The following is a 72,089-nucleotide window of genomic DNA, read 5'->3' as shown; positions in this document are numbered from 1 at the left end:
CCCATGGAAACAGGTTTGAAATTGAGTCTACATGATGCTGGCGATCCTGCTGATGTCACTCTTTACCAAAGTATTGTTGGCTACCTCATTTATGTATGCAACATGAGGCCATATATTCAAGTTGCAGTCTCACAGGTCAGCAGATTTATGCATAGCCCTGGGTCTAAGCATTGGTAGGTTGTCAAGAGGATTCTCCGTTACCTTAGTGGCATTTTACACCTTGGCTTGTTTTATCCCAAGGGGGGATCATTGCCGCCAGACTTACATGCTTTTTCGGAGTCAGATTGGGCTGGTTGTTTTGACACGCGAGTGTCCACAAGTGGTTTTTGTTTCATGCTTGGCAGTTCATGTATATCATGGTTGAGCAAGAAGCAACCTACTGTGGCCACTTCGAGTTGTGAGGCTAAGTACAGGGCAATCTTCACAGCTACGGTTGAGTGTGTATGGCTCAGACCCCTTATGGGGCTGATTTGAGTGTTGGACAGGACACCGCCAACACTATCTACACTGACAGTCAGAGCGCATTGGCAGTTGCGAGGAACCCAATTTTTCATGCTCACACAAAGCACATTGAGGTGCATTACCACTATGTCAGGGAGAGGCTCTCAGCAGGAGAGATTAGCTTGGCTTATGTGTCAACACAGGACAACCTTACAGATCTTTTCACAAAGGCATTGTCTCCTAAGTTGCATTGTACGTTATACGATATTATACGGTGCCACATCAGCAAAAACACCTTATCGTATAATTTCTCAGCAATTCGATCAAAATATTAGTTCGATCGAAATCATACTTTGATCAAAATGTTAATTAGATCGAAATAAATTTGTTTATATACCCTGAAACAGATTGTTTTGCTCATTCTATTGATCTCTCTTCCCTCATCTCACCTATAAGTGAGACTTACAAAACGAAGAAAAATCTAAAAATGTTAGTTTAAATATGCATATTTTTTCTAGTGAAAATTTAGAGCTTGTATATATTTATTTTTATAGGCTTTGGAGTTTTGAGTTACCTGCTCTGTGTGAAGTATATCTTACACTGAGAGGTAAGTTAAGTAAGATAGTTAATGATTACTTGCCTTGTGTAGAGGAAACTCACACTTGGAGGTGATTCAAGGTAGTTAAAGTTAGCGGTTATTTGCTTTGTGTTGAACTATGTTCACACTTAGAAGTCACTTTAGTTAAATAGTTAAAATTAAGAGTTACTTCTTGTGTGTTGAACTATGTTCACACCTGGAAGTAACTTACGTTAGATTTATCTAATGATTGACTGTCATGTGTAAAGTAATACTCACACTACAGACAATTTAGGTAGATTAAATAATAATCTCTCTCTTTGTGTAGAGGTATTCTCACATCTAGAAGAGATTTACAGAGTAACGAATTTTGATTGCTTGCCACGTGTAGAGTTACACTCACACTTGGAGGCAATTTAGATAGGTCTTTTAAAGATATCTTGCTTTGTGTAGAGTTTACTCACACTTGGAAGTTATTGAGATAGATTAAGCGATTTATTTATCATGATTCATGTGTAAAGTGAAAGCTTACACTTAAAAAATTATTTTTGGTATTTATAATTTAAAGAAGTTGAAAACGTTGATGAATAGAGTAATGTAAATGGTATTAGAGTTTGATTTTAGATGTGCGTTTAGTAACTAGTTCTGTTTGAGTTTGCAGATCTGAAGAAGATGGTGAAAGGATACGAGTGGAACTACGTAGATGAATTGGTTAGTGGGAAGAATACATCAAAGCTGAGGTGTAAGACCTGTGGCCATAATTTTAGTGGAAATGCTCACAGGATAAAAGAACATGTTCCTTGGAAACATGTTAGCTTGCAAATACCCCCCAAGAGGTATTGTTGAAAATTTCCCGAGTGGGCGCTCAAGGCAAAGAGAATTCTTGAGGGAAAAAAAAGGGAGGTCCCAAAATGATGGCTCCATCTATGGCTAGGGACATCAAGATGACGCTCGAGAATGATCAAAACCCTCACTCGACCCCTACTAGAGGTCAAGGAACAAGTCAAGGAGGGTGCCATTCATCCTTTGTTGGGAATAGTAGCTCTAATCCTACCGGAAGCTCAACTGCTAACATAAGCCAAAGTGAAGCATGGACTGGAGGAGAATTTGCACCAAGTGATCCAACTTTGCAACAAGCATTTGGGAAACAATGGCTGCTTGAACTCCATCTTAAGTGGACTCAAGCATTTGTTGCATGTGGAATTCCTTTTAATGTCATTCGAAATCCTATCTTCAAAGATGCTTTAACGAGCACGGCGAAGAAGGGTTTTGTGGTTCCTAATTATAAGATGCGTACAAAATATTTAGATAAAGTAAAAACAACATCAGAGAATATTTTACAGCGCACAACTCTTGATTTTGTGCCGGCGTATGAATGCACAATTGCTCTAGATAGTTGGACAAATTGCCAGAAGAAACCATTGATTAATGTGATGTTGATTTGTCCAAGAGGTGCCATCTTTCTTGAAGCGATCGATACATCCTTGAAAGAAAAAACTAGTGGATATCTTGCTGGTGTTTATGAGCATTCGATTAGAAGACCAGGGGGACCTAAATATGTGACAGCCATTGTCACAGATAATGCATCTAACTACAAAGCAGCTGGAAAAGCAATTGAAGCAAAGTATCCAGAGATTACATGGGTTCCATGTGTTGCTCACACTTTGAATTTGCTCTTAAAGGACTTTGAAAAAGTTCCTTCTATTAAGAAAACTCTTCTAAATGCAAACCACTTGGTGAAGTTTATAAGAGAGCATTCATTTTCTTACGCTTTGTTTAGAACAAAGTCGCCAACAAAAACTTTACAGATTTTTTGTGTGACCCGCTTTGCGACAGCATATTACGTTCTCTCCACACTGCAGCAGGTAAAAGAAGCCCTTGTTGAAAAAATGGTAGATAGAAGATGGGACATTTGGCTTGATAAATATCCCAAGTATAAACCTGCTGCTTCCAAATGCTATCAGCTTGTAAACTCTCCTGTTTTTTGGAGAAATGTAGACAAAATAGTTACTGTCACAAAACCTTTCACTCATCTATTACGATTAGTGGACAAAGAAGCCTCTATCTTTGGACGGGTTTACTGGTACATGCATGAAGCCACTCGCAAGTTAAAAGATAGTACATCTTATGCAGGAAAAGAGAAAGCCATGATGATGACATTTGTCAAAGAGACGATGGGAGCAGTTGCATACTCCTTTACATGGAGCAGGTTTTGTCTTGGATTCCAAGTTCCAGATGCATGAGCAATCTTCAAACAATGAAGTGATTAGTGATTTCAAGAAAATGTGTGCTCAATTATTAGGCAATGTGGATGGACAGGTGGCATACACACAGAAGACAACATACACTAGTAGAGAGGGAATGTTTGGGGATCCTTGGCATATAGATGCTATCAAGACGATGAGCGCACCAGTTTGGTGGAAAGAGTACGGTGGAGAAAAAGTGGAACTTCAACATGTGGCTGTGAGAGTATTGTCTGTTGCCGCCTCAAGTGGTAGCTGTGAAAGAAACTGGTCTTCATTCGCTTTCGTGCATACTAAAAAACGAAATCGATTAAGTCCTAAACGAGCTGCGGACTTGGTGTATGTCTTTTGTAACATGCAACTTATGCATAAGCCTGCGAAGTTAGCCACACGTGCCACAGAAGAAAGCTTTGGGCACTTCCAAACACACGAAGCAGTTGCAAATGAGCTCAACTCTGATGATGAAATGGAATGGAACCTGGAAGATATTGATCCGGAATGTTCAGATGTCAAAGAAATTGATGACATGGTGCCTGTGATTGAGGGGAAGGATGAGCTGTAAAGTTTGTACTATATTCTCAATTAATTTTGCAATGCGAAAATTATATGGAGTTTAGCTTTACAATCCATACCTTCTCTCTCTCTCTCTCTCTCATTGTTAAAAAGAGGGTAGTAGAGAGAACATAACTTACACAATTGCAACAACATCTGTCACGTCTATTTGTTCCAACAAACAGAGATTTACATATCAAAAAGAGGTTTTAATTACTAATCTTGAGATTTAAGATACAAAAAGATCTATGCATTGTTTGGGAGATTTAATTTAAATCATGGGCTTGTTCTCCAAAGAGATCAGATACACGAATTCCTGAAGTGCCAACTGAATCACTTGCGCTGGCATTGCCCATCTCTTCTTCGAGCACAGGCCCATACCTTGCCTCGTACCATGCCAACTTTCTTTCTAGCTCAGCTATACGAGCGTGCAACATGGCTGGGGTCTCTCCTTGACTTGCCAAACCCACGCCTTGGGTTGCAAGCTGCTCGATAACTGCAGTTTCTTCGAGCAAATATGTGTAACCTCTCTTGCGAGGAGGGTCTTCTTGATTAGCTTCCCATGCATGAATATTCTCGGCTGGGCGCCCTTTCCCAACACCTCCTGTAGTGGGATGATTGTTCCAATCAACTTTGAGCCGTAATACATAGTAGCAATAACATTGTTGCACAAAGTAAATTGCCACTTGATTATTATTTGATGGCGATCTGTACACTTGAATAAATCTTGCAAGGATATTTTGTGCGAGGACAGTGTGTTGCAGATCTGAAACCTTCAAGGGAGAAGAAGCCTTAGCATTTCCACTGACTCGAAATAATGTGTTGTGTACGGAGTGATTCGGGCATAACTGTCTGCATTGCCTGTAATTCAGTGGCTCCCCTTGAAGTTCTGATTCGTCTTGTTGGGTTGCAGCCAAAGCACTGAGATCTCCTTGAGCCACCCGAATCTCTTCCTCTTTGTAAATTTGTTGAGCCAATGCATGATTAAGCAAAGGATCATTAGGCTGTTGTGCGTTCTGACCGGGAGCAATATCTTCCATAACTGAAATGCAAAATAATAAACTTTAGCGAGACAAGTTTTAGCACTTGAAAAAGAGAGATGGTTTAAAGAATTGAGCGATCTAACTTGAAATACTTTAAAACTTCAACTTGAAGAACTTTAAAAACATTGCACACGTGACACCACACATTGCACACGTGACACCATTAATGCCAAAAAAGTTGATTGTTGCTGGTTTAATCATCAATAGGTCTCAAGCCAGATTCAGTTACAATATGATAGCCAACATTATGGCTTCCATTCAAACAAAGGCTTAAATCCCATACCTTCTGGTCTATCTAATGGTTTGGGAGATTTTCCACTAGCAAGATGTTTGTTTACATTGCACAAAAATTCGCGCTTGAGAACTTCGGCGGGCTCTGGAATACATGCAAGCAAGCGCCTAAGAATATACGAGAGAGTATATATATCAGATGCCTTGGTGAATGGAGGAGGATTGGTGCTAATATTTTCAGGGGCAGTCCATGGATAATCTCACTCAAATTGAGCTCTACATTGAGGGGTGAGATTTGGCAGCTTGGGAAATGTTGCCAAAGTGTTTGATGGTGTACTTTGTCCCCAGTCCACAATGCCAGCATACACTCCTCACTCGCCAAAATGGAGTAGAATATTTTTAGTGTGTAGATCATTGTGAATAAATTCGTGACTATGCACGAATTTAATCGTCTATAGAAGAGCATTGCATATTGGCAAAATGTTGTCTGTGAACTGCTATACAGTTCTAGATGTGTGTTGGAACTCTCTGATTGCAGACTTGCTTCCATCATGATGACATGCCTGAATCCACTACTCAAGATGACCTCCGTTCCAAAGCTTGAAGATCAACATAGGTCTTTTGCTATACCGAACAAGAGCACGGAGCAATATCATTCCACGATGCTGAACAGTTGTAGCAGTTGCCTCCTCTAGCACGATCTGCAATGTCAGCTTGCTTCCTATTTGGTCTTTGTATATCTTCGCCGCATAGACGGGATCTTTGAAGAGAGGATGAGCCACTGATACTTGTTTCACATTTACAAAACGTCCTTCACCTAATTGGGGTGCTTGCAAGTGAAAGATGGAATGCTCCCCAAGTAAGTGTAGGACAGGAGGACACATCGTATCATCCAGGTTTACAGTGGACGAATGAGCACCTGATGAAGGAGGTACATCCTCTTCTGTCCTAGGAAGTTTTGAAGAGCCTTCGATCTTATCTTTGCTCTTCAATTCTGAATGTAGCTGTGCTACAAGCTGCATTTGCTCTTTGATTCTAGGTTTGGTTTTGATTTTGGGATGAACCATACTTTCAAAACTTCTAGTGATCTGGCCTAATAATTGCTTTACTGTGTTATGCATCACTCCATTAGTGCGTAGAGCTAGGTCAAATGAAACTGGGAATGCACTGCACAGCTTCAGCCAACAATGTTCCACAAGTTCGAACCTTGCCTGCAGTGGATCAAATGCTCGTCGCAAATGATCGTCTGAAGCTCCATAGAGAGATAAAATAAGAGCATCACTAATAATTTTGTGATGTTGACGCGTTAACTTTGTCTCTACCATGACTGAAGCCTGAAAATACATGAAGGAAATATAAGTAAGGTAAATCCAGAATAGATAAAATTTTAACATATATGATTGTTAATAAATCTAAACAAAAACATTTCATGGCCAATAATAACCTCCAGTGTTGAAAGATCTAAACATTCCATGCATCATAATAACAACAGTAATGAAAGACGTGATGGTTAAAGCATTCAGGATTGAAGAATGTATAATGTATATCTTCTCCTTGTAGTGTGACACATGGTCAGCAACAACCAAAGACGAAGAATTCATCAAATCCAATATCCTTGCAGTGCGACGTGATGGTCAACAACAACCAAGAACGATGGATTTAAATACTCAAAACCTCTCCCTGCAGTGCGACACGATGGTCAGCAACAACCAGAGACGAGGAAGTTATTGAATCCAATATCCTTGTAGTACGATGCGATGGTCAGCAACAACCAAGAACGATGGATTTAAAAATCCTAAACCTCTCCTTGCAGTGTGACACGATGGTCAGCAGCAACCAGAGACAAGGCATCTATTGAATCCAATCTCCTTGGAGTGCGACACGATGGTCAGCAACAACCAAGGACGATGGATTTAAAAACTCAAAACCTCTCCCTGCAGTGCGACACGGTGGTCAACAACAACCAGAGATGAGGAAGTTATTGAATCCAATCTCCTTGTAGTGCGACGGGATGGTCAGCGATGACAACCAAGAATGATGGATATAAAAATCCTAAATCTCTCCCTGCAGTGCGACACGATGGTCAGCAGCAACTAGAGACGAGGAATCTATTGAATCCAATTTCCTTGGAGTGCGACACGATGGGCAACAACAACCAAGGATGATGGATTTGACAACCCTAAACCTCTCCCTACAAAGCAACATGGTGGTCAACAACAACCAAAGACGAGGAATCTATTTTTTTAAAATCCAATCTTCCAATAGTGCGACGCAATGTTCAGCAATAACTAGGAAGAAAAGATGCATGATAGCTAACTCCTCCCTGTAGTGCAACTCCGGTGGTCAACAACAACCAAGGACCGAAAGTCTAATTGTACAACCTAAGCTACTCCCTGAAGTGCGACACGGAGGTCAGCAACAGTCAAGGACGAAGTGTCTAAAGTCTAACCCCCCCCAGTGTGTCACGAGGATCAACACAGCCAAGGACGAGTGTCTAAACCTGCAAACTAACACTGAGATGTGAGCAAAGCTCCACAGCAACAGCGCTAGCAAAAAACAAAATACAAACTAACACTGAGGTGCGAGCAAAGGTCCACAACAATAGTGTCAACAAATTAACTGGAAAAAAAAAGAAAAAACACTGAAAGAAAATTTACCTGCTCTGTGGCTCGCTCTGGATGTGCTGTGCTCGCTGTCTACTGCTCTCTCTAAAGCTCTAGCAACTCTGTCTCTATCTCTATAGCAATCACTATCGCAGCAGTTCGTTCGAACTGCTGAGGCGCCTCTTTTTTTTATAAGTATAAATATATTTCGATCGAAGTATACTTCGATCGAACTCCTTTTTATTCGGATATGCGCGAATAATACGGATATACAACGTATAAATCCGTAATATACGTACAATTTATAATATATGGGTGTATAAATGCAACTTACATTGTCTCGCGGGAAGCTTGAAGCTTTCCGCAAAGCTTTGGGCTTACTCCCCTTTGTGGACTGATCATGTCCTCAGGGCGTGGCACTTCCCTTTACTCATGTGCCAGCGCTTGTTCACCGCATCACTCCAGGGGGGATTTGTTACCATATACATGTGGTAGTGATGTGTGTAAACACACTAGGACCGCTGGGGCATTTTTTCCCTCCTTAGGAGGTTTTCCCCCCCCAAGCATTGTATATACGTCCATCACTCTAGGGCTATCTATCTTTCCATTGCATACTAAGTAACACACTCTCTATTGTGTGCCTTGAGCTTCCTTCGTCTTCTCCAAGCTGTGTGCATTTCTCTGCAACCTTAATTCCAACACCCCATGCCATGCTTTTTGAGATCTTCCTCCTTGTCTATGCAACTTGCATGCATGCAAAGACAATGTCCCAACAATAGCTTTGATACCACTTTAAGGCATAGGGAAGTGAAGCCTAACTCTCCACCTAGCCATACGCCTATATATAGGCAACCTCGAGCTAGCTTCACAATGGCCCTTGGCCTTACAATTCCACTCCAAGAACTCGTGTGTGGAATTATGGCATGTGCCATGTGGAAGCTCCACATTCTCCCCCACCCCACCCTCCCATGAACTCCGAAAACCTCCCTTCTCAATCTTGCTTGAGCATCTTCATCAACCATCGCAGTAATTTGACATGCACATCAAGCACTTAACCATACTGACAATATGGTACATATCCCATTAACTGCGATCTTGATCAAAAGCTCAGCCATATACATCAATTGGCATACATTTCTACAAAATCTTTTCGATATTGATCCCCGACATCAACCATAAATCAAGTAAAACCCCCAAAATACATCTTGAGCTTAGTTTTCACATAGTGCACGCACAATAACATGACAAACGTAATTTAGATTTGTATTGTGGATGTAAATATTAGTAGCACACTTCACCATATTACGTTCAAAACAGTGTTCATCTTGAAAATAATCATCCAATTGGCTAATCCATGCAAGTACTATGTGATCTTCTTTAATATTGTTGAAATAAAATTCTTTGTGGCTAAGCTTCAGTTTATGTGCTTGCATGAGTGTGCTTTCCAATCAGATGCATCTAGTGCACTCATATGCCAATTTTTTTGTAAATGCAATATTTGTTTAAAAATAGTGGACAATACTACAAATGCACCATAACACAGATAATAATAAATATAATAGGAATTTAAAGCAAAGAAATAAAAAAAATCACTTCTCTATTGACAAATCAATGTTTATAAGGACATCATAGCTTGTCAACACTAAAAAAATGAAATTCGCAAACAATTGCAGCATTGAAATGCTTTCGAGCCCATCGCATGAGTACATTTTGCCCTCCTCCAAGTTCCAAGTGATCTTGAATGATTGATGTATGCACAAAAATTTGTTCAGTAAAAAATTGATCGTCGGATCAACAATGAATTTTGGTGATATTGGCTACAAATTTCTTAAGAATGCAGCTTCAAAGTTGAGGTCAATTTTTATTTATCTACTTATTAATTTTTTGATGTTTGCAATTTATAACGTGTTTGACTACCCGTTGTAATAAACTTAAGTAGCTATAATTTCCACTTTTGTGAATTTTATTGAACTCTGCTATGGTGTATAACTTTGAGAGCCACTGTTGAGAGGGGATTGTGGGAATATGGCTTTAATCAAATTGTAAAGCCCAACTTTGAGGACCTTGTTATCAAAAGTGTGAAAAGTAAGTGTACGGCATACGTCTTTTTGCACTTGGGTATTTGATAATTTTAGTAAAGTAGCTTGTGCCAAATTTTGGCCTCTCTTTACAAGCATGTTAGTCTCATCCATATATTTACAAAATATGCTACCTATAAGCATTATTTTATTCAAGGCTAAGCTATGCACAAAGTAAATTATGGGGTGGAAACCATGACAACAACTATGACAAAAATGTGAAACTGCTCCACAAACCTGCTTCAGGTCCAATCTACAATGTAGTCATCCACACGTTAGTAAAACCATTGAGCACAAAAATAGCAAGGAATTATGAACAAGTCCTTTTCTAGTCGTTCCAAGTCCATCACTCGAAAGGTCAAACAAAATCATAACATAAATGGATTTTAAGCGATAAGATTAGCATGATGCTTTCTTAATGCTTTGCTAATTTTTGAGACATTGGTGAACAATGTGGCCAAGCCATTTGCAAAAAGTATATTTCATTGCATCGTTCATTAAGAGAGATTTCATTGTATGATCATGCCAAAGAGTAGTGGATGCTTGTCAATTAGCTTCCATGGGAATGGCAATAATCTCTCTATATTACATTTCTCTACCAACCTTGAGAACTAGAAAATTCCTAAAATAAAAGACTTAGTGTGTCTAATCTTCTTGAGAGTGTCTACAAATTATAAAGTAAACTTATACACTTGCATGCTCTAAAGAAGAGTGGTAATATTGCCACCTTCATTGCTTCTTCTTCATATAGGAAGTCTGCGGTGGCTTCTTCCTCAAACAATACTTAGTTTGAGAGAAGATTTACAATGCAATTGCTATAAGTCAAATAATCATGTCATTAAGCAATGCCATAAGCTAAAGCCTCAAAATGCTTGCAAGAAGGAGGCAATGCGGCCTTTGTATATGTTTATTCTAATGTAGATTTTGCTATTGTTGTGTAAAAAGAGACCAAGTCTAATTACCTATTTCAATTGGACCAAATGATCATACTATTTTATGAGCATCAAGCTTACACATGATATTATTTGTTCATAAATTTATATTCCACTATAAAACCATTGATGAGCACAAGGATTAGTTAAGGGAAATTTCCAAAAACTTGTATGATCATAAGCTATACATGAATTGCAAAATAATGAATTCCTTTGGTAAGAGTGACACTATCTTCTTGCTTATAAAGTTCAAAACTTGGTATCTAAGTGGACCTCAAGAAACTTAAGGTGTGATAAGGGAATGGCCTACAACCAAGAACTTACATGATCTCATATGTTTCTCCTAATGTGCTCCTATTGTTTGACATTTATTACAAAGAGAGAGAGAGAGAGAGAGAGAGAGAGAGAGAGAGTAAAACCTTCTAGAGGTTTTAGTTATGCAAATTGAAACCAGAGTATTCCTTCAAGATTCCAAAAAGAAACACTTACCCAGATGTGGGCCTCGGTTATATCTTCCTTGGGCATGATCTACAATGAGATGAACAAGAGCCATTGATCTCGTTGGTGTCGACTCCTAGTAATTTTTGGCATTGGGTATCCAAAAATAGGTCTCACTGCCCCCACGTCGTCACTACCCCCACGTTGATGCAACCTTGAACACTGACTCAGATCCCCCTCCCCCGAAAAATAACAACAAGGACGTGATTGCCTCCTCTTGCATAGGGCATAAGTTTTTCACCCGAGTCCAAAATGATGATATCTTTTCATGTGAGTTGAATGCTCTCTCTTGATTCTCCACAAAGAAGAATTATGGGATTTCTTTTAAGAGTTCTAGATGGAAAAGTTTGCTCAATGGCCTTTGTACGATTCATTTTTTATATGGATATGGATATAGAGTCATCAAAGTTAATTACTTGGTTTGTTTTATACTTTAATTCTCTATTTTTCTCTACACGTATATGTTTTAAAATTTATTATATTATATGATATAATGTAATGATTTTTATTATTGTTAACCTGTTGTAAGTAATGTAGACATTCATGAAGAAGAAGAATAGGAGAGGAGGAGAAGAAGAAGGAGTTTTAACGTGAGAGAGAGAGAGAGAGAGAGAGAGAGAGAGAGAGAGAAGAGAAGTAACAAGTTGTATGCGTAAAGCTGAATGCTGCGTGCTGATGCGCAGCGCAGATCTTGATACCCATAACTGATTGATCTTGCCTCCATGGAGAGTACTACACTGGAGTTCATCAACCAGACCTTTCCAAATGGTGAGCTAGAATTGGATTTCTTCCCGTTTTGTCATGCCTACCATTTTGCCATGGGAAATCAAATCATGTTGAAGAGTTGTGATTACAACTAGTCATATTCTTGGCATCATGCAAGCTGGCAGATCTTTGGTTCTACTTCTGTTGATGTGCGTGTTATACCGATTCAATGACGGCCTCAGCTGCTTGCATCAGCTACCATACCTTAACACCATGAATGCCTCAAGTTAAGGAGTCTCACGAACTTTTCGTTACCTCTTACTGCACCCAATTGCCCCTCACACATATGACCCACCTTTTTATTTAAGCAAGAGCTCTTGATTTTTAGGAGCAATTTAATGAAGATTGTCTTCATGGTATATAGAGCTGGGATTTTTCTCAAAGATTGAATGGATCACAATGTGAAAGTACTGTTTGGATATTTGTCAGTTGTATTGTTTTCTACTGGTCCTTTCAGAAACTACGTATTTGTTGTATTAGAGTCATTAAAGGGTAAGCATGTATTAATCTGTCTTTTGGTACACGTGTGGGTTGGTTCAAACGAGTTGGTTAAAGTGTGTTGGTGAATTTTTCTTTCCCAAACATGAGCCATGTATCATGTTTGATCAACAGTCTCTTAGCGTCAGGCAGGATCTACTATAGAGTTGCAAGTATGTATAGTGATGAACTTATATGAAACAAGGCAATTGTAGTTATAAAAATCATCTCTAGCTTCTAGTGTAAAAGGTCATGTGCTATTCTTGTATAAATTTTGTTTGGGTACTATCAAGCACTGTCCAGTTCTGCCTTGCTTGATGCATCACATATAAGATTTCTTAGTTTCTCCTTTTTGATTTGGCAGAAGCATCTCTTGTGGCCGTAGAGCCAATCATTCAAAAACTACGTAACAAGATCCGACAGGTTGATGCTGAAATACTTGCTGCAGTTCGTCAGCAGGTAATGTTTTACAACTTCTTGCCATGTTTGTCAACAGGCAATGCTCTACTTTTGTTCAAGCATGGTAGATACTTTATCGTAATTGCTGAAACTGATGTCAATTTATTGTTACGTAATGAGTTATTGATTTCACTGACTTGCTGGTTGTTTTAGAGCTCTTCAGGAACAAAAGCAAAGGAAGACTTGGCAGCTGCGATGCAAGCCATACAGGTCCGATTATTGCTGTGACTGGACCATTGAGATTCAGTCTTTATTACTTATGCCTTGTCTAATCAATCGGGAAATATAAACAGGAGCTCACACAAAGGATAAAGGAGATTAAAGGGAAAGCTGAACAGAGTGAAGTAATGGTCCAGGAAATTTGCAGGGATATCAAAAAGCTGGACTTTGCCAAGAAGCATATTACTACGACTATCACGGCTCTTCATCGCCTTGCAATGCTGGGTATTTCTTCAATATTGTTCATATAACATATGAAGGACATCCTTATCTCATTGTCAGTAGCGCAGGCTTGCCAATGTGGAGTTTCCCCGTTCCAACCATCTCAGGCTTTGCTGTCTCATTTCCGCTCCCGCAACTCTTGTACAATATGTACAAAATCTAATGACAAATATATACAACAACCAAAAGCACCATGTGCACGTCTCTATGTGCCACGTGACATTCTACTATTGTGACTTTGGAGCCAAGGTTTGTCTGTATTCTCCCTTCAGAGGGAGATGTGGAGCCAACTTGGGAGTTAGTTTTTGCGGACTATTTCCTTTTAGTTCTAGTGGTTCCATGCATAGCGGACAAGATTGATTCCTTCTTTGATGAAGAAGCCACGGCCAACTTCAACCGAATTGGCGGCTCGACTTAGAATTACGCCCGAGGAAATGGGGCCACCGGCCGAGGTTGTTCTAGAGACACCCGGACGGGATGTTGCCATTACACCTGTCATTGGCAACCTACGTTTGCATTGTCGGGGCTATTTAGAGCACGAGGACTTTTACAACATGCCTTTGGAAGGGTGTGACGTCCTTCAAGAATCCCTTGGTTCCCCAAGAATAGTACTGTGGTCGATTATATGGCAAGGAAAGCCATCTTGAAGAATGAGAAGGGGAAAGAGATTGTACTGAAGTGCGAGTTTGTCCCACTGGTATCGGCTTTGACCATTTTTAGATTAATGAAATCCGGTCTTTTTGTTTATGCGATTTTCTTAAAAGAACTGAATGATGATCAAAGGTCAAATATGTTTGACTCAAAAAGGAACGATAAGAATTTCTGTAAGCTCAGGCTGACTGTTTTCCCTGAAGGCTTACCAGGAGAGTTACCTCCTGCTCGTTCGAAAAATCATACGACTGATTTGATTCCTGATAGTACACCACCGAACCAGCCACATTATCGAGTTAGCCGAGCTCAAAATGAAGAAATAATGAACCAGGTAAAAGAACTTCTTGAGAAGGGGTCTCATCCAACCTAGCACTTCACCTTTTTGTTCACCGGTGTTGCTAGTACTAAAGAAAGATGGATCTTGGAGAATGTGCATTGATTAAAGAGCTCTCAATAAAATCACCATCAAGAACAAAGTCCCTATCCGAAGGATCGATGGTATTCTTGACAGACTTCAGGGCCCAGGGGTCCTCTTGTTTTAGCAGAATTGATTCGAAGAGTGGCAAGGCCAACAGTGGTCCCGTAGTCAAATTTTCTTTGAGAGTTTGAAAAGCGGTAATATCTTTACCCTTTTTGTTGAGACGATGTGTCCTAAGAAATGTATCTCAGGCAAGAAAAATTCACTCTTTTTCGCGTTTATCACCAATTTATGCTTTCGCAGTGCTCGAAAGACCTGCAACAGGTGCTTCATTCTTGGAGAAGACGATGATGTCATCAAAGAAAGTGCCCACAAATGATCGGTACTCTCTGACAATCCTATCCATCATTCGATTGAATGTTGTCGGAGCATTTGTAAGGCCAAATGGCATAACAAATATTTGTACAAACCAAAAGTTGTCCTGAAAGGTGTCTTGTAGACGTCCCTAGGAGCAATTTGGATCTGATGATATCCACTCTTCAAATCAATTTTGCTAAAACAAGAGGACCCCTGAAGTTTGTCGACTATATCATCAATCCTTGGAATTGGGAATTTGTTCTTGATGGTGATTTTATTGAGAGCTCTATAGTCAATGCACATTCTCCAATATCCATCTTTTTTTAATACTGCAACACTGGTGAACAAAAAGGTGAAATGCCAGGTTGGATGAGACACTTTTCAAGTTGTTCTTTACCTGGTACATTATTTCTTCATTTTGGGCTCGGCTAACTCGATAAGGTGGTTGTCACAAATTGCTGACGTGTCAAAGCCCTGAAGAATGGAGCCAACTTGCAGATGCCGGCCGAGGGGTCTAAACCCTAAGAAGAACAAGTAACAGAAGAAGAAGTCCTACCAACTTATGGGGACACTGTCCGATGGGGTCCCAAGTGACAAAGGATTAAAGTAAAGCAGGACCCGCACACATGCATAGTAGCTTATACGTGGTAGTTTCCGGATTTTCCGCTGACAGTGCTGACGTGGCAGATTTTTGAAAAACGTGCTGATGAGGCCGATTGCCGCAAAACGCGTTGATAGTGCTGACGGCAGTTGTACGAAATTCCCTAATTTATGCTGGCAGCTTTTTGGCAATGCTTTTGGACCAGAAGCTGTAACAAACTTGGACACTCCAAGTCGAGAATCTACCGTAACACCACAAATAATCACTTCAAAACAGTTCACAGTTCACAATTGATTCGACACTGGCCCGGTAGAGTTCCGTGCCTAGAGATATTGGCCCCAAAGATTGGCGTCCCTTTCGGTATTTCTTTTTGTATTAATCTGTGTTCAAAGTACAAGAGTGTAAGTAGGCGCTCACACTCAGACTCTGCGTCCAGATGCTCTGCGCTGTGAGAGGCCTACCTGCTTATTTAAAGGTTTTACAAAGGGATGCTAAAAGTAGAGCCCAAAAGCTGAAAATCAAAAGCCAAAATAAATTAAAGGCTCTTTCTCTCTCTTGCTTGTAAAATAAGCTAGTTCCAAAAGCTGAAAATAGCTTTTAAAATAAAGCAGAAGAGCTCTCTTTCTCTCAATATGCGTAGCCAAAAGCAGTAAAAATTGCCGCAAACAGTGCCACGTCATCAGCTGGAAAATTCGATGGCGTCCGTATAGTCTGCCACGTGTCAGCAGCCAGCCACGTCAGCACGCAGGTGTCATGCCACGTTAGCATTTTTGTTCTCTTGGGGACCGTGGGAGGTGTGTGCAACCACGTCACCAATTTGTTACATACCCTCATCTTGAAAGCATTGTAATCGCCCTCGATTACGCCTGCAAAACAGACAGAAGCCATAACTGCCTTAGCAGACACTGATTGTTAGTACTGACGCACTAGGAACACACATCTATCACATGTACCAATCGACAGTCACATCACACGACATCACAGGACATCACTAGACATCACAGGACATCACATGACAAATCACATTCAACATTCATTCGGATCTTAGACCATGATTTATCGGTAATGTAGTTAGCAATCGCATCTAGATCCACTCTGATACCATTGTAACAAACTTTTTTTTCGACACACCATAGGGTCCACAGGGGGAGGTGCTTATCCCTTCCAAATATTAGCCATGTTACATGGTCGGGCAAGGGCTGCGTACATCGGGCAAGAGCCACGCGTAGGCCTCACCATGGCCACCTAATTGATGCACCACATGCTGGGAACGACGGAGAGAACCAGCTAGGAACCTCCTCCTCGGGTGACCCACCCGAGGAGGAGGATGTACTCGAGCAAGAGCCTTAGCAACCTGAACACCAGGTGAGCACAAGGTGTCCCTCTAGAGTGTGACCCAACAGGGGCTTTGAACCCACAACCCGTAGGTTGAGAGGCCAAAGCCTTACCATTAGACCAACTCTTTGGGGACCAATGTAACAAACTTGGGCACTCCAAGTCGAGAATCTACGGTGACACCACAAATAATCACTTCAAAACAGTTCACAGTTCACAATTGATTCGACACTGGCTCGACGGAGTTCCGTGCCTAGAGATATTGGCCCCAAAGATTGGCGCCCCTTTCGGTATTTCTTTTTGTATTAATCTGTGTTCAAAGTACAAGAGTGCAGGCAGGTGCTCACACTCAGACTCTGCGTCCAGGTGCTCAGAGTTGTGAGGCCCTGCCCACATATTTAAAGATTTTACAAAGAGATGATAAAAGCAGAGCCCAAAAGCTGAAAATTAAAAGCCCAAATAAAGCAAAGGCTCTTTCTCTCTCTTGCTTGTAAAAATAAGCAAGCTCCAAAAACTGTCCATAAATAGCTTTTAAAATAAAGCAAAAAAGTTATCTTTCTCTCAATATGCGTAGCCAAAAGCAATAAAAACTGCCTCAAATAGTGCCACGTCATCGGCCGGAAAATCCACTCGCCTTCGTACAGTCTACCACGTGTCAACAGCCAGCCACGTCAACACGCGGGTGTCATGCCACGTCAGCATTTCTGGTCTCTCGGGGGCTGTGGGAGGTGTGTGCAGCCACGTCACCAGTTTGTGAAAGAAGCTTTTGAGTTTGAAGGCTTTTCATGTAAACTGCTTTTCATAGGCCAAGGGCCTTTAAATATGTGCTAAGGGCTCATTCTTTGGCATGCGTCCTGGAGAAGGTGCAGAGTCTGGAGTACCGGGTTATACTGTGTTGATGCAATTTAAAGAAATACCGAAAGGGGCGCCAAGGTTTGGGGCCAATACTCTTTGGGGTGGAATTCCGCTGTCACGTGACACATCCAACCCTATGTGTCCGTGGACAAGCTACAGCATGATCAGGGTTCAGTCAATCAAGTCAGTCTAGAATAGGAAGTGATCTAGCACTTCTGTGAGTCTGTTCGCAGACCGTGCATGTCCAAACACTTAGATTAGATGCATATTCTCTGGTTGCACACAACATGACCATCAGATTCCAGTCAGATCCCATCAGTAGCATTTTTACAATGCATATATCTATTTTCCCTATTTTTGACATTTTTCACTTATTATTTTTAAGTGACTTTTATTGAAAAGTAGGTAGGGCAATTTTGCTAAGTTTGTATAAGTAGAAACCTAGCGCTAGCACTTTCTGGCAAAAGAGGCAGCAGGAGCACCTTGCTCAACAGGCAACTTCTCAGCAAGATCCCCACATCAGCAGAGCTAGCGTTTTTGCATCTGCAAGGACCTAGCATTTCCATCCACAGGTAGCTTGGCGTTTTGTGCACAGCAGATCAGCCCCGACAGCAGCAAGACAGATCAAGAAGCCTAGCGTTTTGCATTTGCAAGACAACCGGCAGTAGTAGGACAATTTTCAGCCCTAGCGTTTTTGCATCTGCAAGACAACTCAGCGTTTTTGCAAATCTTCGCGACGGAATCCCCACAAACATCAGCGTTTTCAGTTTTCAGCAGTCAGACATCGCAGATCAAGCCCCAAACCTCGTAGATCTCACCTTCCCGCAGCAGATCCTCGCCGCACGGTCAGATCTAGCGTAGTTTGCAGATTCAGCCCGGAAACCGCAGATTTCAGCATCTGCGTTTTCAGTGCGTCGTCGTCGCCATCGTTACCGACATAAAGTTAGAATTCAACAGATAAAGATTTGCAGATTTTAGCCATTAGCATTTTCAGATTTCAACCCGTCTCGTCGTCGTCCTCATCGTCGTTGACATCGTCGGCAAGTCCAAAGCATTGTAGAGATTTGTGCAATCAATAGTAGACCACTCTCGCCATAGAGAGTGGGGCCTTCGGAGGAGGGTTTGACAACATTCTGGTGTTGTATTCTTCTCTCTCTATCTCTCAGTCTCAACACCTTCATTCACAGTGTTTATCCACTTTGTTTGTGTCCATTGCACTCTCTCACTAAAGGAACGGAAGGCTCTCCCTTCCGTAAGTAAAAGGAACCCTTGAGCACAGTTCGGAGCACTCATCTTGAGCAAAGTTCAACATTCACTTCCACTGCACCTTACATTGGTATCAGAGCTTTGGCAGTGTTCTGTATCACTCAAGGAAAGAACCACAAGAACCACATAATTTTTTTTGCTTGTTGCGATCGCACGTAACCCAAGTCCTCTTGGGCGTGTCGATTCCTAGTCGTGTTTTGAAGAGTGACAGGAAACCCAAGAAAGAAGGGCTTGTCCAGCCTCCCCTTGTGCCTCTTTTCACTCATTGAGAGCGGACCGTGCACTTAGTGGCCAGCCAATCGACGTGGGGTGGGAAAAAGCAACCTTGGTGTGAGGGCAAGGTTGCTAAGGGGTGCGCCCGCAGAAAAGAGCAGAACTCGGGTGAAGAAAAGATCCTTCTCTAACACAGATTGCAAGCGAAAGAAGAACTGCAAGAACCTCAAGACCCTCAAGAACCGCCAGAACCGCAAGAACCTCAAGACCCTCAAGACCCCCAAGAACCAAGACCCCCAAGAACCCAAGTTCCTCGTGAACTTAAGAACCCAAGACCACAAGAACCCACAAGACCCCACGACTTCAGTGGATGGTCATCACTCGAAGCGGCATGGATACTTCGCTTGGAGGTGATGAGCATGAGAGAGGCGAAGAAGAATTTCCTCACCATGGAGGTTTTCTTGACCCTCCCCCTTCGCCATCTACGCCACGGATTGTACCGAATCCTATGGAGGCTTTGGTCAAGTCGATGATGGACATGATGGCACAACAAGAAGCGACTCGCATTGCCTTGGAATGCGAGCACGATGCACGAAAAGAAAGAAAAGCACAAAGAAAGGAGGCAGCCGAAGAAAGACGAGCGGCCTTGGAGGCCGATCGTGAGGTTTAGAGAGACCTACTGTTAGGTGCAGTGGAATGAATGTTTGCGCTTTGCTCAAGATGAGTGCTCCGAACTGTGCTCAAGGTTCCTTTTGTTCTTATGGAAGGTAGAGCCTTCCGTTCTTAATGAGAGAATGCTATGATCACAAACAAAGTGAATGGACACTGTGCGTGCAAGTGTATGAGACTGAGAGATAGAGAGAGAAGAGAATACGACACCAGAGATGTTGTTAAACCCTCCTCCGAAGGCCCCACTCTCGTCGACGAGAGTGGTCTACTTACGATTGCACAAAATGGTTCAAATTGAATGCATGTGACTGATGCAAGTGTAGGCTATGTCGGCGATGACGACGGTGACCGACCTAAGGACTGAAATCTGCAATCTTTTATCTGCTGTCCAAAAACGCTATGGGTTGGAATCTGTGGCAGATTTTGGGGCTGTTTTCTGATGATATTTGTCGCTGAAATTCTGCAGGTTTTAGGGCTGAAAACTGAGGTTCTTAAAGGCTGAAACTGCTGGTCCTTCCGGGCTGAATCTGCTACTCTCTTAGGGCCTAATCTGCAGGTTCTGCATGGCTGAAAAACGCTGCATGCTGAGGTTGTACCTATTGAAAACGCTAGGCCAAAACTGGATGGCGATCTGGCTTTTACTAACGCTAGGGCTGAGAGGATCTGCCGGCGATGAGGGAGATGGAAAACACTAGGCTGAAGTGAAGAGGAAACGCTAGCATGGGGGGATCTCTGCTTGGAGGGAAAATCGCCGCCAAGGATTCTTGCTTGAGAAGTTGCCTGTTGAGCTTGGGCTCCTGCTGCCTCTTCTGCCATTTAGTGCTAGTCTAGGTTTGCTTATATACAAACTTACTCAATTTTCCCTACCTACTTTCCAACAAAAGTCACTTAAAAATAATAAGTAAAAAAAAGGTAAAATAGGCTAAATGCATTGGAAAATTCCCTTGAAGGATTCTAATGGGAATGCTTATGATCATACTGTGTGCAACTAGAGGATATGCATCTATACTAAGTGATTGGGCATGCACGGTCTACGAATAGACTCACAAAAGTGCCAGATCACTTCTAAATCGAGACTGACTGGATTGACTGAACCCTTGTCGTGCTGTAGCTTATCCACGGACACATAGGGTTGGATGTGTCACGTGACATCCCCTCCTTTTCAAAGTGAGGTACTGGTACCGAACTGTATGGCGTCGAGGGAGATCGCCAATAGCATCCGGAATCCTGGAAAGGACTCTTCGCCGGCCCACTCTGATGTGTGGGTCGTGCGGTACTTGAACTTCATAAAGGTCTGCAACGCTTGCTTCTTTGGGCCGTGCCGAAAGCGACACAAAGTCTTCTGAGTCTCCTTCAATGCTTCAACTTCGTCTAGAGTCATGCTTCTTTCTTTGTCAAGAATCTCCATGGCTGAAAATTCCTGAAACCACTTTCAACACAAAAACATAAACATACCCATTCCATGTAAAGTGAGTGGAAAAAAGCTTGTCTTTCTCAAAGACTGTGCATGCAATGTAGATGAACAAAGAGACGGAGCGCTAAACCGTTCACCACACACACGCAAACAATCAGATCGAATCTTTCTCTTATGATCTAAAGCAATCAACTGTGGCAATTCACAACGGAAATGCCCATGCTTGGTGCTCATACTTTCATGTGCTCTTTCTACGAATGTGTCATGCCAAGGAAGAGACATGGAATGTGCCTTCCTTACATACATACTTTTCAACTTTTCATTAACAATCCGCATACATCCGTGCTCATTTATGAGCGCAATGTGCTCAGCGTACAATATGTCATGCCTAGTAAAAGGGATCACATAAAGACACTGACTAAAATACAGGAAACGATCACGAATGAAACACTCGTACAATGCGTGCGTATCAATCATGCGAACACATAATACTTCCTGTGAGAGTTCTTTGGACCTAGGCTCGAGAGCCAAGATCGGTTCTTCGTAATTGATCGAATCTGCAACGAGGTTAGCTTCGCTAGTAAAAGCATCAACTAACTCATCATCCTTGTGAACAATCACGTCATCTTCATGCTTGTCATTATCATTCAAATCATCATGCTCATCATTGTCAATCAAATCATCATCATGCTTCTCATAATCATGCAAATCCTGTGTGTCATGCTTTGGAGAAGAAGAGACTGAGAGAGTCTCCTTCTACGGAATCCTTTCAATCCTGCATATTAGCAATGAGAGAGGGAGAATGAACAATGTTCTCTCCACGAATGACAATGGGAGAGTCACTTTTGGCATAGGAGTGAAAGTGTTAGCCTCCCAATCAATGAGAGGGTTAAGATCACGAAACCATCGAATGCCCAAAATCATATCACATCCTGAGAGAGGAGAGACAAAAAATCTTCTAGTGAAGGCAGCTTGTTGAATTGTAAACAACACACCAAGACATTCCTGCGTGATGAGAGAGTCCATACCTGGAACAAAGCCAGAGACCTCGAGAGGAGATTTCTGACTAACTTCTAGGCGGGCTCTCTCAACAAGAGAGGGACTGATCACATCATGCATACTACCTGGGTGTCACGTGACACATCCAACCCTATGTGTCCGTGAACAAGCTACAGCATGATCAGGGTTCAGTCAGTCCAGTCAATCTAGATTAGAAGTGATCTGGCACTTTGTGAGTCTATTCGTAGACCGTGCATGCCCAGTCACTTAGCATAGATGCATATCCTCTGGTTGCACATAGCATGATCGTCAATATTTCCACCAGAATCCATCAGATTCCATCAGATTCCATCAGGGGAATTTTCCAGTGCATTTAGCCTATTTTATCTATTTTTGACATTTTTCACTTATTATTTTTAAGTGACTTTTGTTGGAAAGTAGGTATGGCAATTTTGCTAAGTTTGTATATAAGCAAACTAGAGCTAGCACTATTTGGTAGAAGAGGCAGCAGGAGCTTCCCGCTCAATAGGCATCTTCTCAGCAAGAACCCCTCAAGCACCATCAACCTTGGCGTTTTCCCTCTCCCATCAGCTAGCGTTTTTGGTCTCCATCCTCACCTTCCTCGAGCCTTGGCGATTTCAGCCTTGCAGTCCTCGCCAGCAGTCCTAGACCCCTAGTGTTTTTTACTAACGCTACAAGCAGCCCAACGTTTTCCATTTTCAGCCCTTCTTGGCAGCAGATGGTCAGCGTTTTCAGCATGCATGACAGCAACAGATTCAGCCCTAGATGATTGCAGAAGTACCCCATTTTCAGCCCTCAAAAACGCAGCCAAAACAGTCATTTTCAGCCACCCAAAACAGCTCCCAAGATTTGTAGATTTCAGCAGATCATAGTTACACGTTACGGGAACGGGGGGCTCCGGGACGTTTCCGGAACGGGGGGCCCTCGGGGTGGCGGAACGGGAACGGAGGCCGGAATGGTAGCCTTCAGGGAAAGGGAGAGGGAGAGGGAGAGAGAGCCTTGAGGGAGAGAGTGAGGTAGAGAGCTTGAGAGAGAGAGGGTTTAAATCCCTTCTTTACATAGGAGAGGATGGAAATAACACCCCCCCAAAAGTTCAAAAAAACTGTCCCAAACTGTCATTTTTTAAAATTTTGGTGTTCCGGATTTGCCGTTTCGTGTTCCGGATGCCGTTCCGGGCCCCGTTCCGGCTGCTGTTCCGGTTATGCCTGGGAAGGGAACGGCGTTCCGGTCCCGTTCCCGTTTCGAGGAGCCGGCGGGCTTGGGAACGCGTTCCGGGAACGGGAGGGCCCTGTTCTGCCCGTTCCCTGTTACTATGCAGCAGATAGAAGACCACAGATTTCAGCCCTAGAGCCGTCGTCACCGGCATAGTCCCATGTTGCATCAATCCATTGCATCGTCATTGTACCACTTTGTGCAATCATAAGTAGACCACTCTCGCCGACGAGTGGGGCCTTCGGAGGAGGGTTTTACGTCTCTGGTGTCATATCTATAAGGGGTATGAGCCTCCCGAAAACGGCCACGGGAGGGGACCCCCCACCTAGACACGCTAGCCCCACTCCACGCACTCGTGCACCGTGGGGGCTCTACGCAAGGTTCCCCAGGGCACGCTATGACCCTCCTTGAGTGCGGGGGAGCTTGGGGCTACGTGGGGCTAGGGACCCGGAACGCGAGACCCTCGGAACACACCACGGCCGTCGACCCACGGAACGCAACGCGACCCGAGCCGGTCTCGACCCGAGCCGGGCTTCTTGAAGGCAAACACAACTTGACCCGAGCCGGTCCCGACCCGAGCCGGGCTTTTTGAAGGCAAACGCGCCCACCACGCACCTCCACATGACGCGCCCAACTTCGGGCCGTCACACTTGGTATCAGAGCATCTTTTCCGCGACGCGCCCAACTCCGGGCCGTCACACTTGGTATTAGAGCCCCTTTCCCGTGACGCGCCCAACCCCCGGGCCGTCACACTTGGTATCAGAGCCCCTTTCCCGTGACGCGCCCAACCCCCGGGCCGTCACATATCTCTCTTCTCTCTCTATCTCTCAGTCTCATACACTTGCACGCACAGTGTCCATTCACTTTGTTTGTGATCATAGCACTTTCCATTAAGAACGGAAGGCTTTCCCTTCCATAAGACCAAAAAGAACCTTGAGCACAATTCGGAGCACTCATCTTGAGCAAAGCACAAACAATCATTCTGCTGCCCGTAACATTGGTATCAGAGCTTTGGCAGTGTTCTGTATCACTCAAGGAACGAACCACAAGAACCACAAGAATTTTTTTTTGCTTGTTGAGGTCGCTCGAACCCAAGTTCGCTTGGGCGTGTCGATTATTAATCGTGTTTTTTGAAGAGTGAAAGGAATCCCAAGAAAGAAGGGCTTGTCCAGCCTCCCCTTGTGTCTCTTTTCACTCATTGAGAGCGGACCATGCACTTAGCGGTCGGCCAATCGACGTGAGGTGGGAAAAAGCAACCTTGGTGTGAGCGCAAGGCCGCCAAGGGGTGCGCCCGTGGAAAGGAGTAGAACTCGGGTGAAGAGAAGATCCTTCTCAAACGCGGTTTGCAAGCAAAAGAAAACCTCAAGAACCTCAAGAACCAAGACCCCCCAAGAACCCAAGTTCCTCGTGGACTTAAGAACCCAAGACCCCAAGAACCCAAGTTCCTCGTGAACTTAAGAACCCAAGACCCCAAGAACCACAAGAACCAACGACTTCAGAATGATCATCACTCGAAGCGGAATGGATACTTCGCTTGGAGGTGATGAGCATGAGAGAGGCGAAGAAGAATTTTCCCCACCAAGAGGTTTTTCCAACCCTCACCTGTCCCCATCTACTCAAAGGATTGCACTAACTCCTATGGAAGAGTTGGAGCAATTGTTTATGGAAAGACAGTTAGAACGCGAAGAAAGAAAAGCAAAAAGAGAAGCAGAAAGAAAGGCCTACGAAGAACAAAGGGCAGCCATAGATCGTGAATACAAAGAAGGAATGGCAGCCATACAGCGTGAGTACGACTTGGAAGAAAAAGAAAGTCAAGCCAAATTTGATCGCGAGAACAAAGCAAGACAAGCAGAAAGAAAAGCAATACAAGAACAGAGCGACCGACAAAACGAAGAGTTCTGGCGACTCTATTCTCAAGTTCAAGCACAGATGCAAGAGATTTGGGGAAAGGAGACTCTCTCAGTCTCTTCTTCTCCAAAGCATGACACACATGATTTGCATGATTGTGAGCAGCATGATGATTTGAATGACAATGCTTTGCATGATGATGATTTGATTGATAATGATCAGCATGATGATTTGGATGATAAAGACAAGCATGATGATTTGCATAATCAAGATGTGATTTCTCACAAGCATGATGATTTGCATGATCAAGATGTGATTTCTCACAAGCATGATGAGTTGCATGAAGATGATGTGATTGTTCACAAGGATGATGTATTAGTGGATGCTTTTTTTAGCGAACCTAACCTCGTTGTAGATTCGGATCAATCACGAAGAACCGATCTTGGCTTTCGAGTCGAGGTCCAAAGAACCCCCACAGGATGATTCAATCATTCAGGAAGAACCGATCTTGGCTCTCGAGCCTAGGTCCAAAGAACCCTCACAGGAAGTATTATGTGTTCGCATGATTGATACGCACGCATTGTACGAGTGTTTCATTCGTGATCGTTTCCTGTATTTTAGTCAGCGTCTTTATGTGATCCCTTTCCAAAGGCATGACATATTGTACGTTGAGCACGTTTCACTCATGAATGAGCACGAATGTATGCGGATTTTTCATGAAAAGCTGAAAAGTATGCATTCAAGGACGTCACATTCCATGTCTCTTCCTTGGCATGACACAGTTGTAGAAAGAGCACATGAAAGTATGAGCACCAAGCATGGGCATTTCCGTTGTGAATTGCCACAGTTGATTGCTCTAAATCATAAGAGAAAGATTCGATCTCATTGTTTGCGTGTATGTGGTGAATGGTTTAGCACTCCGTCTCTTTGTTCATCTACATTGGATGCACAGTTTTTGAGGAAGACAAGATTTTTTCCACTCACTTCACATGGAATGGGTATGTTCATGGTTTTGTGTTGGAAATGGTTTTAGGAATTTTCAGCCATGGAGATTCTTGAAGAAGAAAGAAGCATGACACTCGACGAAGTTGAAGCATCTAAGGAGCCACAGGAGACTTTGTGTCGCTTTCGGCGTGGCCCAAAGAAGAAGGCTTTGCAAACCTTTATGAAGTTCAAGTACCGCACGACCCACACATCAGAGTGGGCCGGCGACGAGTCCCTTCCAGGATTCCGGATGCTATTGGCGATCTTCCTCGACGCCATACAGTACCTCACTTTGAAAAGGAGGGGATGTCACGTGACACATCCAACCCTATGTGTCTGTGAACAAGCTACAGCATGATCAGGGTTCAGTCAGTCCAATCAGTCTAGATTAGAAGTGATCTGGCACTTTGTGAGTCTGTTCGTAGACCGTGCATGCCCAGTCACTTAGCATAGATGCATATCCTCTGGTTGCACACAGCATGATCATCAGTATTCCCACCAGAATCCATTAGATTCCATCAGGGGAATTTTCCAGTGCATTTAGCCTATTTTACCTATTTTTGACATTTTTCACTTATTATTTTAAGTGACTTTTGTTGGAAAGTAGGTAGGGCAATTTTGCTAAGTTTGTATATAAGCAAACTAGAGCTAGCACTATTTGGCAGAAGAGGCAGCAGGAGCTTGCCGCTCAATAGGCATCTTCTCAGCAAGAACCCCTCAAGCACCATCAACCTTGGCGTTTTCCCTCTCCCATCAGCTAGCGTTTTTGGTCTCCATCCTCACCTTCCTCAAGCCTTGGCGATTTCAGCCTTGCAGTCCTCGCAAGAAGTCCTAGACCCCTAGCTTTTTACTAACGCTACAAGCAACCCAGTGTTTTCCATTTTCAGCCCTTCTTGGCAGCAGATGGTCAGCGTTTTCAGCATGCATGACAGCAGCAGATTCAGCCCTAGATGATTGTAGAAGTACCCCATTTTCAGCCCTCAAAAACGCAGCCAAAACAGTCATTTTCAGCCACCCAAAATAGCCCCCAAGATTTGCAGATTTCAGCAGATAGAAGACCACAGATTTCAGCCCTAGAGCCGTCGTCGTCACCGGCATAGTCCCAGGTTGCATCAGTCCATTGCATCGTCATTGTACCACTTTGTGCAATCATAAGTAGACCACTCTCGCCGACGAGAGTGGGCCTTCGGAGGAGGGTTTTACGTCTCTGGTGTCGTATCTCTCTTCTCTCTCTATCTCTCAGTCTTATACACTTGCACGCACAGTGTCCATTCACTTTGTTTGTGATCATAGCACTTTCCGTTAAGACGGAAGGCTCTCCCTTCCATAAGAACAAAAGGAACCTTGAGCACAGTTCAGAGCACTCATCTTGAGCAAAGCGCAAACAATCATTCCGCTGCACCTAACACTGGGTCAAACAATATGACAAAACGCTGCCCCGACACCTGACCATAACATTTAAGGAGAGAATCATCAATGGGAGGGTCAAGAGAAACTTGGGGCACACTCGTGTTATCAGTAATTGCATTGACAGAGGAAGTGGGTTCTGTGGATTCTTTAGATTCATTTGATTCAAGCTTAGGACATGTTCTTTTTATGTGACCCTTAATGTGACAATGAAAACAACGACCTTCCTTAGAATAAGTGCTTTGCTCTTCCGACATGATGTATCCTCCTACAATTCCTTGTGCTACCTTTTCATATGGAGTAAGCTTAGGTTTAGCAATTGTGTTAGCCTTACCCTCAGGTTCATTGGAAGAATTCTTTTTTGAGAGACTATTGGAAGATTGGTTAGAAGAGTTACCATTCTTACCATTCTTACCGTTCTTACCGTTCTGAGGGTTCTGAGAAGTCTGCAAGGTACTTGTGGAAGTCTTCTTCTCCTTAGGCTTTTCCTTGTTGTGCTTCATCTCCTGTGCGAGAGCAATCGCTACCGCCTTGTTGAGATCGATTGGATCGAGCACCTCAACATCGTACTTGATATACTCGTCCAATCCATAAAGGAATGCCTCTTTGCGTTCATCATCCGACTTGCGTAATTTGGTACCTAGCTGCAAAACACGATTAGAAAAAGACATAACCGGCATACCATTTTGCTTGAGAGCGCGCCAATCATCCTTCAATCGTGCAAGGTACTGAGATGGCATAAACCGCGCCTTGAGCTTGTCTTGGAAATCAGCCCAATTGAAGGAAAGGGGCGTGAGTTCGTCGGCTTCCTCTAGGTGCGCGGCTAACTGTGCCTCTTGCCAAGCGTGGTACCAATTGATGGCATCACGGGCAAGGTACATAGCTGCCGTCAAAACCTTGCTATTCCCTGTCTTCTTAGTTGCCGCAAAATAAGCATTAAATTGATGCAACCAAGAATGAATAACCGTAGCATCCATCTTACCATCATACTTACTGAAAGTCAACTTCTTCGTGACTGGATTGTTGGAATCCGCATCGTGGCTTGCGTCACTTGAGGAACTCCCACTATCTTTGGCTGGTTCGGACTTAGAGGCAAGTACTCGTTGAACCAATTCTTGAGTACGTAGTTCTCTTTGAGCCTCACGCTCGGCCTCCCCGACCGCGCGTCTTGCTGCCGCTTCCTCCTTTCTTTGTTCTTTTCTTTCTTTTCGTTCGTCGCGTTCGCGTTCCAAGGCAATGTGAGTCTCTTCTTGTTTGGCCATCATGTCCATCATCTGCTTGACCATTGCCTCCATAGGGTTTGGTACACTTTGTGGCGTAGATGGCGAAGGGGGAGGGTCGGAAAAATCTCTTGGTGGAGAAAATTCTTCCTCGCCTCTCTCATGCTTATCACTTGTATACGAAGTATCCATTCCGCTTCGGGTGACGACCATGCACTATGATCTTTGGTTCTTAAGTTCACGAGGAACTTGGGTTCTTGAGGGTCTTGAGGTTCTTGAGGGTCTTGAGGTTCTTGAGGTTTTCTTTGGCTTGCAAACCGTGTTTGAGAAGGATCTTCTCTTCACCCGAGTTCTACTCCTTTCCGAGGGCGCACCCCTTGGCGGCCTTGTGCTCACACCAAGGTTGCTTTTTCCCACCTCACATCAATTGGCCGGCCACTAAGTGCACGGTCCGCTCTCAATGAGTGAAAAGAGGCACAAGGGGAGGCTGGACAAGCCCTTCTTTCTTGGGGTTCCTGTCACTCTTCAAAAACACAATCAGGAATCGACACGCCCAAGCGAACTTGGGTTCGTGTGACCTCAACAAGCAAAAAAATTATGTGGTTCCTGTGGTTCTTTCCTTGAGTGATACAGAACATTGCCAAAGCTCTGATACCAATGTTAGGTGCAACGGAATGAATGTTTGCGCTTTGCTTAAGATGAGTGCTCCGAACTGTGCTCAAGGTTCCTTTTGTTCTTATGGAAGGTAGAGCCTTCCGTTCTTAATGAGAGAATGCTATGATCACAAACAAAGTGAATGGACACTGTGCATGCAAGTGTATGAGACTGAGAGATAGAGAGAAGAGAATACGACACCAGAGATGTTGTCAAACCCTCCTCCGAAGGCCCTACTCTCGTCGACGAGAGTGGTCTACTTATGATTGCACAAACTGGTACAAACTGAATGCATGTGACTGATGCAAGTCTAGGCTATGTCGGCGATGATGACGGTGACCGACCTAAGGACTGAAATCTGCAATCTTTTATCTGTTGTCCAAAAACGCTATGGACTGAAATCTGCTGCAAGTCCAAAAACGCTGATTTTGGGGCTGTTTTCTGATGATCTTTGTTGCTGAAAATCTGCAGGTTTTAGGGCTGAAAACTGAGGTTCTTAAAGGCTGAAACTGCTGGTCCTTCAGGGCTGAATCTGCTACTCTGTTAGGGCTGAATTTGCAGGTTTTGCATGGCTGAAAAACGCTGCATGTTGAGGTTGTACCTATTGAAAACGCTAGACCAAAGCTGGATGGCGATCTGGCTTTTACTAATGCTAGGGCTGAGAGGATCTGCTGGCGATGAGGGAGATGGAAAACGCTAGGCTAAAGTGAAGAGGAAACGCTAGCATGGGGGGATCTCTGCTTGGAGGGAAAATCGCCGCCAAGGGTTCTTGCTTGAGAAGTTGCCTGTTGAGCTTGGGCTCCTGCTGCCTCTTCTTCCATTTAGTGCTAGTCTAGGTTTGCTTATATACAAACTTACTCAATTTGCCCTACCTACTTTCCAACAAAAGTCACTTAAAAATAATAAGTGAAAAATGTCAAAAATAGGTAAAATAGGCTAAATGCACTGGAAAATTCCCTTGAAGGATTCTGATGGGAATGCTTATGATCATACTGTGTGCAACCAGAGGATATGCATCTATACTAAGTGACTGGGCATGCATGGTCTACGAATAGACTCACAAAAGTGCTAGATCACTGCTAAATCTAGACTGATTGGACTGCTTGAACCGTTGTCGTGTTGTAGCTTGTCCACGGACACATAGGGTTGGATGTGTCACGTGACATCTACGCACGCAAGAATTGGTTCGACAGGTTCTCGCCTCGAAGTCCGAGCCAACCAAAGATGTTTGTAGTTCATCAAGTGGCGCAAGCCGAGATTCGGACGCCAACAACCCAGTCAGAGAGAAGATCCACAGTAAGTATGATGGTAAGATGATGCTACGGTCATTCATTCTTGGTTGCATCAATTCAATGCTTATTTTGCGATAACTAAGAAGACAGGAAATAGCAAGGTTTTGATGGCAGCTATATACCTTGCCGGTGATGCCATCAATTGGTACCACGCATGGCAAGAGGCACAGTTAGCCGCGCACCTAGAGGAAGCTGACGAATTCACGCCTCTTTCCTTCAATTGGGCCGATTTCCAAGACAAGCTCAAGGCGCGGTTTATGCCACCTCAGTATCTCGCACGATTGAAGGACGATTGGTGCGGTTTGAAGCAAAATGGTATGCCAGTTATGTCTTTCTCTTATCGTGTTTTACAGCTCGGCACTCAATTACGCAAATCGGATGCGGAGCGCAAGGAGGCATTCCTTTATGGATTGGACGAGTATATCAAGTATGATGTCTAGGTGCTTGATCCAATCGATCTCAACAAGGCGGTAGCGATTGCTCTCGCACAGGAGATGAAGCACAACAAGGGAAAGCCCAAGGAAAACAAGACTTCCACAAGTACCTCTCAGACTTCTCAGAACGGTAAGAATGGTAAGAACGGTAACTTTTCTAACCAATCTTTCAATAGTCTCTTAGAAAAGAACTCTTCCAATGAACCTAAAAGTAAAGAACACAATTGCTAAACCTAAGCTCACTTCAGATGAAAAGGTAGCACAAGGAATTTTAGGAGGATACATCACGTCGGAAGAGCAAAGCACTTATTTTAAGGAAGGTCATTGTTTTCATTGTCACATTAAGGGTCACATAAAAAGAACATGTCCTAAGCTTGACTCTAATGAAATTAAAGAATCCACAGAATCCACTTCCTCTGTCAATGCAGTAAACGACAACACGAGTGTGTCCCAAGTTTCTCATGACCCTCCCATTGATGAGTCTCTCATCAAATGTTATGGTCATATGACGGGGCAGCGTATTCTTTGACCCAGGCAGTATGCATGATGTGATCAGTCCCTCTCTTGTTGAGAGAGTCAGCCTAGAGGTTAGCCAGAAATCTCCTCTCGAGGTCTCTGGCTTTGCCCTCGGTATGGATTCTCTCATCACGAAAGAGTGTCTTGATGTGTTGTTTACTGTTCAACAAGCTGCTTTCTGTAGAAAATTTTTAGTCTCTCCTCTCTCAGGATGTGATATGATTTTGGGCATTCAATGGTTTCGTGAGCATAACCCTCTCATTGATTGGGCGGAAAATACGTTCACTTTCAATGCCAAAAGTGACTCTCCCATTGTCATTCGTGGAGAGCAAGTTGTTCATTCTCCATCTCTCATTTCTAATGTGCAGGCAAAGAATGAAAGCATTCAGGAGAAGGAGACTCTCTCAATCTCTTCTTCTCCAAAGCATGATACACAGGATTTGCATGATGAATTGAATGATAATGATACGCATGATGATTTGAATGACAATGACAAGCATGATGATTTGCAAGATGTGATTTCTCACACGCATGATGATTTGCATGAAGATGATGTGATTGTTCACAAGGATGATGTCACGTGACACATCTAACCCTATGTGTCCGTGGACAAGCTAAAGCATGATCAGGGGAAGGAGAAGCTAAAGCCAAAAGTGACTCTAATGTGCAGGCGAAGAATGAAAGCATTCAGGAGAAGGAGACTCTCTCAGTCTCTTTTTCTCGAAAGCATGACACACAGGATTTGCATGATGAATTGCATGATAATGATGAGCATGATGATTTGAATGATAAAGATGAGCGTGATGATGACAATGACAAGCATGATCAAGATGTGATTTCTCACAAGCATGATGATTTGCATGAAGATGCTGTCATTGTTCACAAGGATGATGTGTTGGTGGATACTTTCTCTAGTGAAGCTAACCTCATTGCAGAGACGATCAATCACGAAGAACCGATCTTGGCTCTTGACTCAAGGTCCAAAGAAGCCCCACATGACAATTCGATCATTCAGGAAGAATCGATCTTGGCTCTCGAGCCTAGGTCCAACGAACCCTTATAGGAAGTATTATGTGTTTGAATGATTAGTCAACAGACATTGTTCCAGTGTTTTATTCGTGATCGTTTCTTGTATTTTAGTCAGCGTCTTTATGTGATCCCTTTTCCTAGGCATGACATATTGTTCGTTGAGCACGTTTCCCTCATGAATGAGCACGACTGTATGCGGATTGTTCATGAAAAGCTGAAAATTATGCATTCAAGGAAGTCACTTCCCATGTCTCTTTCTTGGCATGACACATTTGTAGAAAGAGCACATGAAAGTATGAGCACCAAGCATCGGCATTTCTGTTGTGAATTGCCACAGTTGATTGATTTAGATCAGAAAGTCAAGATTCGACCCCATTGTTTGCGTGTGTTTGATAAACGGTTTGGCACTCAGTCACTTTGTTCATCTGCATTGCATGCACAGCTTTTTTGAAAGATTAGAATTTTTTCAGTCACTTTACATGGAATAATTATATTCATGTTTTTGTATTGGAAGTGGTTTCATGAATTTTCAGCCTCGGAGATTCTTGAAGAAGGTAGACGCACGACTCTAGACGAAGTGGAAGCATTGAAGATGACTTTGTCGCTTTCGGTGCGGCCCAAAGAAGCAAGCATTGCAGACCTTTATGAAGTTCAAGTACCGCAAGACCCACACATCAGAGTGGGCCCGCGAAGAATCCCTTCCAGGATTCCGCATGCTATTGGTGATCTCCCTCGATGCCATACAGTTCGGTACCAGTACCTCACTTTGAAAAGGAGGGGATGTCACGTGACACATCCAACTCTATGTGTCCGTGGACAAGCTACAGCATGATTAGGGTTTAGTTCAGTCCAGTCAGTATAGATTAGAAGTGATCTGACACTTTTGTAAGTCTATTCGTAGACCGTGCATGCCAGTCACTTAGTGTAGATGAATACCCTCTGGTTGCACACAGCATTATCATAAGCATTTCCATCAGAATCCATCAGAATCCTTCAAGGGAATTTTCCAGTCCATTTAGCCTATTTTACCTATTTTTGATATTTTTCACTTATTATTTTTAAGTGACTTTTGTTGGAAAGTAGGTAGGGCAATGTCATGTGACACATCCCAACCCTATGTGTCGGTGAACAAGCTACACCATAGCAGGGTTTCCGTCAAGTCCAGTCAGTTTTAGATTAGAAGTGATCTGACACTTTTGTGAGTCTATTCGTAGACCGTGCATGCCAGTCACTCAGTGTAGATGCATATCCTCTGGTTGCACACTGCATAAGCATAAGCATTTCCATCAGATTCTATCAGAGTCAGTTTAGGGATTTTTCAAGTGACTTTATCCCATTTTTCCCTATTTTTGATATTTTTCACTTGTTTATTGAGTGACTTTTGTTGGGTACTCAGTAGGGCAATCCCAAGAAGCTTCTAACTTCATGGACATTCCTCAAATCGGGCCAATCACGGATAGTCTCTATCTTGGCCGGGTCCATTTGCACTCCTGCTGCTGTTGACACAATGTGTCCCAAAAAGTGTATCTCTGGTAGGAAAAATTCACTTTTCTTTGAATTAATGACTAACGTGTGATCTCGTAATGCGTGAAAGACTTGAAGCAGATGATCTCTGTGTTCTGCCTCATTCTTGGAGAAAACAATGATGTCGTCAAAGAAAGTGCCAACAAATAGCCTGTACTCTCGAAAAATCTTGTCCATCATCCGGTTAAATGTGGTAGGAGCATTGGAAGCTGTCTTATAGACATCTCTCGGCGCTAGCCTGATCTGATGATATCCACTCTTCAAGTCAATCCTGCTAAAGCACGAGGATCCCTGTAACGTGTCGAGTATATCATCGATCCTAGGAATCGGAAATCTGTTCTTGATGGTGATTTCGGTGAGAGTGCTATAATCGATGGACATTTTCCAAGATCCGTCTTTCTTCAAAACCAACAACACTGGAGAGCAATACGGTGAAGTACTAGGCTGAACAAGACCCTTTTCCAAGAGGTCTTTCACTGGGTTCATAATCTTTTCATTCTGTACTCGGCTCACATGGTAAGGTGGCTGATTCGGTGACGTGCTTCTAGGTATTAGATCAATGGTATGATCTTCAGGCGCTCTGAAAAGCAATCGGCACGAGTGTGGAGAAAAATCATGGCGTTCTTTTGATAAGGTCAAGACATATTCAATCTTTATCCATCGTTCAGTTCTCTTCCAAAAGAATGAGTAAGAAACTTAAGTTCATCAAGTACAATCTCTAAGCCCTTCATTTATCAAAGTCGCTGCAATACGGTGAAGTACTAGGCTGGACAAGACCCTTTTCCAAGAGGTCTTTCACTGGGTTCATAATCTTTTCATTCTGTACTCGGCTCACATGGTAAGGTGGCCGATTTGGTGACGTGCTTCCAGGTATTAGATCAATGGTATGATCTTCAGGCCCTCTGAAAAGCAATGGGCATGAGTGTGGAGAAAAATCATGGCGTTCTTTTGATAAGGTCAAAACATATTTAATCTTTATCCATCGTTCAGTTCTCTCCCAAAAGAATGAGTAAGAAATTGAAGTTCATCAAGTACAATCTCTAAGCCCTTCATTTATCAAAGTCGCTTTCTCGGCCTCGTAGTAACCACGGCATAGTTCTTGTGCCCTGAACACCCTTGTCATTGCAAACGAAGTTTGCCAATGCTCGGTGTAATGGCAACATCCCATCCGGGTGCCAGTCGAACTACCTCCGCCTGTGGCGTCAGTCTGTCGGGCGTAATTCCAAATCGAGCCGCCAATTCCAAGTGAAAAGAAGTTAGCCTTGGATCCTTCAAAAGAGCTTCCCGATCCTTCACTTTGCCCCAAAAGCAGCAAAGTTCGTACTTTCATTCATTAGATTCGGTGCAGGTCCCACGCCATGTGGTACCAGTTCTGCTTTTCTATCTGCCTTTTCTGCCACGTTCCTCAGCTGCTCTCGAACTCTCAGGCCTGTCGTTGTCTTTATCATTCTGTTCTTTCTGTGCCTTTTTAGGGCACTTCGCGGAGATATGTCCATGTTCCCCGCATCCAAAGCACTTCCCCTCTCTGATGAAGCGAGCTCTCTCCTCGGGAGTAAGCTTGGGTCATGCATCCTTTTTCTCTGGGTTGCTCTTTTTCTTTCTACTTTCATTCCCAGAAGTCTGTTCGGCTCGTTGTGTCATGGCCTTATTTGTGGGGTAGGTCAAACTGCTAGAGTGAATGGCAAAGCCCCGCTTCGCATGACTCATCAACTCCTAAATAGAAGTTGACTTCTATTCCAAGCAGTGATCTCGGATCTCTGTAGGTAGACCCAAGGTAAACCGCTCAATCTGTTCTCTGAACGAGATCTTCTTGAAGGAAAAGGCGGGTAGAAAAGAGCTCCAGAATCTTTCACAATAAGCATTGATTGTATCTTTCTTGGTCATCCGAAGATGGTTCCAAGCAGCTCGTATATCTCGTTTATATTCTTGCGTCAACCAAGAAGAAATAAAAAGCTTCTTAAATTTCAGCCATTTAACTGGCGTAGTCTTTTTTAAAAGAAGCGTGGACCACCAAGTTTGAGCATTCCTCTTAAAGTAAGAGGCAGCTCTCCGAATCTAGGAGTGCTCTGAATAGTGTCCTCTCGCGAAAGCGATGTCAAATTGCTGTATAAAAGACAAAGCCTTCGAAGCATTTGAGTATCCTGAAAAAGTATCAAACTTGATCGAGTGGCCACCTGCCTTGAAACTCTCGGACTTTCTTGCTTTTATCTTCGAGAAAGTCATACTGGTTAGCTTTGTAAAAAAATTCTTCTTGTTCGTATAAAAGTTTCCGTCATCGGAATCTGAGCTGTCTGTAGACGAGTTCTCAGTAGAACTGTCAGTCTCTGGGCGAGATGTAGCCTTCTTTGCCTTTTTCTTGCCCTTTCCGAAGCTTTGTTTCTTGCTTCGCTTTTTACCTTTTCTGTCTTCTTCGCTCGAATCTGAAGAGCTAGAAGAACTGTCAGAAGAAGAAGAAGAAGAAGAACTGGGTACTCCTTCAAATCGAACACGTTTCTTCTGTTTCTTTGCCTTGTCGAATGTCGACCGACGACCCAAATATCCCGGGAAGTCAGTGCCTTTCTTCTGCTTTTTGCCGTGCTTTTTGTCTTTCTTTTGCACGTCGAAAAGCTGAGCAATCCGTGCATCAACCACGTTCTCCAGTTCCTTCTCCGTATATTTCTTGGAGGCAGAAGGTTTCTTGAGAGCGGGTTTCGGGAGTGGTGCTGTGGTTCTTTGCCACTCCATCTGTACCTTTTCCAAAGAGGTCTGGTTCATATATTTTGCCATCTTCGGGTCCTTGGCAAAATTGAGCATCATCTTTGTTGCATCGCCAATCAATTGACGACGCTCCATCTCTTGTTGCTCCGCTTGAGTAGGTATAGGCGGGCCATACTCCGTGCCGGAATCTTCGTTGTGATCCCAGCCCGCATCTCTAGATGCAGAGGGAGTTGACTGATCCTTGCATGAAGCCATAGGTGCCGCGGAAAAAAAATTGGGGATCCGGATTTCCCGTAGAAGAGAAATCGGCCGTGCTCTATTACCACTGTAACAGACTTGGACACTCCAAGTCAAGAGTCAACCGTGACAGCACCAAATAACCACTTCAAAACAATTCACAGATCACAATAGATTTGCACTGGCCCGACGGAGTTCCGTGCCTAGAGATATTGGCCCCAAAGACTGGCGCCCCTTTCGGTATTTCTTTTTATATTAATCAGATCAAAGTACAAAAGAGTGGCTAGGGTTTCACTCTCAGACTCTGTGTCCAGATGCTCTGAGAAGTGAAGCCCTCACCACTTATATAAAGATACAAGGGATGCCCAAAAGCAGAGCCCCAAAAGCTTTTAAAATAAAAAGCATCAGTTCTCTCTCTCTCTCTCTCTTAGAGAGTCTTTTCTCGTTTTTTTTAAAAAAAAAAGCAAAATTCGCGTCGCTCATCATTTTATAATTTTTTTTTTCCAGCCTCTGCGATTTTCAAAAATTAGGGTTTTTGGCAGAAATTAGGGTTTGCAGGAATTTTAGGGTTTCTGGCAGAAATTAGGGTTTTTGTTGTCCGCCACGTCATCACTTTGTCACACGGAACTCCGCCGGGCCAGTGCAAATCTATTGTGATCTGTGAATTGTTTTGAAGTGGTTATTTGGTGTTGTCGCGATTGATTCTTGACCTGGAGTGTCCAAGTCTGTTATAGTGGTATCAGAGCACGTCTTCTACGGGAAATCCGATCCCCGAATTTTTTTCCGCGGCACCTATGGCTTCAGGCAATGATCAGTCGACTCCCTCTGTATCTGGAGATGAGGGAAGGGATCACAACGAAGATTCCGGCACGGAGTATGGCTCGCCTAGGCCTACTCTAGCGGAGCAGCAAGAGATGGAGCGTCGAAAATTGATTGATGATGCAACAAAGATGATGCTCAATTTTGCCAAGGACCCGTAGATGGCAAAATATATGAACCAGACCTCTTTGGAAGAGGTACAGACGGAGTGACAGAGAACCACAACACCACTCCCGAAACCCGCTCTCAAGAAACCTTCTGCCTCCAAGAAATATACGGAGAAGGAACTGGAGAACGTGGTCGATGCACGGATTGCTCAGCTTTTCGACGTGCAAAAGAAAGACAAAAAGCACGGCAAAAAGCAGAAGAAAGGCACTGACTTCTCGGGATATTTGGGTCGTCGGTCGACATTCGACAAGCCAAAGAAACTGAAGAAGCGCGTCAAGTTTGAAGGCCTACCCAGTTCTTCTTCTTCTTCTTCTTCTGACAGTTCTTCTAGCTCTTCAGACTCGAGCAAAGAAGACAGGAAAAGCAAAAAGCGAAGCAAGAAACAACGCTTCGGAAAGGGCAAGAAAAAGGCAAGGAAGTCTAAGTCTCGCCCGGTGAGTGACACCTCTACAGAGGACTCGTCTACGGACAGTTCAGACTCTGACAACGGGAACTTTTATGCGAACAAGAAGAATCTTTACAAAGCCAACCAGTATGACTTTCTCGAAGATAAAAGCAAGAAAGTTCGAGAGTTTAAGGAAGGTGGCCAAGCACTTAAGTTTGATACTTTTTCGGGATACTCCGATGCTTCGAAGGCTTTGTCTTTTATACAGCAGTTTGACATCACTTTTGCGAGAGGACGCTATTCAGAGCACTCCAAGATTCGGAGAGCTGCCTCTTATTTTAAGGGGAATGCTTGCACTCGGTGGTCCACGCTTCTATTAAGCAAGACTGTGCCAGTTACATGGCTGAAATTCAAGAGGCTTTTTATTTCTTCTTGGTTGACTCAAGAGATTGAGCGAGATATACGAGTTGCTTGGAACCATCTCCGGATGACCAAGAGCGATACAATGAATTCTTACTGTGAAAGATTCTGGAACTCTTTTCTAACTGCCTCTTCATTCAAGAAGATCTCGTTCAGAGAACAGATTGAGCGGTTTACATTGGGTCTACCTACAGAGATCCGAAACCACTGCTTGGAACAGAAGTCAGCTTCTATTCAGGAGTTGATGAGTCATGCGAAGCGGGGCTTTGCAATTCACTCTGGCAGTCTGACCTACCCCACAGATGAGGTCACGACACAACGAACCGGACAGACTTCTGGGAATGAAAGTAGAAAAATAAAGAGCAACCCAGAGAAAAAGGATGCACAACCCAGACTTACTCCTCAAGAGTGGACTCGCTACATCAGGGAGGGGAAGTGCTTTGGATGCGGGGAAACTGGACATATCTCCGCGAAGTGCCCTAAAAAGGCAAAGAAAGAACAAAGTGACAAGGACGACGAAAGGCCTGAGAGTTCGAGAGCAGCTGAGGACCGTGTACGAAAAGGCAAGATGAAAACAAGACTGGTTCCAGATTGTGTGGGTACTGATCCCGACACCATGGATGAGAGTACAGAACTTTGCCGAGCTTGGGACAAAGTAAAAGATCAATAGGCCCTGATTTTCTTTGATGGAGGAGCCAAAGCCAACTTCATTTCACCGGAATTGGCGGCGCGGCTCGAGATTACTCCCGATCGGATGGGACCACTTACAGAGGCAGTTCTAGCGGCACCCGGCAGGGACGTAGCCATTACACCTGTCATTGGCAAACTTCGGTTGCATTGTCAGGGGTATTTGGGGCATGAGGACTTCTTCATAATGCCTTTGGAGGGTTGTGATGTTCTCTTAGGGATTCCCTGGTACCACAAGAACAACGCCGTGGTCGATTATCGGGCGAGAAAAGCAACTTTGACTTCTGAAAAGGGCAGAACAATTGTACTTGATATTAAACTGAAGGGCGAGTCTATCCCTATTGTATCGGCTTCGGCCATTTCAAAATTAATGAAATCCAGTCTGTTTGTTTACTCGATCTTTATGAAAGAGTTGAGTGATGATGATAGGACAAATATGTCTAAACTTAATAAAGAACGCCAAGATTTTCTACACTCACGCCGATTGCTTCTCAGAAGGCCTGCCAGGAGAGTTACCACCTGCTCGTCCTGAAGATCATACCATTGATCTGATACTTGGTAGTACACCACCGAACCTGCCACCCTATCGTGTGAGCCGAGCACAGAATGAAGAGATTATGAACCAAGTGAAAGACCTCTTGGAAAAGGGTCTTGTCCAGCCTAGTACTTCACCGTATTGCTCTCAAGTGTTTTTGGTTTTGAAGAAAGACGGATCTTGGAGAATGTGCATTGATTATAGAGCTCTCAACAAAATCACCATCCAGAACCGATTTCCGATTCCTAGGATCGATGATATACTCGACAGGTTACAGGGATCCTCGTGCTTTAGCAGGATTGACTTGAAGAGTGGATATCATCAGATCAGGATAGTGCCGGGAGACGTCTACAAGACAACTTTTCGGACGACTTTTGGGTTATTTGAGTTTTTGGTGATGCCTTTTGGCTTAACCAATGCTCCTGCGACATTTAACGGGATGATGGATAGGATTTTTTGAGAGTACAGGCTATTTGTTGGTACTTTCTTTGACGACATCATTGTTTTCTCCAAGAATGAGGCAGAACACACAGATCATCTGCTTCAGGTCTTTCAGGCATTACGAGATCACAAGTTAGTGATTAATGCAAAGAAAAGTAAATTTTTCCTACCAGAGATACACTTTTTGGGACACATTGTGTCAACAGCTGGAGTGCAAATGGATCCGGCCAAGATAGAGACTATCCGTGATTGGCCCGACTTGAAGAATGTCCATGAAGTTAGAAGCTTCTTGGGACTATGTTTGTACTACAGGCGGTTCATACGAAAGTTTGCAGAGGTTGCTTCCCCTTTGTATACCTTGACACAGAAAGGAGTACCTTTTTCGTGGGGACCCACAGAGGTGACCGCCTTTCGGACATTGAAAGAGAAATTGACTACGGGACCTATTTTGACTTTGCCGGACTTGCAGAAGTCATTTGAAGTATATTGTGATGCTTGTGGTCGTAGTCTGGGTACGGTCTTGATGCAAGAAGGCCATGTCATAGCTTACGAGAGCCGTTTGTTCTCTAGGCCGGAGATGACAACACAGATTTATGAGAGAGAGCTTTTGGCGGGTATCCATGCTCTTACTCAGTGGCGGCATTACCTTCTCGGAGCGGATTTTACTGTCTTTACAGACCATCAGAGTTTGCGCTACTTCTTGTCACAGAAGCAGCTTTCGGAAAAGCAGAAGCGGTGGGTGAACATCTTGTCACAGTTCCACTTCCAGATTGTCCATGTGCATGGACAGAAGAATGTGGTGGCAGATGCTTTGTCTCGGAAACCGTTGGTTCTGGCTATTTCCGCGATACATCATAGGAGCTTCGAGGATATCGTCGATCAGTATGCCACAGATACAGATTTTGCAGATATTTTCACACGGATACGGGATGGGGAGACAGTAGCTGGATACTCCCTTCGGAAAGGCTACTTGATGAAAAAGACTATGTTGTGCGTTACATAGCCGTTGAGGGAAAAGGTTATGACTGAATGCCACTGTCCACCTTTTACGGGTCACCGCGGCATTGCTACCACCATGAAAGGGGTAGAGAGATACTTCTATTGGCCGTGACTCAAAAAGGATGTGGAAGAGTTGTGCGCAGTATGCCAGAAGGTCAAGTTTGACAGGTATAAGGCACAGGGATTGTTACACCCTTTACCCATACCCACCGCCCGTGGGAAAGTATTGAAACGGATTTCATTTTTTGATCTCCTGATTGCACAGAATGATCACAATGATTTTCTGATTACATGGCACGTCTGAGACGATTGTCTCCGACAGAGACCCCAGATTTATGAGTTTGTTTTGGAAGGCAATATTGGTACGCGGTTGCAGTTTTCGTCATCGTTCCACTTGCAGACTGACGGGCAATCTGAGATTGCCAATTGAGTGGTTTTAGATTTATTGAAGTCTTGTATCTCGGATTAGAAGACTCAATGGGAAAAGAACTTACCTTTGGTAGAATTTGCCTACAATAACACGATACACTCTTCGACGGGGAAGACGCCATGTGAGATTGTTGAAAGTGCTACGAAGGTTCCATCGTTCCTGAGCACGAAAGATTAGATATTGGAAGTTCGCGAGATTTGGACACGGCTTTTGCCAAGGTTCGCGAGACTTTGCAGGAGTCTCAAGAACGACAGAAAAAGGCAGCGGATCGCCATCGTCGCGACTTGAAATTGAATGAGGATGATTGGGTGCTCTTACGTTTTCAGAAGACATGCCTACGAAAGAAAAAGGGAAAGGAGAGGCTTTTTCCAAAGCTTAGTATGCGATACTACGGACCTTTCCAGACCACTGACAAGATAAATGATGTCTCCTTCCGATTGAAACTGCCAGATACTTGGAGGATTCACAATGCATTGCATGTGAATCTCTTGAAACCTATTAAGGGTGATGTGCCTGATGATAGGGAGCCTGATGAGCAACCCGAAGTGGAAGAAAAGGAGGAGATCCTTGTTCCTGAACAGATTTTGGCACATAACGATACGAAGAAAGGTAAAGTCCGAAGGCGGTTCTTGGTTAAGTTCAAGAACTTTCCTGCATTTGATGCGAAGTGGACGGAGGAGGAGGACCTAGCAGATACTCCTCAGATTGAAACTTTACGTCGATGCTTTTGGTTTAGCATAGTCTACTCCAAATGAAACCCAGAATTCAGCTTGGTCGGAGATCTGGTGCAGTGGGATGCACAAGAGGGGACTCCACTCCTTTGTCAACAGATGCCTTGATTTAGATACTAGAGTCACTGATGTCTCTTTGAGCTTTAGGGATACTGAGAGCTGACAGTATTTTGCTGTATGACTTTATGAAATGGAATTCTTGATAATGATACTGATTTGTTCTCGACTTCTTGTGAGTGCAGGAACTGACAGACGAAATGACTGCAGCATTTTGGTCTACTTGATCTCGAATAGACATGGTTGCAATAGGGGTTAGTCAATCGGACATCGATGAGGTCCCAATTGGACCTAGATGTGATTGCTAGCTACATTGCCGATAAATCATGGTCTAAGATCCTAATGAATGTTGAATGTCATGTGATGTCTGGGGATGTCGTGTGATTTGACTGTCGATTTTGTACATGTGCTAGATGTGTGTTCCTAGTACGTAGGTACTAACAGTCAGTGTCTGCTAAGACGGTTTATGGCTTTTGTCGATTTTGCAGGCGTAGTCGTGGTCGATTACAATGCTTTCAAGAGGGGGGTATGTCACAAAGTGATGACGTGGCGGACATCAGAAACCCACCCTAATTTTCGGAAATCGCGGAGCCTTTAATTTTTTATTTTTATTTTTATTTTTTAATGATGAGCGACGCGAATCTTGCTTTTTCTCCATGCCATGAGAAAGAGAGAACTTGCTTTAAAAAAAAAAAAGAGACTCTAAGAGAGAGAGAGAGAACTGATGCTTTTTATTTTTAAAAGCTTTTGGGGCTCTGGTTTTGGGCATCCCTTGTAACCTTTAAATTAGTGGTGAGGGCCTCACTTCTCGGAGCATCTGGACGCAAAGTCTGAGAGTGAATCCCGACCCACTCTCTTGTACTTTGAACTGATTAATAAGATCTGTGAATTGTTTTGAAGTGGTTATTTGGTGTTGTCGCGATTGATTCTTGACTTGGAGTGTCCAAGTCTGTTACAACAGCAGGCTTCCCCAAGCAACAGGTGTCCCTCCCTCTCTCAGCAAAACTCTCCCCAAGCCATCTTGGTGAGACCCTCCCTTCCTTCAGCCTTCAGCGTTTCCATCATTGCCATAAGGATCCAGCCCCTTGGCGTTTTACCAGATTCAGCCATCCCCAGCCCAACACCATTGCCTGGCGTTTTCCCGCTTCAAAGCCTCCCAAAGCCAGCGTTTTCTGGATCGCTAAACCATCAGCAGGATGCAGCGTTTTTGCCTCAGCTTTTCAGCCATTAAACGCAGCCTTGACTGAAGCAACCTCAGCGTTTTTACCATCAGTCTCAGCCCTTGAAAAACGCAGCAATTCCTCAGTGTTTTCAGCCGGCAGCAGTCCTTCAAAAACGCAGCCTGAACCATTTGATCTCAGCGTTTTATTTCAGCCTAGAAACATCGACAAAACAGGGATTTTTCCAGCCACCAAGATCACCCTAATTCTCAGCCCTTAAGGCCTTGTGGACAGCAGATACAAGAAGACCCAAATCAGCCCTAAAGTCATCACCGTCGTCGTCATCGGCATAGTCCAAATTGCATCAATCCATTGCATTCGCATTGTACACCTTTGTGCAATCAAAGGTAGACCACTCTCGCCGACGAGAGTGGGGCCTTCGGAGGAGGGTTTTACAACCTCTCGGGTGTCGTATCTCTTTTTTCTCCTTCTCTCAGTCTCATTCACTTGCATGCACAATATCCACTCACTTTGTTCGTGATCATAGCACTCTCCATAAAGATGGAAGGCTCTCTCCTTCCCTAAGAACTAAAACGAACCTTGAGAAAGTACAACATTCATTCTGCTGCACCTTACATTGGTATCAGAGCTTTGGAAGTGTTCTGCATTACTCAAGGCAAGAATTTTTTTGCTTGTTGAGGTCGCACGAACCCAAGTTTACTTGGGCGTGGCGATTCCTAATCGTGTTTTGTTGAAGAGTGACCGGAATCCTAAGAAAGAAGGGCTTGTCTAGCCTCCCCTTGTGTCTCTTTTCACTCATTGAGAGCGGACTGTGCACTTAGCAGCCGGCCAATCGACGCGAGGTGGGAAAAAGCAACCTTGGTGTGAGCGCAAGGCCGCCAAGGGGTTGCGCCCGCAGAAAAGGGTAGAACTCGGGTGAAGAGAAGATCCTTCTCCAACGCGATTTGCAAGCGAAAGAAAACCTCAAGAACCTCAAGAACCCAAGACCCTCAAGAATCAAGAACCTCAAGAACCTCAAGACCCCAAGTTCCTAGCGAGCTTAAGACCCCAAGATCATAGTGCATGGTCGTTACCCGAAGCGGAATGGATACTTCGCATACAGGTGATGAGCATGAGAGAGGCGACGAAGACTTGTCCCTACCCGGAGATGATTTCTTCAACCCTCCCCCTTCGCCATCTACGCCACCAAGTGCACCAAATCCTATGGAGGAAATGGTCAAGCAGATGATGGCCATGATGGATAGACAAGAAGCAAATCGCCTTGCTCAGGACCGTGAGCGCCTTGCTCTTGCCGCAAAACAAGAAGAAAATCGACTTGCTTTCGAACGCGAGCGCGATGAACGAGAAGCTCAAAGAGAGATTCGCAATCAAGAGTTTATTTCCCACATGCTAGCCTTGAAGACCGAACCACCCAAAGATCGTGGGAGTTCCTCTAGTGGTGCAAGCCACGATGCGGACTCCAACAACCCAGTCACCGAAAAGTTGACTTTCAGTAAGTATGATGGTAAGATGGATGCTACGGTGATTCATTCTTGGTTACATCAATTTAATACTTATTTTGCGACTACTAAGAAAACAGGAAATAGCAAAGTTTTGACGGCAGCTATGTACCTTGCCGGTGATGCCATCAATTGGTACCATGCATGGCAAGAGGCACAGCTGGCCACGCACCTAGAGGCAGCCGACGATTTCACGCCCCTCTCTTTTTGTTGGGCTGATTTCCAAGACAAGCTCAAGGTGCGGTTTATGCCCCCTCAGTACCTCGCACGATTGAAAGAGGATCGGCGTAATCTCAAGTAACATGGTATGCCAGTCATGTCGTTTTCTAACCGTGTTTTGCAGCTAGGCACTCAATTACGCAAGTCGGATGATGAGCGCAAAGAGGATTTTCTCTTTGGGTTAGATGAATACATCAAGTTTGATGTTGAGGTCTTTGACCCCGCGGATCTCAACAAGGAGGTAGCAATCGCTCTCGCCCAAGAGATGAAGCACAACAAGGGAAGCCTAAGGAGAACAAGTCTTCTCAAGGGACATCTTAGAATTCTCAGAACACACAGAATGGTAAGAACGGTAAGAATGGTAAGAGTGGTAATTCTTCTAGCCCTTCTTCCTCTAATTCCTCGGAAAAGAACTCTAACAATGAATCTAAGGGTAAAGCTAAAGCACCTGCAAAACCTAAGCTAATTCCATATGAAAAAGCTTCACAAGGAATTATAGGAGGATACATCACGGCTGAAGAACAAGTGATTTATGCTAAAGAAGGTAGATGTTTTCAATGTCATGTCAAGGGTCACATTAAGAAGGCCTGTCCTAAGACAGTCCCACCTAAAGAACCAAAGGCACCCACAGCTACCACAAACTCTGTCACAACACAACCTGCATCTTCTCATGACTCTGACACACACATTGATGAATCTCTCATGAAGTGTTATGGTCATGTAAAAGGACAACGTTTTATCATATTGTTTGATCCAGGCAGTATGCATGATGTGATTAGTCCCCCTCTTGTTGAGAGAGCCCGCCTAGAGGTTAGTCAAAAATCTCCTCTCGAGGTTTCTAGCTTCGCTCCTAGTATGGACTCTCTCATCACGAAGGAGTGCCTTGATGTGATGTTTATCGTTCAGCAAGCTTCTTTTCGTAGGAAATTTCTTGTGTCTCCTCTCTTAGGATGTGATATGATTTTAGGCATTAAATGGTTTCGTGAACTGAACCCTCTCATTGATTGGGAGGCTAACACTCTCATTTTACATGCCAAAACAGATTCCCTCCTCATCATTCGTGCTGAAGAGGGCTTGCATTCTTTGCCTCTCATCTCGCATGTGCAGGTAAAGCGTGAATTACGACGAGGAGCATAAGCGGCATTCACCTATGGCTCTAGTTTCCCAGAGCATTTAGGCTCCAGGTAAGTATTCGGAGTTGTTTACGAAATTTAAACATCTCTTTTTGCAGGATGATCTTCCACCTTGTCTCCCACCGGAGCGGTCGGAGGACCATCGCATCGAGCTTATGGAGGGAGCACAGCCTGTCAGTAAGGCTCCCTACCGTTTGAACAAGTCACAGGAGGAAGAGTTAGAGCGACAACTCACGGAGTTGGTGGCTAGAGGATTCATACGTCCTAGTGTAAGTCCTTTTGTTGTCCCTATTTTGTTCGTTCGCAAGAAGGATGGTTCGTCTCGTTTGTGTGTTGATTACAGGGCATTAAACAAGATGACCGTCAAGAACAAGTTTCCGATGCCTCAAGGTCGATCTCAAAAGTGGATACCATTAGGTACGGGTATTCAAAGGCGACATTTTCAAGACCGCCTTTCGCACTGAGCGAGGGCAATGGGAGTATATTGTTATGCCTTTTGGATTGACAGGAGCCGTGGGTACGTTCAATCGTCTCATGGTAGGTCGTTTCGGCGATATGGTAGGTGTATGTGTGTTCATCTTTTTAGATGATATTCTCATTTTTTTTGCATCGTGGGAACAACATGAAAGAGATGTTGAAAGGGTACTAACTCGTTTGGATGAGTGTCAGTTGTACATTGCAGCTAAGAAGTCTGAATTTTTTCTTACTGAACTCACTTATCTGGGTTATATCATTTCTGCAGAAGGCGTCAAACTAGACCCTGTGAAGGTGGAACAGGTTCGTAATTGGGATTTGCCCAAAACTGCATATGCTGTGCGTTCTTTTCGTGGTTTATGTCAAGCATATAATTCGCACATAGAGAATTTTGCACGCATTGCTGCACCTATGACTGATGTTTTGAAAGGGGTAAAGACTCGCCGTCAGTGCGTAAACTTGCCCGAGGCAGCCATTGAGGCTTTCGCAGCTCTCAAGGTTGCGGTGACAGAAGCTCCGTGTCTTATCCTTGCTTCTTGGGATGATCCCTTTGAGGTAGGGACGGATGTGAGCAATGTCGCCACAGGCGCTGTGCTCCAGCAGCATGGTCGTCCTGTAGCTCTCCTTAGCCGGAAGCTCAATAGTGCGAAAAAGAATTATTCAGTTTATGATAAAGAACTTTTGTCTGTCATTCACTCTCTTAAACACTGGAAGCATTTTTTGTATGGTAGAGAGTTTACAGTGCGCACAGATCATCAAGCCCTCAAGTGGCTCCAGTCTATGCCTAATGCACATTGGAGTGATCGCCAAGCGCGGTGGTCACAATTTTTTGAGCAATTTGGCGGTTTGATTGAGTATGTGCCTGGCAAAGCTAACCCTGTTGCAGATGCGTTGAGTCTCAAAGGACAGATTTTGGCTCTTGAGTCAAGAACCACATTTTCTATACAGGGTGAGTCTGTTGACAACATGAAGAATCAGTATGTAGATTCGGAGTTTGGTAAGTATTGGTTGCAGGCTCTTGCTTTCCAAGGGCCCAGCAACTATCTCATTCATGATGGATTGTTATTTTTTCGTCATCGTCTATGTGTGTTGCCCTCTCTCAGGCCAACCATATCGCATGATGCACATGACTCTCTCATGGGTGGGCACAGGGGAATGAACACCACATTGGAAAAGATTGAACGTTTTTTTTATTGGCCTAAAATGCGGAAAGACGTGTTTCGTTATATCACACAGTGTACCATATGTCAAAAAGTAAAAGCTCCTCGGGGTAAGCAGCAAGGCCTCTTGCTTCCGTTGCCTATTTCCGAGGGACCTTTTCAGGATATCTCTATGGATTTTGTGACTAACTTACCACCAAGTCTGCATTCAAGAAACACTCAATGTTTAACGATTGTTGATCGTTTTAGCAAATTCTGCACGTTGATTCCTTGTAAGGCCACAATTACTGCACAAGATGTTGCACGATTGTTCATAAAGCATTGGTACCCCCTCTGTGGTTTGCCTAAGTCTATTGTTTCAGATAGGGATGTTAAGTTTATGTCCAACTTTTGGCGTGCTCTCTTGAAAATTTTGGCACAAAGTTGAATTTTCCATCCGCTTTTCATCCACAGTCAGATGGTCAAACGGAAATTTATAATCAATTGGCTTTTGATGTGTTGAAGTCTTATGTTCATGATCAGCAGTCTCAATGGGAGCTCTATCTCCCATTGGTTCAGGCTATTCTCAATGATTCCTTCTCTTCTGCTATTGGTTGAACTCCGTATGAGGCAGCTTTTGGCCACCGATTCCAGTCACTGTTGACTCGATCGGTCAGTCAAATGCTTGATGCCAATGCTGAGAGTCAGTCATTGGATGAGATTTCTGAGAGTGTGAAGCTTCGGCTAAGCAAGGCTCAGGAATCTTATTCTCGATCAAGGAAGGAGATTGGGTGTATCTTACTAGATTGCAGATTTCAGCCCTAGTGTCGGTCTCGTCCTCACCGTCGTCATCGCCGACATAGCTTAGACTTGCATCAGTCTCATGCATTCCATTTGTACCAGATTGTGCAATTATAAGTAGACCACTCTCGCCGACGAGAGTGGGGCCTTCGGAGGAGGGTTTTACAACGTCGCTGGTGTCGTATCTCTCTTCTCTCTCTATCTCTCAGTCTCATACACTTGCACACACAGTGTCCATTCACTTTGTTTGTGATCATAGCATTCTCTCATTACAACGGAAGTCTCTACCTTCCATAAGAACAAAAGAAACCTTGAGCATAGTCCGGAGCACTCATCTTGAGCAAAGCGCAAATATTCATTGCACTGCACCTAACAGATGATGTGTTAGTTGATACTTTCTCTAGTGAAGCTAATCTCATTGCAGATTCGCTCAATCACGACGAACTGATCTTGGCTCTCGAGCTTAGGTCCAAAGAACCCTTACAAGAAGTACTATGTGTTCGAATGATTCGTTAGCACGCAGTGATCGAGTGTTTCATTCGTGATCGTTTCCTGTATTTTAACCAGCCTCTTTATGTAATTATTTTTCCTAGGCATGACATATTGTACGTTGAGTACGTTTCACTCATGAATGAGCACGGATGTATGCGGATGATTCATGAAAATATGAAATGTTTGCAGTCAAGGAATTCACATTCCATGTCTCTTCCTTGGCACGACACAATCGTAGAAAGAGCACAAGAAAGATTGAGCATCAAGCATAGGCATTTTCATTGTGTTTTGCCACAGATGATAGATTTAGATCAGAAAGACAAGTTTCGATCCCGTTGTTTGCGTGTGTTTGATGTACAGTTTGGCACTCCATTTCTATGTTCATCTACATTGCATGCATAGTCTTTTAGGAAGCGTAGAATTTTTCCAGTCACTTTACATGGAATGGGTATGTTCATGTTTTTGTGTTGGAAGTGTTTTCAGGAATTTTCAGCCTCGAAAATTCTTGAAGAAGGTAGCCGCATGACTATAGACGAAGTTGAAGCATTGAAGAAGCTACATATGATTTTGTGTCGCTTTCGGCGTGGCCCAAAGAAGAAAGCGTTGCAGACCTTTATGAAGTTCAAGTATCGTATGACGCACGCATCAGAATGGGCCGACGAAGAGTCCTTTCCAAAATTCCGGATGTTGTTGGCGATCTCCCTCGACGCCATACAGTTCGGTACCAGTATCTCACTTTGAAAAGGAGGGGATGTCACGTGACACATCCAACCCTATGTGTCCGTGGACAAGCTACAGCATGATCAGGGTTCAGTCAATCAAGTCAGTCTAGAATAGGAAGTGATCTGGCACTTTTGTGAGTCTGTTCGCAGACTGTGCATGTCCAAACACTTAGATTAGATGCATATCCTCTGGTTGCACACAACATGACCATTAGTTTCCAGTTAGATCCCATCAATAGCATTTTTACAGTGCATAGACCTATTTTCCCTATTTTTAACGGTTTTCACTTATTATTTTTAAGTGACTTTTGTTGGAAAGTAGGTAGGGCAATTTTGCTAAGTTTGTATAAGTAGAAATCTAGCGCTAGCACTTTCTGGTATAAGAGGCAGCAGGAGCACCTTGCTCAACAGGCAACTTCTCAGCAAGACCCCCACATCAGCAGAGCTAGCGTTTGCATCTGCAAGGACCTAGCGTTTCCATCCACAGGTAGCCTGGTGTTTTGTGCAAGTAGATCAGCCTCAACAGCATCAAGACAGATCAAGAAGCCTAGCGTTTTGCATTTGCAGGACAACCGGCAGCAGTAGGATAATTGTCAGCCCTAGCGTTTTTGCATCTGCAAGACAACTCAACGTTTTTGCAGATCTTCGCGACGGAGTTCCCACAAACATCAGCGTTTTCAGTTTTCAGCAACCAGACATCGTAGATCAAGCCCAAAACCTCGTAGATCTCACCTTCCCGCAGCAGATCCTCGCCGCACGGTCAGATCCAGCGTAGTTTGCAGATTCAGCCCGGAAACCGCAGATTTCAGCATCTGCGTTTCTAGCACGTCGTCGTCGCATCGTCGCCATCGACATTGTTACCAACATAGAGTTAGAATTCAGCAGATAAAGATTTGCAGATTTCAACCATTAGCATTTTCAGATGTCAGCCCGTCTCGTCGTCGTCCTCATCGTCGGTAAGTCCAAGCATTGTAGAGATTTGTGCAATCAATAGTAGACCACTCTCGCCATAGAGAGTGGGGCCTTCGGAGGAGGGTTTGACAACATTCCGGTGTTGTATTCTTCTCTCTCTATCTCTCAGTCTCAGCACCTTCATTCACAGTGTTTATCCACTTTGTTTGTGTCCATTACACTCTCTCACTAAAGGAACGAAAGACTCTCCCTTCCGTAAGTAAAAGGAACCCTTGAGCACAGTTCGGAGCACTCATCTTGAGTAAAGTTCAACATTCACTTCCGTTGCACCTTACATCTGTCACACTGTGTCACGTGTCATCTCTCTCTCTCTCTCTCTCTCTCTCTCTCATTTCAGTTGTTATTGAAGTGTCTGTTCAATCTATTCTTTTCTATTGGCACGTGGTGCCCGTCTTGTGACAGTGGTATTAGAGCATCAGGCGTGTGCTTTTCTGAAAGCATATTGGTCCCACCAAAGAGCAGACAGAGCAAGATCGCACTTTCAAAGCTCACCGAAAATTTTAGGCTCGTGCTTTGACCCTGGACTTATTAGCCACTCCCACCCTTACTTCATCGCGCATCGGGCGCGCTCCCGTCTTCACCGCTGATGTCTTACAGGGCATAAGCCATAAAGATCACTTGTAAGAGAAGGATCCAAGATTTGTTTCGAGTTACTGTTTTTCTCAAAAGGAGTGCCATGCAAATGTTGATGTCTATAGCTACCAAGCAGCACACTCCAAGGACTTTGCAAGCTTTCAAAAATAATTTTTTGCCCGAAGTTATATGGTTTCTTACATCTTCCTTCGGAGTGCAACTTCTGGCAGAGTGGGGTATCGTGAAATGCTTGCCATGGAAACCCTAGCAGATTATAACTTGAATTTTCTCGACATCTCCCAGTAGATGTCTCTTCAAAGCAGATGACCTTGGAGGTCTAGTGCGATTGCTATCTTGGGACTACCATCGCCGCAAAAGAAACACTGTTTGTCCAAGAGCTGATGGACCATGCTATGCTCGACTACGACCCTATGGAATGAACCTAACCCTAATTTTTTGGTGCAAGTTTTAGGATGGAAAGTCAGTCGACTTTTCGAGCTCGCTATAGAAGAAGAATCTTTCTGCGCTTTGATACCACTGTAACAAACTTGGACACTCCAAGTCAAGATTCCTACAACGACACAGCAGAGATCCACTTCAAAACAGTTCACGATTAGATTCGACACCGGCCCGACAGAGTTCCGTGCCATGGCGCCCCTTTCGGTATTTCTTTTTTTATTAATCTTCAAGCAAAGTACAATTGCGTGGGTGCTCGCTCTGAGACTCTGCGTCCAGATGCTCTGCAGAGGGAGCCCCCTTGGGTTCTTAATAAAGGTTACAAGGGATGCTAAAAACAGAGCCCCAAAAGCTTCAAAATCAAAAGATTCTCTTTAAAAATCCACATAAAATAAAGCAGGTTCTCAAAGGCTTTTCAGCCAAAATTTTGCGTAGGTTATTTGCGTAGAGAAAAGCTTGCGTAGAAATCAGCCCACACCAAAGCATCTTCCGTACAGCCTGCCATGAATCGTGCCGCGAATTCCGGGTCCGTACGTTGCTGCAACGTTAGCACTGCAATGCCTTTTTCGGGACTGCCTCCCAGAGAGTGTGTGTGTGTTTTTGCTGCCCAAATGGCCACGCCACGTCACCGGTTTGTGACAGGAGAAGAAGTCCCTAAACGAGGAGGGTCGTTTCTTGCTGCTCCTCCATCCTCGCCACAGATTGCACGAGGCTCTATGGAGGATTTGATGAAATCCATGATGGAGATGATGCTACAACAGGAGGCTCAATGGGCAATAGTCGCATCCCCATCCTCACCTTGGATTGCATGAGGCTCTATGGAGGCTTTGATGAAATCCATGATGGAGATGATGCTACAACAGGAGGCTCAGCGTCGAAAGGGAATGTGAAACGCTAACGCATAGCTGCTGAAGAATGAGCCTTGCCCTACCTCACCTGTGTTTCATATAAAGGTGACCCCCAATGTCATCACTTGATCCATAAGTTACCAACCATGAGGAGCACCCTCATCAGCCCTCTAGCGTTTTGCTAGCAGCACCCTCATTAGGACTAGCACCATAGCCTTTTGAAGCACATCAGCAGTTTCAGACCCATCGCCCTCAAGAATCAAGACCAGCAAGTTCAGCCCAGCGTTTTGGCCTCATCATTGTCATCACCACTTGCATACCCAGATCAGCCCTAGCATTAGCAGTTTCCAGCCCTCAACATCAGTTTTCCGCCAGCGTATCCAGATTCAGCCAAGTGTGTCAGATCAGCCAGTGTTTTCAGATTTCAGCCCATTTCCATCTGCATCATTAGCACCCTTGACATCGGCAATAGCAGATCAGCCCATAGCCTTGTCGCAGTAGTAGATCCAAGTCAGAATCCCCAGCATTTTGCATTTTCAGCCCTTAGCCCCATAGATCCAAGCACCTACCGCATGATCATCTCAACATCTTAGCATCTAGGACCATTGTATCAGCATTTGTGCACTCTAAAGCAAATACCTCTCCAGTGATAGAGAGGGAGGCCCTTGGAGGGGGTTTTGGGACCCCATCTGGTGTTAGTTTTCTCTCTCTCTATCACTCGCAGAACCTTCATTCAATCTCTCTCTTCTAAGCTCTCTCTCTAGTCTATTGCACATCTCTTTCATGAACTAAAAGGAACCTTCTGTATGTTATGAGCACTACCATTACACATAGGCCGAGCACAGCCAAAAAACAGCCCACATTCCTAATGATCAGTCTTTGGGAGATACTAGGGCACTAACAGCTCTGCCAAGACTGGCGATTAGAGGTGACAAACTCTAACAAAGGCCAACTCAGCAGATTGGGGAAAAAGCAGGCAAGAACAAGAAGTTGAACAAGCAACCAAACATTCATCCATCCCCGACACAAGCAACCGAGCAGACACACACCCACACTCATGCATAGGCAGCACCACTAAGCAAACAAGCAAAACACACAAAGACAAAAAACTCACACAAGCAAGCAAAAAAGAAGAGACAAAAACCATGAGAAACACAGAGACCTGCTTTAGAACATAAGAAAGAGCAGACAAACAAAAAACCAGCATAGGGAGATAGGAGGCCGAGTAGGTTGTAGGAGGGGGGGGGGGGGGGATTGGAGGGGGATAGAAAGGGCTGCTGCACGTGGTTGTAGCAGGAACAAAAGGTGGTGATGGACACCACCCACGCGAGGGCAGCATGCACAGAGACATAAGCTACGACCATAGGTTCATTGCGGCAGCCTCCCCCCCACCCTCTCTCTCTCTCTCTCTCTCTCTAGGATGGGCCTCAAAAGTGAGTAGATGTCTCCCATATATTTTAATCTGTCCTGTTCTAAGTTTTAAAAAACTAGGTAGTATTTTTTCTAGTCATTAACTATGGAGAGCAACAGCTAATTGTGTGAGCACTTGACTGACTGACTGCAGTCTCAGCTGTGGATCAACTTCAGACCATGGCGGCCAAGCGTTTGTATAAAGAAGCATCGGGCCAGCTAGAGGTCAGTGGGGAAGCTTTTTCAAGTTTTCTAGATATAGCCTTGCATCTTGCTCTTTTGGCATTGGATAGTGGAAAGGCGTTTTTTATCAACTGAAGGGAGGATTCTCCGCTTGCAAAGAAAACGTGCAAGGCATTTTGTTTGCATGCTCAAGTCCTCATGCATGTCCGATTGTCTTCTTTCTTAGCTTACAATGATGTACTGTAAGAAAGTATCCTAAAAAGATTGGTATGGTTTTGGCTTGACTCGTTTCAGGCAGTGAATCAGTTGTGTGGACACTTCGAAGCATACAGAGATATCCCAAAAATCAACGAGCTAAGAGAAAAGTTCAAGAGCATCAAACAGATGCTGAAATCTCACGTGTTTTCTGATTTTTCAAGGTATACAGTCCAACTTGTAACTACGGCAATGGAATGTTTCATAAAATTTTCCTTGATCTATTGTTTGATTATAAGTTTTTAATCATAAAACATTGACAATTTTTGTATGGCTTTTCTGGAAGCTGCTATATAGTCCTCGGTGCTTAATACTAACATCGTAACTTGAATTGTTTTCTTTCGGAGGTTGGTTTGATTTTAATCTTCTTGTTCCTTCATGAGATCTGAGCTTAACATGTGTCTTAGCTAAACTTTCACTTTGTCAACTCTATGTGAGATTGAAAATGTTATATACTTTCTTTATTATTAATTTGGTGTTTCTTTTCTTAAATTTTGGTGGAAAGAAATGTTTTGTTGCTGAAGTTATTGTTGGATTTTCTCCCTTTGGATGTAGCTTGGGGACAGCACGCTTGAAAGAGGATGGGAATCTAATGCAACAGCTGGCAGATGCTTGTCTAGTAGTGGATGCTCTTGATGCATCAGTAAGGGAAGAGCTGATTGCTACTGTATGCAACAAAGAACTAACTGCATACCGCCAGATTTTTGAAGGAACAGGTCTGTGTCTTTCTCTCTTTCAAAGGTAATAGCAGCAAGTTGAGGGTGCAGATGCTGTTAACTGCTGTGAAAGTGTTGTATCGTGTTCAAAAGAGGGTACTTCTATATGGTTTAATACTTACACTGCATCAAAGAGCAGAACTTGCAAGGTTGGACAAAGTAGAACGCCGTTATGCATGGATAAAGCGACAGATGCGCACAAATGAAGAGATTTGGAAAATATTCCCTCCATCTTGGCGTGTGCTTTACCTACTCTGCATCCAGCTATGTAAAGCCACAAGGTATTGCCTGTTGCACTGCCTGTGTTCGGAAATTTTGGAAAATATGAAAGTAGAAAAACATATAACATGGCGTGTGCTGTGGCTGCATTTTCTTTCACTACTGACACCTTGAACCTTTTCTTTCTTTCTAGGGTGCAGCTGACTGAGACTCTTGATGAGCTTAGAGAAAAGCCTGATGTGGCTACTCTCTTGCAGGTATCTGCAAGAAATAATTATGTCACTTTGAGTTCAGTTTGAGGGTGAATGGACATTTGATAAATCTTGCAAATTGGGCCTGTAGACTTTGAAGAGCACCACAGATTTCGAGAAAGATCTTGCAATCACTTTCGGAGAGGGAAATGACCCCGCTGTTAGCAAGGATGTGGATAGTGCAGATGAGTCTGACGATGCCCAACCAGAAAAAGAAGACGAGCACTCTGCCTCAGCAATAAGGAAGAAGTATGAGAAGCAACTTGCAGAAAAAGCTGGCAAAAATGTACAGTCTAGCAGTGTATTTAGTATTTCTGGGATGAAATAGCTGTGATGTCTAGCTCCTTGGGTTGTAATAATCTTCTGTCATATGTGCCTAGTATAGAAACATCTTCTCGTAAAGCATTGCTTGAAATGTATTGCAGGGAACAGAAGATAATAGCACTAAGAGTCCAGCATCAATGCCTGTAAGAGAGTTCTATTGAGTCCTATTTTGACAGGCTGTTTTGGGTTATTGTCTGAGTGTACTTTTTCTTTGGCTGAAGATACAATTGAGCTTTTACGGCATCATCTCTTCTTGCTTCGAGCCACATATGTCAGCATATGTTGAGCTGGAGGAGAGGACATTGATGGAAAGTGTAGACAAGCTAGTCCAGGTATCCAAAGAGCAGGATGCCCACAGTCCAGTTTCTCTGCATAATACTGAAATTTGAATGTGTGCTTCTCGTGTCCATTACTTCCCTGCAGACAGAATCATGGGAAGCCGAGGAAGGCAGCCAAACAAACATTCTATCTAGCAGCACCCAGGTTTGATTTGTGTAGAGATGCTATTTTTGGGCTTAAATGCTCCCATAAATGCAATACTCTAGAATTTGCCCATTGCTTTGATTTGAAGTTCTAGCCTTTTGTAGCTTGAAAGCAGAGCTGGACAGAATTTAGAAATATTCATGAAAAGTGTTGCTTAGATTACATTCAGATATCTGCCTCATCATTAACAAAAACGTGTGTACATTTTTCTTGAAAATGTTAGAGGTTTCTCAAGTTTCCTTTCTTTTTGGGTTCTGAAGTTAATTACTGACTGCTTTATCTGACACAGGTGTTCCTAATCATCAAAAAAAGTTTAAAACGTTGCTCTGCTCTCACTAAAAATCAAACGCTTTACAACCTTTTTCTGGTAGGACACGTATCAGTTAGCAGTTTTAATACACGTAATTTTTGTGTTTGAAGGGAATTGACTTCTCTTAAGAATCCAACAGGCAGTGGGATTTTGTGGATGTTCAGGTGTTTCAAAGGATTTTGAAGGCCTATGCTTCAAAGCTGCTGTCAAGGCTTCCAAGGGGAGGAACGGGCATTGTCGCAGCTGCAACAGGGACTGATGGACAAATCAAAGTGTGTGAACTGGAGGCTGAGTTCTTCTCGTGCATCATTTTTTTCCATTCTTCGTTTTGTTCCATTGTTTTTTTCCATCCAGCTTTAAGAGTTGTTCCATTGCTTCTCTGTGTGAAACGCAGACCTCAGACAAAGACGAAAGGGTCATCTGCTACATTGTAAACACTGCAGAGTACTGCCATGAAACAGTAAGTATCATCAACCGGCAGTTGTTTTCTTGCTTTCCACATTGGAAGTGCCTGTATTTAGCATTTTCGGCGTGCATTTAGAGCAAATGTGACAAAAGCCCTATTGCCTGCTTGGTTGGAAGCTTGCAAAAAGTGTGGTATGTGTGTTTTGCATGAGCCATATCATTTCTGATTGAGTATTAGTTTTACAGTACCGGCCCAAGAAAATAGGGCAGCTTTTATTGCCCATTGTTTTTCAACAGAAACTACTACTATATAACACTTCAGTTTGGATTTTGGGGTTTTACTTGTTGGTTTGGAAAGGCCATGCCTTAGAACCCTTTGTTTGCATTTGTGATTAGTTTAAGGCGAAGGATGAAAAGATCAAACTCTTTTTTTTTTGTTAGTGACTAATTACATGGAAGGCCTTCTCCAGTCTTCTGGATGCAACATCTTGGCACTGCTGCTCTTTATCCTGTGATGTAACATTTCCCAGTTTTTATTAATCCCCATATTCTATCAGAAATGTGATAGCCCATTGCAGCAGCATCGATTAGAGGGGTTTGTGAGTATGGTTGTTCTAAATTTTTTGTGGTAGATGACCATCTTTACTAATTCACATCGAAATTTCTGTAATGGCAATGGCTCGCTGTCTTTGTGGAGAGTCCTTATACTCGGTATTCTATAACCTTCATGTGGTTTTTAGAAATCAAAGCTTCTTGTGTGATGAATATGGTTGTCATGCACAAAGGCATCCCGTTAACATGTGGATGCTGATGTTAGTATGGTACTACTTGGATGAAAAAATAAAGATTTGTAGCATTTATGGTCTTCACTAAACCATACTTAAAAAAAGACAGTAGATGCACTCAAACATCTGCTGCATGTCATAACTCCATGGCTGTTTGTGTAACGAACTTTTCTGGAATGTGATTAAGGCAGGGCAGCTGGCTGAAAATATCTCAAAAATTATTGATGTACAGTTTGCAGACAAGGTTGACATGTCAGAGGTGCAGGTAAAAATAGGACAGTAGAGATATAGTTTGTCACAAAAGTATGCTGCCTAAAATCATACTTTCAGGATGAGTTTTCAATGGTCATTACAAGAGCACTCGCCACTTTAGTTCAAGGCTTGGAGACCAAGCTTGAGGCTGAGCTAGCGGCTATGGCACGTATAGCATGGGCTACCGTGGAAAGTGTAGGAGATCAATCAGAGTACGTTGTTTTTTCAATTACAACTCGTTAACACAAGGACAAAATTCAACATTTAATGTCTTATGAAGATGTTGGTTGTATGTCACATGGATTCAGACTGCTTTTGTTCTGATAAAGACCAAGTATCAAATTTCATGTGCTTTTTGATCAGTCTGGCAGATTATTCAGTTTTTGCTGCTTTGATAGCAAGGTTCTTACTTGTGTCTATACAGGTATGTAAATGGTATCAGCGCAGTACTTTCAAGCAGCGTGCCTGCTATTGGTGCCCTTTTGTCCCCTCTTTATTATCAGTTTTTCTTAGATAAGGTAAGGATTTTTCTCAGGTTTTGTGATGAGTCCTATGGTACGTGAAATCTCAACGATGCAGTTTCCTGACACATGGTTTAAATGCAGCTAGCAGCATCGTTCGCACCACGTTTTTATGCCAATATCTATAAATGTAAGCGCATTTCAGAGACAGGAGCACAACAGGTATGTTAACAGAGTAGCCGAGATTCCTTCAATCATGCAATAACTGGGTATTTGTAAAGTCTTTGGGTTTGGGGTTTCTAGAACAAATTATGTCTCGTGGTTGTGCCAATGAGCTAACGGGATAGGGGCACTTATTATTGCTTTTTATATATAGATGCTACTTGATACCCATGCTGTGAAAACATTGCTGCTTGAAGTGCCTTCCCTTGGTGGTCAGGTTTGGATTTACCATAATCTTCTCTATTATGTTTTACAAGGATATGCATGATTATGCTTTGTCCTTGCAAACAGAATGCTGCCTCTGCAAGCTATAACAAATTCGTTGGTCGCGAGATGGGCAAGGCTGAAGCTCTTCTCAAGGTCTGTGACTTTGCTAAGAATAAATTCCCGTTCCTGTTGTCGATCACTGATGTAGTAACCCTGCATCTTCGTTGCAAGAATGATTTTTTTTTTTTTTTTGAGAAAAAGATCCTTCTATTAGTTAATGAAAACTGCCCATAGGGCTACAACCACCTCTGCAAGAGAGGGCTACAACAAGCATGATGGGGAGACTCTCCCAATGAAAAAACAGCATATATACAATGGGGCTAAATCAAGAGATGGGAGGAGGGAAAAGCCACACAGGTGGACAGTAGTGCCATCTGAGCACCCCCTGGACTATGGTGTAGAAAGGCCCAGGGCGCCAGAGTCGAAGGAAAGCCTCGCGGCGCTCCCGCATGCGGTCGGAGCTGCCCTGTAGTCCCTCAAGCTGTCCTCTGAGAGTATGGATCAGCTCTAGCCAAAAGTCACGAACAGTCTCTGCTGGTGGCACAGGGCGAGCCTCAAAGATGCGGAAACAGCGGGCCCGCCAGATGAACCAAAATGTCAGGCCATTGATGAGCTCCCAACACTCCTCTCTCTCACTGCACCACTCCAGTGGAGTAACTCTGTAGCAGGCTGGAGTGTAGGTCTCCCCCCCTGTATCACTATCATCCTGCTGGTGGAAGATAGCTCAAACTGAAGTGCCGGGCCCGTGAGGGTGGACCAAGCCGTTGCCCCCCAAGTGTACTGGCGAGCCGTGGAGAGAGCAAGCATCAGCCGAAGAACTCGTAGCCACACCTACTGGGCCGAGGGATAGTCCCAAAGACAGTGACGCTGACTCTCTACCAAATGGTCACAAGCTGCACATGTGGCCGAGAGACCACTATGCACAAGCCAGCTCCCTACTGCTGTGGCTCTATGTGCGACCAGCCACTGAAACAAGGTGACTCGCCTCGGCTGTCTGGAGTCCCACAGCCTCTGCCAAAAAGCTACCAAGAACTCGACTGTGAGGCCCTCCTCCTGCCAATGACGTGCTGCAGCGGGGCGGGCCTCTCTCTGTGCTGCAAGTATATGACGTCCAAGCCGAACAGTGTACTGAAAGAAGGGGACTCCTGGGCGGTCTGCAGAAGAGAAGGGGTCCCTCCAAAGCCACTCACCAGGATCCCACTGTACTCGTGCCAGTGGACAGCACTCCCAAGCCCATAGCCTCTAGTGTCCTGTCTCAAGAGCTACTAGGTCAAGGTCTATGACGCAAGTCCTCCCACAGATGCCCACAACTCGGATCCTCTGGAAACAACACTCTGCTACCTGCGGGGCCTCTACTGCAACTTGCTGTAATCGTCCCCCACCCTGAAGCTCGAAGATCAGGGCTGGGACAGTCTCTGAGCAAGCCCTGATTGAAATGAGAACCTCCAGTCGTGTGAAGGCTCCCATCCACGGGGGTGCTACTGGCTCGAGAGGCGTGAGCCACTCAGCTGGAATTGACTCTGAGATGTCCTGACACATTCTCTGCACCCCTCTCATGCCCTGTAGCTGGATAGCCTGCACCTCCTCTGACAAACCTGTGAACTCTAGCCAGTCACCTAGAGAGCGCGCTGGACCAGCTGCCATGGGACCCCAAGAAACATGAGGCTAACTCCCAACCAAGTGGCCTCTCTGAGTGCTAACCATGGGGTTCCAGACGAGGGGCTGCCGTAGGCGCTCCTTCGTGCACGTCGGCTGTCTTTGCTCTAGGCCACGGCGTAAGAGCTCCCAAGATCGAAGCAAACTCACAGCAAATCGGTCCTCCAGTCTCCTGCTCAAACCAACTCGGCGCAGCTCTGTAAAGATCCATCTGGTCGAAGGTTGCCAAGGGCCTCCTGACTGAGGCACCCTGGCACGAAGCCTCTGCAGCAAGAACTCCTTCCAGGGCTCCTCGCCTGGAAGAAGTCCTCCTCCGACGAATTTCCCAAGAAGGGCTCTGCTCTGCTGTGCTGGATCAATGATCCCAAGCCCTCCCTGAGAACAAGGAAGTGTGATGACCGACCAAGCCACCTTGGCTCGGGCAATCTGAGTGTCGCGACCTGACCAAAGGAAGTTCCTGATCAGCCTCTCTACCTGGCTGATACAAGAACATGAGAAGATCCAGCAAGAAGTGATGTACCACATAGTCGCCAACAACACCTGGTTGGCAACTACTACTCTACCAGCCAGCGAAAGTCGTGCTGAGCTCCAATGTAACAGCTTTCTCCTGATGGACAGGAGAAGAGGAGGCTGGAGCAATCTGCTGCTCGGGGGACAAGTCCAAACCAACCTGACAACCCAAGTACCGAATTGCAGTCCCTGGAGGAATCCACCTGAAACCCTCTCCTGGCATCCAATCTGACATAGGAGCACTGCCAACCGAGAAAGCCACTGTCTTTCTCCAGTTGATCAGTGCGCCCGATGCACAACAGAAAGTCTCCAAAGCCTGCTCACAGCTCTGTAAATTGGCCTCCTGGCCCTCTAAGTACAAGGCCGAGTCGTCGGCAAACTCAGCGTCCAGAAGCTCATCTCCCCGTATAGGGAGTGCTAAGCCCCTCAGACCAACCTGCTGTGACACCAAAAATCTGCTCATCGCCTCCGCATAGAACAGAAAGAGAAAGGGGGCAAGAGGACAACCCTGTCTGACCGATCGTGTGAGCATGAAGCGCTCACCTCTACCTCCTGCCAAAAGCACCTGACTGTGAGCCTGTCTGTACAAAGCTGACACCCCTCTGATCCAAGCATCTGAGAAGCCCATCCTGTGTAGCGTGCCCTCTAGAAAGTCCCAGTCAACTCTGTCGTATGCCTTCTCAAAATCGAGAAGAAGAATCACAAGGTCCTCCCCACGGAGTCGTGCCAGGACAGAAGCCTCCCAGAAGGTGAAGATGTTGTCAAGGATACTGCGTTCCTTGTCAAAACATGTCTGAGTCCCATGTATAAGGCTCTCCAAAAGTGGCTGAATCCTCAAACTCAGAGCCTTGGCAAGAATTTTGTAGGCTGAGTTTAGGATGGTGATGGGGCGCCACTGTCGAATCTCATCCAAGGAGCCACCCTCCTTTGGAATGAGGTAAATCAGGCCCTCACTCATGCTATCTGGCATCACTCCTGTGTGCAGAATGTACTGAAAGGCACTACAAAGATCTGGGCCAAGCAGGTCCCAGTACTCCAAGAAGAAGCTGGGAGTTAGCCCATCCTCACCTGGACAACTACCACGAGGGAGGGCCCTAAGAGCCGTGTGCAGCTCCTCAAGCTGAAGAGGTATCTCTAGCCTCTGGCGCATCTCCTCAGTCACAAGACAAGGCATCTGTGCCCAAACCTGCTCCCTGCATGCATCCTATCTCTCTGACTGGGGCTCAGTCGACAGTAACTCACGGTAAAAGTCAGTAGCAACTGCACGCATATCCTTGGGCTCACAAACAACTGACCCATGGGGTTTCCTCAATTGATTGACCTTGGCATGCGAGTGCTGAGGTCCCACTGTCTCAAAAAAAGCACCTATCACTCTGTCACCCACCTGAGTCCACTGAGATGCCTGTCGGTGAAAGGCAAACTCATGGCGCCTCTCCTCTGTGCAAGCAAGCTCCTGTCGAGCCTGCTGTAACTGCTCCTCCAACCATGGACTGTCTGGATGCTGCTCCTGCATCCTCTGTAGTGAAGCAATGCCTCGTCTGAGACGTTGCTCCTCCTTTCTCGCTGCAGCCCGTCGAGCCTGAGACTCCTGGAGAAAAAAGTGGCTAAGCTGAGCTAGGCCTAAGGCCACTCTGTCTGCAGGTATAGCCTGGCTGTCCATGCCCTCTGTCCAGAGAGCCTCCACCCTCTCTCTGAGTGCAGAGTCCAACAAGACCCGCTCTGGGATGCGAAGCATCGTGCTCCCACTCCTTTGCCTGTCTGCCACTGTGAGGATCACTGGTGCATGGTCCAAGAAGGATGTCCCTGCCAAGATGCCCACTGAGCCCCCCAAGTCACTGAAGTGGTCACTAGTGTAGAAGCGATCTATCCGCGATAGATTCACTCCTCCCACTCTGCGGTCTGATCTAGAGAAGGCAAGACTCTCTGGAGGCCTCACAAAGCCAGAATGCTGCCATGTATCCGAGACCCTCAAAGTCATACACAACCTCTCCCAAGCTGCTAACTCGACTCCATGCACAGTAGCATGGCTGCCTCCGATCTTGTCAGAAGGGTCCTCCAACATGTTGAAGTCCCCTCCTACACACCAATGGTCAACCTGTGGCAAAGACTCAACAATCTGTGACCAAAACTCTGCACGAGCACTCGCCACATTGGGCGCATAGATGTTCTGGAAGCCCACAAGGCCACCCTGAAGCTGCATAGTAATCCACTGAGCCCTGCCTGGCACAATAATCCCTCTGCCCACAATGGCCTGTTGCAATGAGTCCGCAATAGTCATACATACCCCACTTTGGATGCCTCCAGGTCCAAAAGCAGCTGACCAAAAGGTATCATAACGTCCACGCAAAATGTGACCACATCGCCGAATGCGGCTCTCAGACAAATGGTGCTCCTGAAGCATAAGGAGATCAATCTCTCCTCCCACAAGGCAACGCTGAAGCTCCTGACGCAATCGGCCCCGCTGTCGCTGAAACTGGGGCCCACCTAGTCCCTGCATGTTCCACAAGACGATCCTCATGGGGAGCGAGAGAGAACAGATGCTGCCGCAGCAGCAAGACGGGCTATCTTCGAGGCTGGCTTGGATGGGGAGTAATCCGCATCCGAGCGTCCTCTAGATAGGCGAGACTGCAGTGAGTGCCTGGCCCAAGCCCAAGCAGAGCGAGCCGTGCGTAAAGCAACCTCCTCTGTCCAGGAATGTATACATAGCAAGGCAAACACCGCGTATCAGCAAAAAAGTACACCACAATGTGCCTACATCCTGTTGAGTCGGGGGTGTCACCGCAAACTTGGCGAGTGGCCACAAAGTCTGCAGCAAATCTGTAACTCCAAGTTCTCCCATGTGGTGAGAGAACTTGAGAACCTGTGTATGCAACCATCCCACCACTGAGTCGAGGGACCACTCTGTCTCGGTCCGACCACAGAGGGGGAAGGAGAAACCAACTGCCGAGTCCAAGGCCTCTGTTCCCCTAGCGGCGAGGAACAAAGCGTGGACCCTGAAGCAGGCTGCCTCGTGGTCTGCTGCGGAATCGCCGAGGAAGCGAGTGAACCCGTAGTCGAAGAAATCCTAGCGGCGTCGGAGGTCAATGCTCGTCAGACCACGAGGGATAGCTGCAAGGGAAGATGTCTGAATTTGCAGAGGGGGCCGCAAGAAGGGCTTACCCTCTCTCGCTAGGCGACTCGTGGCAAAGGTGCTGCCAAGAGATCTCCTAGCCGCCGGCGAGGGACCAGTCTCCTGAGTCGACTGTGGTGCTGGAGCAGGAGGAGGGGGAGAAGGAGCTGGGGGGGGGGGGGGGCGGGGCAGAGGAGAAGAGAAGCGGGGTGGGGCGACAGAGACAGGGGGGCGAGGAGGGGAGTAGGCGGGAGCAGAGGGCGGGGGAGGGGAGGAGGAGGAGGAGGGGGGGGGGGGGGGGGGGGGGGGAGGGGGGGGGGGGGAAGCTAAGGTGGAGGGTGGCGTAGGGGGCTCCTCCTGCTCAAGAGGACCAAAGCGGTTCCCCGTGGGAACCCACTGCTGTTGAGTAGGCACCTGAGGGCCAGGCTGTCGCTGTGGCCCCTGGCGTCGATGGCCACGGGCCTGCTGCCACCCCTCCTCCGCTGGAGCCCCAGGCTCGGAGGGTGGCTCTGAATCTGTGCGCTGTGCCGTTGGCTGTGGCTGCGGCCCAACCTTGGCAGGCTGGGGCTGAGGCTGAGGTGCAGGTCGTGGCCTCCTTCGTGGACAGGCCTTCGCTAGGTAGCCCATCTTTCTGCAAATGAAGCATTGGTTCGGGAGACCCGAGTACTCCACACTCTGTCTAAACCAACCCCCACTCACCCGAGGCAGAAGGATGACCTTCGGGAGCGTGTGTATCTCTGACCAAAACTCGAATTGAAGGGATGCCAGCCGCCTTGGCAGCTACTGATGCTGCCGTACGAGGTGTCTCAGGACAGTCCCGATGGCGGAGCCAATCCTAGAGAGAAGTGGAAGGTACTCCCTCCGTAAACCCGGAAAGCAGACTGAGATGGGGATGTCTGCCTCCTCTACTAGCACATCCGAGGTCGGGTCAAAACCATGTCGCCACTGTCGAAAGTGGCGCGTGATGCTCGGATGGCCAGTGGACTCATAGCTATGACCTTGGAGGCCATCTCGGAAGTCTCGAACTCAATCTGGTAGTACCCCCGTTCGAGAATCTGGACATCCAAGATCTTGCCCACCTCTGCGAGAAGGCGGGCCTTGAGAAGGTCTGGCAGCTCTCCTCTGCTAGGACGGGTGCCGAGAACCTTGCAGATGACAGAAGTCGCCTGCAAGCGCTCTACCTCTGCGGCAAGGCTCGCTTGCTCTGTCGGCGAAAGAGCAAGCCGAATGGTAGGCTCAGCGGGGTCGGGCGAGGGGGCTTCAGGTGAGTCCCTCTGTGGCGGAGCTGGAGCCTCCATCTGTGTCTACTGCTGAGTCGAAGAAGCGGACGGTGGAGAAAATCTGCAACCGAGCACGCCAAGCACTTGTCCGAAGAAGTGTTGCAGAGCTAGGTGCAGAAGACCTTCGGGAACGATGAGGACAGGGGGGACGGGGGGGGACGGCCAGGGAATGGGGGCCAGCGGCGGGCTTGGGGGCAGCTAGGGGCGCGGGCGGCGGGCAGCAGAGGGCGAGGGTGGCGGGCAGGGCTGGGCGAGGGGGGCAGCGCGAGGGCGAGGGGGCAGCGCTGGGGGGGCTGGAGGCAGCGCGAGGGCGAGAGAGAGGGGGGGGGGGTGAGGGGCAGCGATGGCGCAACAGGGGGGGGGAGCGTGCAGCAGCAGCGAGCGTCAGTCAACAGCTCAAGAATGATATTATTAGTTTTTGTATTTGCCAATCATATGCAGATTGTCCTAAAATTTACTGGGACATGATTGAAACATGCATGACCATGGCTGTAATGCCTTCGTACTCATCATCTATTGCTAGGGTTAATCTTGCATGCGCTATAGCAGACATGTGGATTTAGAGCTTGCCTTCAGAAAAGGGTGATAGCTTCGATGGTCTTGTTTTTCAATTGCCACTTTTGGGTGCTGTTTAATTGTTTTATTAAAAAAAAGCAAGAATTTAGTTATAACCAAACATGGCTCTGGCATTGGCAGGTCATTTTGTCACCAGTCGAGTCGATTGCTGACACATATCGCGCCTTATTGCTGGAAGGAACTGCGACAGACTTTCAGCGCTTACTGGACTTGAAGGTCCTCAACTCCTTGATTCTTACTTATGTCCATGCCAATTAAGAGATTGACTGTACATGTGAATGGAATTTTTGTGGCTTATCCATTACTTTCATGTTTTACAGGGCTTGAAAAAGGCCGAGCAACAACCACTTCTGGACTATTTTAACAGGCGAGGCACGAGTGGGGTAGCTCCCAGCAGTCCCTTGAGCACTGCTGCCCCAATCGCCGCTTTAGCTCCAGCCACACCACCCACTCCTGCCACCCCAACTGCTATCACAATAGCAAGTAGAGATGCTATGATGGCACGGGCTGCTGCATTAGGCAGGGGAGCCATGGCTCAGTCCGCAGCTGCCGCGGCAGCGGTGTCGAGTACCGGCTTGAAGCGAATTTTTGCTCTGGCAGAGTCTGCTAAGGAAGGAGCCTCAAAGAAGGAGGGCACATTCAGAAAGCTATTCAACACATAGTGCAGCTCTTCAACTGATGTGATGGCCATGCCTAACTGCAGCAGCGTGAGGCTATGCTCTAAATGGTATCCTGTTTATTTTTTGATTTATTTTTTTGAAGCAATGGAGCCTGAATAGATGCGGTTCGGGTGCTAGCCTTGTGTTGTGATTCTTTGGGCATTTAGCTGCTGTTGCCACTTCTTGCAGCCATGTTGAGCTCATGTATGCCACATCCTTATGGCAAAGAAGCCTGAAGCTGCTTTATATGTCGCCAAGAGCAATGTAGCTGAAATACACCGCCTCTTTATGGGCACGGGAAATGAGCCGGATCATTTCTATCCCTCATCAGGTGATTGTATATTTTGTTCCTGCTGTATTTTGCAGGTCACTTTTTCTTGTTTCCTTGATTTATTCTTTGGACGAGGAAGGTTTATGTTGCTCTTTGGAAACCACCTCATCTTACATCATACAAAGTGAGCTAAGCGTGGATGATGACAGTCATGTGACTGTTCTTTGGGCTCCAACATATGTAATAGTGCAATGTAGGGACGTGTTAGACGGGTATTGTTACTTCTGCGCTTCTGTTGTGTAGAGGTGGTGATCCCCACCAATGAACTAATGATAAAGGTCAAAGCTTGCTGGAAACCCTTTTTAACCTTATACAGCCCTGTATTAAAGTCAGTCAGAGTTTTGAGTCCTTTTTGGGTCTTTTGGTTTCACCAATCGATGCTTTTCAGTATTGAAGAGGTAGTTGATCAGTAGGAAATCAGTAACTTGGGACATAATTCTCTCTGTTGGGGCTAGAGTTTCTAACCACGTTTATATCTACTGGTTCGAAAAAAGCTTTCCTTTCCAAGCATTGCAGCACAGGTGGAAAATATTAGGTCATAATGTCAATTGAAGATTATGGTAAAGAGTGGGGAATAAATTTCAAGTGTTGTGCACTCTGAGGTTGTCTTGGCCTACTGTTGCAAGATTTCAAATCATCACCGGTCATTTGTTCCCCAATTGCCCAATATACAGATGATCAATTAGTTGTGCCACACAAATTTTTGTCGTCCTCTGTGGGTTTTCAAGTACGTAGGAAAGACCTCTTGACCACTTTATCTGCTTGTGCCCATTTGGTACTAAAGATGGTGATTTAGTGTCTGGCTTCATGGAGTCAAATGATGTCCAATATATGAAGGGGAAAGTAGCTTTGAATAGTCTTGGAAGGGAGATGACCCCAATAATTGGATCAAGGCCATGTGGTTTGCCCATCGAACATTTAATGCAACACTCTCTGAAGGAATTCACTTCATTTTAAGCAATGAGCAGGAGAGAAGATGTTAAAGTTCTAGCATCTCACATGAATAACCCAACATGATCCCAATATTTATTTTGTCTTTAGGTATTTTTATTTTACTTATTTGATAAGATTTTGGGTAGGGCAATTTATGAAAGTGGTACTTAAGGTCCCTAGGTTAGTATATAAGAACATCAAGCCCTCATTGTATCATTATCTATATCATTGTCCACTTGGTTGGGTCAACAAACTCTATTTCATTATCTTGCGTATCGTTAAAATTCCAAGCGATAGAAGCCAAGGTACTTTTTCGTTTCCTAAAAGACAAACCATTGCTCTCTCTCTCTCTCTCTCTCTCTCTCTCTCTCTCTCTCTCTCTCTCTCTCTCTCTCTCTCTCTCTCTCTCTCTCTCTCTCTCTCTTTCTCTCTCTCTCTCAAGCTTCCCTCCTCCCCTTTTTTCTTTCAAGCCCCTCGTATACCTCCCTTTTTTTCTCAAGTTGAAATTTTTAGAAATTTAGCTGCAAAATATCGCATTTCAAAAATTTAAAAAAGAATAAGAATTTCACTTGCGAAAACTGCAAGCAAGGTCAGAAATTTCAAGATTGCGGGTTGAAAATTTCAGAAAGTGCAGAGATTGTGGATAGATGCAGAGTGCGCTGTATGGATGATGTGGAGAGTGTACACGAATGCAATATATGCATAATGTGGAAACACATTTTCGTAGTGTGTATTTCACTCACGAACTTTCTCTCTCCTCTCAAGCATGAAGCAGCAAAATGGAAAAGACGACCTTTGGAGGTTGCCGTTCAAAAATGCAAAGAAGAAATGGGTGAGACCATTAACAAGATTAATCGCAACCTCCTAGGTAAAATAAAAATACTCGAAGAATGCGTGTTGCGCCAAGAAAGCACGATAAACATACTTGAGAGTCGGGTGACGCCACTCAGAAGGAGCTTGTAGAGATGCGATCACGACACACATTTGAAGAAGGCAAGCTTCAACCCTCAGTAGTTGACGAACTCAACACAATTACAGAAGAAATGTAGGCAATCAAAGATGGGGAGAAGCGACACTAAGCAATGACGACTTTGTGGGCGGATTTGATTACAAAGACCCATCAAAAAGTAGATGAGGTAAAAAAGTAGATGAGATTGAGAAATGGATTGAGACTGCAAAGAAAGGAAAAGACACAGAGACAACCCCCTACACCCACTATCTATAACTTGACACTAGAAGAGGAGCTAAGGAGGTGTGTTCGGGCTTTACATGTGAGGATTTGTGGCCTTAAAGACCAAGATAATGTTGATGAAGAGGTAAAAGAACTCATGATGATGATGGGGGCTAATGAGCAGAAGCATATGAGAGCTTGGAGAGTGGGCAATAAGAAAAGTGGAAGCAATGGGGAAACCTAAAATAAAAGGGCACTTATCTTGCGTTTCCCGTGCATGGAAGCGAATTGACTTTTTGAAGAAGAGACCAACTCTTAAGAAGACGGGCATCTTTCTTGGATATTATCTCATGCTCTCTAGATTGCTCATATGTAGGAGCTCGATATTAGAGCGACAAGGAAAAAAAGGTAAAAATGTTTTTATCGAGTGTGCGCGTCTGTCGCACGTGTCAATGCAAGGGACTTGTCGATACACTGTGTGCGAACCACAAATGGCTCCAAGAATACATCTGAACTAATCTAGCAAACTCAAGAGAGCATGGGTGTGTCACTCACTGCCCTACACTCGCCTTCGTGGAGGATTTCTCGCCGCAAAGAAGAAGGAGCCGCCGATGCGCTGCGCTTAATCGCTTCACCGCTGTCGTGCCGTCGTCGCAATGCTCGATCACACACACACACACACACTCTCTCTCTCTCTCTCTCTCACGCATACGCGCACGCGCGCACACACACACACACACACACACACACAAGGAGATGAAGATGGAGATGGAACAAGAGCACTCTCAAATGAAAGAATGAATGATTTTTAGGTTTAGGTGATTTTCATATGAGCTCGTCCCATTCACACTTGGGCGTCCATACTTAGCCAACTAACCCTTGAATGTTCCTGTTAGAGTGTGTCTCTCATTGGCGATCACTCTTACCCTTTTCCTATTGGATCGACGAGTCTTTCCCATGACTACTAGAAGTGGATGCCAATGATTAACATGTTCTCCTTCCTGATGTAGATTCCGTCTTCGGAGTATAACAGTGCAGCATCGGGATCCACGATAGAAGTACCTGTGTACGTAGAAAAATAACATTGTGAAAGCTCAAAGGCAACATGTACAAGTGTGCAATAAGTGAGATGCATACATGATATTCTAGAAAATGCAGAAACAAATTCATGAATTGTAACATTGCTAACTAGAACAAACGTAGTACAATGAATAAAATGCAATTGAGTTAGGGTCTATTAGGTCGACTCTAAGAGAAGTACACAAGAGCTAGGGCTAAAGTAAGTACTAGATTGACCAACGTTAATTAAAAAATATCGACTAAAGAGTAATTAACCTTACGAATGCTCGTCGGGGTCTAAGGACTAGTGGTCTTGTCACTTATATCACTTAAGTGTGATCCATATAAAATACAAGGAAGTTTGTGCTATTTGTTTTTTTTTTTTGTTTTTTGTTTTCTTTTTTGTTGTTGTCGTAGTTGCTACAAATAGCTGGGGGACTCGAGGTCTCAAATACCAGCATAGCTGGGAGACTCAAGGTCTCAAGGTCTCAAATACCAGCTTGAGCATAAACTAGTTGGGAGACTCGAGGTCTTAAATACCAGTTTAACATATGGGCTTCCATAACACGTCACAGTTAGGTGGAATAAACTAGAGAGAACTATATCCTCATAGCCTAAAACATTACTAAAGTTACTACAATGAATAAACTATTTAGGAATTAAAGTCAGCAATTAAGTGGCTTAGTTTAACCTAAGGTCCTGATACCTACTTAAAGCCAACTAATAGACCAAACTCAAAGAGAAGAACAAGGTACTAGGAGTTTGAAACAATTATAGCATTTAAATTGACAATGTTACAACTTCATAAATTGTATGCATTGTTAGAATTCAAATGACAAGATGCAAACATGTAAATGTGAAAGCATAGATAAAAGAAAGTAGTACACA

The 72,089-nt window shown here is 44.7% G+C and overlaps 1 protein-coding gene across 4 annotated transcripts; it reads left to right on the top strand.

Annotated features, from left to right (window-relative positions):
* Positions 1–11,745: 11,745 nt before the first annotated feature.
* Positions 11,746–68,349, top strand: HIT1 (Membrane trafficking VPS53 family protein). Of its 4 annotated transcripts, XR_015186081.1 has the most exons (26): positions 11,750–11,966; positions 12,089–12,189; positions 12,805–12,899; positions 13,053–13,109; positions 13,193–13,343; positions 54,939–55,009; positions 55,262–55,386; positions 55,778–55,938; positions 56,078–56,219; positions 56,351–56,414; positions 56,500–56,694; positions 56,834–56,875; positions 56,954–57,064; positions 57,156–57,215; positions 57,505–57,582; positions 57,690–57,797; positions 57,920–57,985; positions 58,903–58,980; positions 59,046–59,179; positions 59,392–59,485; positions 59,573–59,650; positions 59,805–59,867; positions 59,942–60,010; positions 67,169–67,264; positions 67,369–67,775; positions 67,897–68,349. XR_015186081.1 is itself a non-coding variant. In XM_086497706.1 (25 exons), the coding sequence occupies exons 4-25, from the start codon at positions 13,095–13,097 to the stop codon at positions 67,708–67,710; spliced, it is 2,343 nt and encodes a 780-aa protein (XP_086353832.1). In that variant the 5' UTR covers positions 11,750–11,966; positions 12,089–12,189; positions 12,805–12,899; positions 13,063–13,094; the 3' UTR covers positions 67,711–68,349. The 4 variants fall into 4 exon arrangements, 3 of the variants coding, with proteins under 3 accessions (XP_086353831.1, XP_086353832.1, XP_086353830.1); XM_086497706.1 differs by having other exon boundaries at positions 13,063–13,109; positions 67,369–68,349; XM_086497704.1 differs by having other exon boundaries at positions 67,369–68,349.
* The last annotated feature ends 3,740 nt before the right edge of the window (positions 68,350–72,089 follow it).

This window comes from Adiantum capillus-veneris, chromosome 23 (assembly GCF_014529385.1).
Source record: "Adiantum capillus-veneris isolate H3 chromosome 23, ASM1452938v2, whole genome shotgun sequence".
Taxonomy (NCBI): domain Eukaryota; kingdom Viridiplantae; phylum Streptophyta; class Polypodiopsida; order Polypodiales; family Pteridaceae; genus Adiantum; species Adiantum capillus-veneris.
Note: the sequence above shows the minus strand (reverse complement) of the source record. Positions and strands in the feature narration are given on the sequence as shown.

Coding starts and splice junctions, on each gene's coding strand:
- HIT1 (XM_086497704.1), top strand. CDS start 12,111: ATGTGCGTGTTATACCGATTCAATGACGGCCTCAGCTGCTTGCATCAG. Junction 13,344..54,938: donor TCATCGCCTTGCAATGCTGG/GTATTTCTTCAA, acceptor GACTGACTGCAG/TCTCAGCTGTGGATCAACTT. Junction 55,939..56,077: donor CCAGATTTTTGAAGGAACAG/GTCTGTGTCTTT, acceptor ATCAAAGAGCAG/AACTTGCAAGGTTGGACAAA.